We start from the raw sequence: 65133 nt of genomic DNA on the forward strand, positions 1-65133 counted from the left end.
CGCCGTCCGCTAATTGATTGACAAGCCTTGGCAGCGGAGGGGGCGGGCTTTCCCGTGGGCGGGAGCCATCAAACTCCGCCTATCCGCTGATTGACATACGTACCAGACAATGGGAGACAGGAGACAGAGGCGCTCCGCTTGTGATTGGCAGCGCACCTGGAAAGAGGCGGGGTCTGAGCCGCTGGCACCTCCTGACGGCGGCGGGGTCCCCGCCGGGGCGGGATGCTCGGTGGGGTCCGGCTCGGCTGCTCCTGGACCCTTCTAACGTATTGCTGCCCGGGCAGGGACCTCCCCTGCCTTCCATGCGGCGCTAGAGGAGCCTCCGGTGCTGCCGTCCCTCCAAAGGGTCCCCCAAACCTGGGGCGAAATGAAGGAGCCTCCCGGGGCTCCACGGTTGAGCTCAGGCTGATCCTCCTCCTGCACTGCGGGATGCGGGGGACATCCAGCAGGGGATAAAACTGGGAGGAGGGAGACTTGAGGGAACCCCCCCCAAGACTGCTTGACGGCTCCTGAAGGGCTCCATCTTCCCCAGGGCTGGGGGTACCTGGGGGTGCTGGGGTGCGTGGAAGGGTTTGGGGTGTTCGCAGGGTGTTGGGATCCTCAGTCCATAGGAGCTGGGGTGGAGAGGGAGGCGGTCAGGGTCCTTGGAGGGTGTTATGGTGCCCAGTCCCTTGAATGGATCGGGGTACAAGAGGATATTGGGGTCCCCAGTTCCCTCACAGGAGTTGGGGTACTGCAGGAGCGTGTCAGGATCCTCGGAGGAGTGTTAGGGTGCCCACTCCCCTTGCAGGAGCTGGGGTGCACAGGGGTGTCAGGATCCTCAATGGCCTCGCAGCAGCTGGGGTGCCCGCTGGAGAAACAGGCTGCTTGGAGGCACCTCGCAGGGCTCGGAGTGCCCAGCGCCTGTGACCCACACATCCCCACCCCAAACTCCCCACTGCTCCCTCGCAACCAAGAGCCCACCAGCCACCCCCATGACGAGCCGGGGAGGGAGGGGGTCCCCGGGGCTTCCTGACCCATTCTGCCTCTCTCCATGCCAGGTCTGCCAGGCCCTGGGGTGCCCAGCTGGCTCCAGCCCCCATGGGACCAGCACCTCCCACTGGAGCCAAATAATTGCTCGGTGCTTTGTTGTGCAGTGTCTATGGCCCCGGGGCCTTCATTTGTGGGAACTTGCTGTGGCGAGTGCCTCCCTTTTAATTACCTCCCCTCCTCATGCTCCTGCTTACTCACCGCCTGGCACCGGCGCCTCTGACCCCCGCCTCGGCCCCCGGCCCCCCACTCAGCTCCGGCTTCACGCTGGGGTCTCGCTGGCACACGCTGGGGGTGCTGAGGTTGTGCTTAACCGGACAGAGCATCCCACAGGCAGCTCAGTCCTTGTCCTGCCGCAGAGTGGTGGCAGGTGGGTGCCCAGCCCCAGTGTGGCAGGTGGAAGGGGAGAGTGGGGGCTGGGTGCCCAGCAGAGTCCTTTGGGTCGGGGATGCCCACAGTTGTCCCCTGGACCCAGCTCTGGCAGAGCTCGGGAGTGCACCGCAGCCACCAACGCTCCCGATGCGGTGGAGTCATCCTCCGTGTGCCAGAGGCAGTGGGACAGGCATGCGTGGGACGTGTGGTGCCACCTGCTCCCTACCCCGCTTCTGACCCCCCCGCACTCCAGGAGTGGGACCCCACAGCGCAGCACTGGCATCCCTCACCTGGCATCACTGCTCTCCAAGGAGGGCATCCCGGTGTGGGGGTCCCCACGGGCTCAGCCTAGAGCAGGCTGCACCCCCAGCCATGCTGGGGTGAGGGAGGAGAGCAGGGCCAGCCCCGCAGTGGGAGCCCGGGGGAGCCGGGGGTTGGCAGCGGTGCCCAAGGGTGACTGCCTGGCTGGGTGCCCACACAGCCTCGGCGCTGCTCCCGGCATTCCTGCCCCGACTGCTGGGACAAGTCCCAGCCTGCCGCTCCCTGCCTCAGTTTCCCCGGGCGGGCAGTGACGCCGGCTCTGGGCTGCGAGCCCGGCGCAGACGCGAGCGCGGGCACGATCGCTGCCATCGTCCCTGGGAACGGGGGCACCGCCACGGCCCCGACCGTGCCACCGCCCTGCGGCCAGCTGCCGACTGGCACACGCACTCGCCAAGCGAGACTGGCACAGGGGACAGGGGTCTGCGTGGTGAGGAAGGGGCTGGGGACACACAGGTTGGCACAGCAAGGCTGGGACAGTGGCACGGGGACACAGGGACAAGAGTCTGTGCAGCGAGACGGGACGGGGACTCTGGTTGGCACGGGTCCACGCAGTGGGGTTGGCACCAGGGTAAAGGTGTGAGCAGAGGCAGGGGACAGGGACACGCGGGGTGGCACAGCACGGCTGTCATGAAGACACAGCTGGCATGAGGGGACAGGGACACGCGGGTTGGCACAGCACGGCTGGCATGAAGACACAGCTGGCATGAGGGGACAGGGACGCAAGGACGTGAGGACATGAGGCAGGGACAGCCCTGCGGAGCCAAGCTGAAGCGGCAGGGCCCAGAAGAGCTGTGCCGTGGGGCGAGGGCCCAGCATCCTCCACCGTCCCCGTCCCCGAGTGTGCCACCCACCCGCCCCGTGCCCCGTGCCAGCTGGATGCGCCCCGGCTCGGCAGCGCGCCCGAGCCCACGCTCAATTACGGCAATTAGGGCACCTCCTCCGCCGCCAGCCCGGCCCCGCGCCCGCCCCGGCCCCCTCCCGGCTCCTAATGGCTTCTCTGGAAGTCAGAAAGTGCTTTGTGGAGCCTCCTCCTGGGATACAGCGAGCGAGGGGGCACGGTGCCGTCCCCGCTGCCCCCGGGACCTGGCATCACCCGGCGCTGCCCCCCCCACCCCGTGCTTTAGGTCCTGCTCCCGTGCCAGCCTTTGCCTCCTCTCAGCCCTCTGGGGACGCTGAGCATGAGGACAGGCTGGCGCAGGGTCCCGCAGGCTGGCACGGGGTCCTGCAGGCTGGCACAGGGTCCCGCAGACTGGCACGGGGTCCTGCAGGCTGGCACAGGGTCCCGCAGGCTGGCACGGGGTCCTGCAGACTGGCACGGGGTCCTGCAGGCTGGCACGGGGTCCCGCAGACTGGCACAGGGTCCCGCAGGCTGGGGTGTGGCTCTGTGTGTGTGTCCCCTCATCAGCCCTGACCCTGATGGGAGTCCCGGTCCAGCCCCGCGCTGGCCATGGCACAGCTGGGTGGATCCTGGGACTGCTGCGGTTGTGTGGTCTTGTCCTCCGTGGCAGCCACGCGTCGCTGTCCCCAGCGTGGCCGTGTGCCCCTGTTCTCAGTGGTACTGTGTGCCCTTGCTCCCAGTACAGCCCAGTATGCCAGTCGTGGTGCAGCTGCCTGCTCCCTGCCTGCCGCGTCCGTGTGGCTTTGCTCTCAGTGGCACTGTGCGTCCCCATTCCTCACTGCCAGTGCAGCTGCATGCCCCTGTCCCCACTTCAGACACCTGTCCCCATCCCCTCCCAGTGTCCCACTCCCAGTGCAGCCTCATGTCCCTGTCCCCACTTCAGACACCTGTCCCCATCCCCTCCCAGCGTCCCATTCCCAGTGCAGCCTCATGCCCCTGTCCCCACTTCAGACACCTGTCCCCATCCCCTCCCAGTGTCCCACTCCCAGTGCAGCCTCATGTCCCTGTCCCCACTTCAGACACCTGTCCCCATCCCCTCCCAGCGTCCCATTCCCAGTGCAGCCTCATGTCCCTGTCCCCACTTCAGACACCTGTCCCCATCCCCTCCCAGTGTCCCATTCCCAGTGCAGCCTCATGTCCCTGTCCCCACTTCAGACACCTGTCCCCATCCCCTCCCAGTGTCCCATTCCCAGTGCAGCCTCATGTCCCTGTCCCCACTTCAGACACCTGTCCCCATCCCCTCCCAGCGTCCCATTCCCAGTGCAGCCTCGTGTACCTGTCCCCAGTGCAGCTGTGTCCCCCATCCTCAGCACAACCCAGCACCCCCTTCCCACTACATCCCAGCATCTCCCAGTTTCCCTTTCCCAATACATCCCCGTGTCCCTTTCCCAGTACATCCCAGTCTCTTACCCTCTTCCCACTCCAACCCACTGCATCCCAGTACATCCCAGTGTCTTACCCTCTTCCCAGTCCAACCCACTGCATCCCAGCACATCCCAGTGTCCCCCCCCCCGTGTAACAACCACGCACCCCTGCCCCTGATGCATCCTTGTATCCCACCCCCAGTGAAGCCTCACATCCCATCCACGGTGCAGCCACACATCCCACCCCCACCACATCACAACACCCTCTTCCCAGTATACCCCAGTGCATCCCAGTGCATCCCAGTATCCCCAGCAAGCCACGCTGGGTGCTTTCCCCCCCACTCCACCCCCACCAGTCAGGTTTCCCCACGCTGGTGAGTGGCAGCCGGGGCCGGTTGGGTGCTGATAAAGCAGAGAGATAATTAAAACCTGCAGCTAATTAGAACCTCCTCTTCTAAAACTCCCGACTCGGCAGCTCCGTTGTCGTTTCCCAGTCGCAGAGGTCGAGTCCCGACAGTAATTCCAGCTCTCTCCGGTAAGAAACGTGCCCTCTGGGCACGTCACGACCTGGCATGCACCGCGGGCAGGGGAAGCCCGTCGTGATAATCCCGGGAGATATCTCTGCCAACCCAGCAGGTGCCCTGCCTTCAGCTGCTCCCCGGGGACCAAACTGGCAGCCCTGTGCCCTCAGCCTCGTGATGCCACAGGACTGTGTGGGACCCCCCCCGCCCCCTCCTCCCTCCATCTTTCTTTAGTGCCAGGTTGTGCCCTCCAAATGTGGGCACCGGGATTTGGGTTGTGGAGTGATGGAAATCCCACCAGGATCCAGTCTGGGTTGAGGGACTTCACAGTGGGCACCAAATGCCAGGTTTGCTCAGTTAAGGGTGAACAGGGAGGTGGCACCCCCGTGGGGGCTGTGACTACCCCGTGGGCACTGTGATCACCCCGTGGGGCTGTGAGCACCTCCAGTCCCTGACCCACCCAGCCCCATCCCTGCCGTGCTAGCCCCAGCAGGCTCAACTACTCCCCCCCTCCCCCCCGAGTTTCCACCAGTACACCCCCCCCGATGCACCCTCCAGTGGATTCGTCACCATCCCAGCATCATGCCCCCCAGGGCTGTCTGGGTGCAGGGCCGGGGGTGGGTAGCACCCCAAAAACCTCAGGGCAGGCTCTGGGTGTTTCAGCTCTCCCTGTCTGATGTCCTACAGCCGTCCCCAGAGGCTCCCCCCTAAGGCTGGGGCGACCCAGACGGCGCAGCCCTGTGGCACCCATTGCAGACCCCCCCCAGGGCACCCCCTTGCAGCTCCTGGGCACGCAGTGTCTGCTGAGCTCAGTACCCCATAAGCATGGGTGAGTGCACGCAGGTAAGGGTGGGGGGGGCACAGACAGAGGCACTTGGCACAGCTCGGGGGGCTCATGCCCCACATATGTGGGCACACACCGGGGCATGGCACCCCTGCGGGCACAAAGGTGGGCATGGACACACCTGCACGCACATGTGCATGCTCCCAGCACCGAGCTGGCCCCACTGCAACCCCCCCCCACCAGGCACCGATTTGGTTTATGGCAGCAGAGGAAATTGCTGTCAGCTCCCCCGAGCCAGAAGCTGTGTGAAGTGTCCTGCCCCAGGGCTGGGAGGGGCCTTGGCCATCCCTCTGTCCCCTAACATCTTCCTGGGGCCTGGGGGGGTCATCCCTCCTCCTCCTCGATCCCTCTATTCCCCTGGTCCCGGGGGAACAAAGAAGTGTCTCTCTTCCTCTAGCCCCCTGTTCACCCACTCATCCCTCCACCCTTTGGTCCCTCTGCCCACCCATCCCTCCACCCTTTGGTCCCTCTGCCCGGCTCATCCCTCCACCCCTCTGCCCACCCACTCCTCGGCCCCTTTGTCCCTCCATCCCTCTTTTCCCCCAGGAACAGGAGCTCCCCCAGCTCCCGTGTGCCCCCCCAGCTCAGCACTGCCCCCATGCCAGCTTCTCTCATCCCCCTGTCCCATCGGGGTGCAGTGAGTGCCATGTGCAGTCTCCCCTCGACGAAGCCAGACCATGCCCAGCTCTGGGGACAGTGTTGGGGTGAGGGTTAGGGGCACGGGGGGGGAGGCTGCTGCCTCAAGCTCACACATGGCTGAAGTCTTGGCTGCAGTTCTGGGGAGTGCAGACCCCTCCTGCCCCCCGACTCCAGCTCCTTGCTGGATCCAGGACCCCTCAGCCATCCCTTGGCCCCCTTCCCTGGGACCCCAAGGGTCCCAGCTCCTCTCCCACTGGCTCCAGCTACCTGAGCACTGGGGAGGGATTGGAGGCGTTTGCCTCTTGCCTTGTAATTTATGCAAATGAGCTCCTTAATTAGCTGCAATTTCAAGGCATGGCTCGGGGTTTCAGACACTCCGCGGCAGGGAGATGCACCCCCTAGAATCCTCCAGCATCACCCTGATTTCCTCCCCATCCAGGGTCCCAGCTCTGCTTGAGGTGGTTCCAGGAGCCCCCAGACCCCTGCCCCCCGGGTGCCCTCAGCCCTGTGCCACTGTCCCGTCCATCTGCAGGCTCTCAGCCGCACCCTGGCAGTCCCTTCCCCCTTACTCAGGTGTGGTGTTTTGGGATGAATCTGGAGGATCCTGGAGGAGCTTTAGGGCCCAGCACTGGTGACAGGAACAGATTAGAGCTTTCCTAGGTCCTTTCCCCTGCCCTCCCCACGTCCCCCGGTCCCCAAAACAGCCACATATGATCCCATGTCCTCCTGCCCCATGGCCCAGGGCTGGCAGGGAGAGGAGTTCTACCGGGAGCCAGTGGGAGTGGAACCCCAGCAGCCAGCTCCTGAGCCTCATGTCCCTCCTGCACCCCCAGCCCCTGAAGCTTAGAGATTGGGAGGAGACCCTGGAGGGAAGTGACACAGGACAGGTCACACACGGACAGTGCTGGGGGGAAAGGCACAAACTTCCTGGTGGCTGAGGGGGAGCTGGGAACTGGCAGACATCCAGCCCAGTGTCCTCTCCGTGGGATCCCTGCTCCTTCGGCTGGGATGGGGACAGGGATCGGGCCGGGAAATCGCTCTGAGTGGTTGCCTGGGGCTGCACATGCAAAGTCTGCTGCCTTGCCCCAGAAAGCTGCTGGTGGCCACGATACAGGCCCTGGGAGGCAGCCGAAGAGCCCAGAGCCAGCACCTCAGCCCAAACAGCGCTCGCCTATCCCCGAACTGGAGCATTCCCCTTCCCAATAGCCGCAGGAATGGTTCCCAGCACCCTCTGGGCAGGTGCAGGGGAGGAGAGGAGGCAGGACTCTAGGGCTGGGGTCTGCCTGCATCGGTTACGAGCTTCACAACCCACTTGAGCTGCAGAGCTTGGGTTCATCACCCTCTGTTTCCAGCCAATCCCCCCCTCAGCAGCTTGCCCTGCCCCTGCCTATCCCAGGATCTCCATTCTGGCATCTCCGCCTCAGAGTCCCCACCGCAGGGGCTCAGTGCCCAGCTGAGCTGTGGGGCCATGCTCACGGCACAGACAGCCACGTTTTGGCGGTGGCAGTGCTGCTGCTGCTGCTGGTGGTGGTGGTGGTGGTGGTGGAGCCATCCTCGGGATGATGAAAACCAGGAGAGTTTTCCCCAGGGCGAAGGAGTTTCCCTGCGCCCTCCGCCCGGCCGGGCGCTTGGCAAGCGTGCCAGGGAGCTGCGGGCTCCCACGCGCCGGACGGGCTGGTGGCGCTGCCAACCACCATCCCAGCTCTTGGCACAGCCCTGGCGCCTTTTCCCATGGCGTTCAGAGCCGGGTGGGTTTCTCCCGGAGGGCCGTGAAGGTCCTCGCCAAGTCGTGGCCGCCAGCAGCCCGGGGAGGTTGGCTGTGGCAATGGGGACGCGACGCCCCGGTGATTAAGTGGCTCCTCTGGTCACGGCGTTGCCACATGGCACCTCCTGGGGGTTCTACCTCCTGGCAGCCCCTTGTGCTGGCAGCTTCGCTGCTGGGGCAGGGGAGCCACGGTGGGTGCTAGGCACTCCAGGCCAAGCGGGGTATGGGCGCATCTGAGACCCCTTGGAGCCTTGCGGGCTGCAGCAAACCCATCTGGGTCACGGCGGCTCCTGCCATCAGCGTCTCGCTGCCTCCTGCTGCAGGTCCAGCTCTGGTCTCAAAACTTGTCCCTTGTGCCTGTCCCCGTCCCGTTTAGCCCATGGCACAGAGCTGAGCCGCAACAGGAAGGAGGGGACAACGCCGAGACCCCCCCCCGCTGCCACATCTCTGGGGGCACCTCCGGGTTGGAGCGGGACAGGCAGGCTGTGGGCTGCCAGGGGGTCCCCGGGGGAGGCTGGCGGGAGGGTGACAAGAGGAAAGAGGCCACGGGCGCGGGAGGGAGGCGGTTTGTGCTTTCTTCTTTAATTATCTCCCCCCCCCCCCCCCCCCCGCCTCCCCTTCTCTGTTTGCGGTGTCTGCTGTGAACTTCTCGTCCCCTCCCTCCGCTTTCATGCTCCGGCTGCTGGGACCGGGAGCAGGCTCCTGTCAAGCGGCGGGGCTGGGGCTCTGCCTCCAAGGGTTAAAATCACCTGGGCCAGAGAGGGGTGGAGCTGGGACTGGTGTCGGGGGGGGGAGGAGGAGGGAAGAGCCAGGAGCCGGGCTAGGACCCAGCCATTCCTGCTCGCCCGGCCCAGTGGGTGCCCCATCCCTGGGGAGCCGCTCGGGTCCCTCGGGGTCCCCTCGGGAGCCAGCGCCCCCGCCACGCCGATGAGGACGAAGCCACCGGGAGCCTGTTGCCGCTAGACCCGTACGTACCCACCCCCTCCCACCCCCAGCCCCCCCATGCGCTGCTCGGTGCCGCGATTACCTTCTTCCATCGCCCCGACGGCCGCTGCTGCGGGACGGGTGGGTGGTACCGGGGACACCCCCACACACACCCAATGGGGATCCCCCGACTCCGGGTCAGGGACCGGCGGCCGCCCCGACCGGCGGCTAGGAACGTGTCGCTGCCGGTTCCGCCGCCCCGGCCCGCCCCAGTCCCGACAAGTCTTTACTCGCCGCCCAGCCGCGGCCACTAGCCACCGAGCCCCGAGGCTAACGGCCCCTTCACCTCTCGCCCCCCTCATCTTCTTCACTTTACAGCGCTGAGTCCCCTCCCAGGGAAGCTGAGACCCCCACCCCCCCCCCGCGACACGCACACCCCCTTCCGAGGGCACCCAGCGCCGGTGACCCGTGCGGGGCTGCGCGGGGCCGGGCTTTCCCCTTCCCCACGCTGCCACCCGTGCAGTGTCCGTCCCGTCCACCTCCCCCCGCCCCACCAAAATAAGAGCCCCGGGGAGTTTCGCTCGGGCCCCAGGGAGAGTGGCTGTGGGCGGTGGGGCGAGAGCGGCGGCATCGCCCCGAACCCGCAAAACCATCCTGAGCTCGCAGCACCCCCTAAACCCGCAGTATCGCCCCCAAAACCCGCAGCGTCACCCCCTCAACTCGCAGCATCACCCCCAACCCACGGCATCACTCACCCCCCAAAACCTGCAGCACCACCCTGAACCTGCAGCACCCCTTCAGCCCGGCGTCGTCCTCCCGTGCCCACAGCATTAACTCAAGCTGGCATCCCCCCTTAGACCCACAGCATCACCCCCCAAACCTACAGAAACCCCCCTCCCCATCCCATAGCATCACCCCCAAAACCTCAGCATCACCCCCAAAACCTCAGCATCACCCCCAGGCCCCCATCCCCAGCTTTGCCGCCGCTCCTCCTCCCCGCAACCCATTGCGTTTTCCCGATCCCGGCCGAACCGGAGGCGGGAACCGGTACCGGGGCTGCGGGCAGTGCTGCCCGCCCATCCCTGCCGCGGGGTGAGGCACCGGCTGGGGCCGGGAGACGGGCAGAGCCAGAGCCGCCGGTGCCCAGCCCGGACCGTGACTCACGGGGACGCATCACCCGCCGGTGCCTCAGTTTCCCTGCGGTGAAATGGCCAACGCGGCGTCGAGCCCCGCCAAAGAGGGGAGGGGATGAGGTGAAGTGAGGAGAGGGGGGGGCACGGGACGGAGAAGGGACGCCAGGAACCCTCCTGAGGGGTTTTATTTTGTCTTCTCGTCGTCATTCCCGGGTGGAAAACGCCCTGGGAGCTTCCACGCGCGGCTGGGGCAGGGTGATGACAGTGGAGATTCCGCCCAGTGTTTCCCCTCAGCCCCGCGTTGTGGAGCTGGGGGGGTCCAGCTGTGGGGCTTGGCGTGTGCAGTGGGGCTGTAGTTGCGGGGGGGAGGGGAGGCTGGGTCCTGATGGGACCCCTCCCGAGCTGAGGAGGGTGTTTGGGAGCGGGGGGCACCGGGGGAACTGCGACCGTCATTGCCTGGAGATCACTGTGGCTGTGCTGGGGCTGGATCAGGTGGGACCTGTCCAGGACCTTACAGAGGGTCCCTTTGCCTCCTGTTAGGGTTGGGGGGGCTGGGGGATGTCCCCTGCCAGGTCCCTTCTGTCGATAGATCTGCAGGGGTCCTGTGCAGTGTCCCCTGAGCAGTGCCAGCTGCCACCCCAAAGCCCTGCGACAGGCATCGCTGTGGGGTTCTCTGGTTTTGACCCCCAATTGCACCTGTGGGGAGCAGGAGGCTGAGGGAAGGGGGTTCAGGACCCCACTGGGGACCTGTACTGGTTCGGGATCCCCCCTCAGTGCCAGCCTTCTCCTACCTTTTTGGCATCCCCAGGAGTGGGTCCCAAATATGCTGCCAGCCCCTCGCCAGGGTTGGGGTGGGCAGAGCTGAGCCCATCCTGAGGGAGAAGTGCCCCAAAACCTGCTCAGGCTGCTGGCTCAGGCCTGAAGCTGAGCCCAAACAAGTGCCAGTGGCACAGGTGCAGCTGGGTTCCATCAGGGGGTTTTACCCTCGCTCCCACTCCTCTCCTTGAGGTCCCTCTGCCCTCACCTCTGCCACCTGACTAGGGAAAACCAAGTCCCCATGCAGCTGGGGGGGGATCCTCAGCACTGGGGACCCCCTCCCTACCCTGAGCTCATAGCCTTGGGGACTGGGGGGTTGGCTCTGGGGATCCGTTCCCTTTACACAGGGAATTCCCCCCCCAAAATATATCCGGGGGTGGCAGCAGCTGGGCAGGGGGCAGTGCGGGGGTGTCTGGGAGCAGGTGACAGTGGCGGGAGGGCATAGGGATGTTTGTGGAGGTGGCAGGGGGAGGGACGGGGGGGGGGGAGGGGGGCTCTCGGTCACCCCCACCAGGGCGCCGGTGGGAAGTCGGGGGGCGGGAGCCGGTGGCGGCAGGTGGATTTCAACACCGGGGTGGGGCCCGTCCCCAGTGGGGTTTGCACAGCTCCCGGTGAGTCACGGCCGCCGCGCCGGGGAGGCAGCCGGTGCCCGGGGGTCCGCGGTTGCAAGTGGGTGCCCTGGGGGTCTGGTGCCGAGGGCAAAGGCAGCCCAGAGCCTGGCTTCAAAGGGCTGCCAGTGGCGTGGCCCTGGGGCTCTGCTCCCCCGTCCTGCTGCCAAGCAGCCCCAGGTGCAGCCCCAGCACCCCCCGGATTGGTTTTCGTGCTCCACCACCTCTCAGCAGCCTGGGGGCTGCCAGGGCCTGGGGCAGGAGCAGAGATGGGGACGAGGATTTCCCAGCCCAGCCAGGGGGGTCTTGTGGCCCAGCGTGGTTGGGGGATTGGCATGGGGACCCCACTTGTGACCCCTCGCTGGAGGGGCACGGTCAGGGAGGTGACAAGGCAGATGCTGTTGGTCTTCCTTAGATGTCAGAACTGGGCACTGACCTCTTTGGGCCACAGATATGACCTACTGGCACCCACCAGCACTGGGTCTGTGCCAGGAGCTGGCCAAGGGTCCACAGGGACACAGGGTGCCCACCCCTGCCTGCCTGCCTGGTGTCACACTGGACTGTGGAGCACAGAGAACCCTTTGGTGGGACAAGAGTGTCCCCCAAATCGAGGGTGACAGGGCGCTGGGGACACTGTCACTCACCACATGGCAGGACCATGCCAGTGAGGGACGGGGGCAATCGGTGCTGGGGCTGCTGCTAGTGCCAAACCACTCCTTGTGCCAGGGTATGCAGGGACCAGGGTGGGTCCGGACGTGTGCCCCTCCTCTTCTCACAGCTCTTCTCCCTCCCCCCAGGTCTGCCAGCCGCTGCCCCGCAATGCTCACAGCGGTCTGCGGCTCCCTGGGGACCCAACCCTCCGACGCCCCCCGAACCTCCCCGACCCACCTGGACTTGCAGCCCCTGCAGCCCTTCCAGCCCCACGGCAGCACCGCGGGGTCTGGCTCCGACTTCGCCTCCCCGCTGCCTCCTCCGGAGCTGCCGCTGGCAGGTCCTGACGAAGCCACCTTTGCCACCCCTGGCACCTATGAGCCCCATGGCCCCTCGCGGTTAGAGCTGCCCCCCGACGGCCCCGGTGCCTACACCAAGCTGCTGCCAGCCGCCCCGGACATGGCACATCCCTACGAGCCTTGGTTTCGGCCCCCCCATCCTGGCCCCGCTGGTGAGGAGGGAGGTGTCAACTGGTGGGACCTCCACGCTGGAGCCAGCTGGATGGAGCTGCCCCCTGGGCAAGGCGGAGGGCTGCAGGTGCCTGGGCACCCTGGGCTTCCACCAGCCCTGGGCGGGTACGGTGCAGCGGAGCACCAGCTCTGCGGGCCCCCCACCCACCTGCTGCCCCCTCCCACTCAACATCTCCTGGGACCGGAGGGAGCAAAGGCACTGGAGGGGCCCCAGGAACCCCGGGGGCCAGAAGCGGAGGGCAGCAGCGTGCGACCCAAAGGTGCCCGCCGTGCGGTGCCACGGGGCGGGGGGCAAGCAGCCTGTCGTTGCCCCAACTGCCAGGAGGCAGAGAGGGGAGGTCCGTGCCCCGAAGGGGCGAAACGCAAGCATCTCCACAACTGCCACATCCCAGGCTGCGGGAAGGCTTATGCCAAGACGTCCCACCTGAAAGCCCACCTGCGTTGGCACAGCGGTGACCGACCCTTCGTCTGCAACTGGCTCTTCTGTGGCAAACGCTTCACCCGCTCGGACGAGCTGCAGAGGCACCTCCAGACCCACACCGGCGCCAAGAAGTTCGCCTGCCCGGTCTGCGGCCGCGTCTTCATGCGCAGCGACCACCTGGGCAAGCACATGAAGACCCACGATGGGGGCAAAGATGGGGGAGAACCCGAGGTCAAAGGCACCGGGGAGCAGTCAACCGGCAAGGGAGGCAAGAGGGAGTCGGAGGGGGGTAATGCCACCCCCACAAACTGAGCCACTGAGCCCCGTGGGGGGTAGGGAGGGAGACGGATAGAGGTGCGAGGGGGAACCCCCGGGTGAGGGTCGGAGGGGAGATCCCTTCAGGGCTGGACTCTGAAGGGTGTTGGGATCTGGGGGTTGTGTGCGTGGGGGGGGGTGGGGGTGGGCGCAGGGCTGGCACCTTGTGCTTGAGGTGAGGGAGGGAGGACAGCGGCGGTGGCACACAGCTCCGTCCCCCGCGTGTGGCGGTGCCGGTTTGGGGAGCGCCCGGAGCTGCCCTGAGGCGGTTTCACTTGTCCCGCTCCCTCTCTCCCACCCCCCCTCCTTCCCCCCTCCTCCTTCCCCTTCCCCCCCCCCTTTTTTTTCTTTTTTTTTTTTTTTTGGTCCTCCCTCAGCTTCCCAAATCTGTTTTGGTTTTTTGTTGTTGTTGTTTGGGGTTTTTCTTCGGGAGCTGCTGGCAGGCGGTGGGGCTGCTTGGGAGGAACATCAATGGGAGCCGAAGGAGCTGGCGCTGCCCGGGCACGTCCAGCCCAAAGGGGAGGAAGGAGAAAGGGGAAGAGAAAAGAAGGGAGAGAGGAAAAACCCCTGGAGTCTTTGCTTGGGGAGGAGGGATGCAGCCTCCCTCTCCCCAAACCTCCTCATTGTGATCCCCCCCCCCCAAATTGTTGGCATCCCGGGCTCAGCCTCACCTTGTGCCAACTCTGCTCTTTCACCACCTATGAGGTTTGGCAACTTTTGGGGGGGGGGGCGGGGGGTGTTGGCGGGGAGCACACACGCAGAGGGTACCCACAGCCCTCCACGCTGCTTGGCAGTGCTGGGCTGGTGAGGATCCTGCATCCCTGAAGCACCTCTTTGGGATGCAAATCCCTTTGTTGTTTTGGGTCTAATCGAGGCTAAAACAGGAGGGGGAGGGGGGGGGGAAGAAAGAAAAAGAAAAGAAGGGGGGAAAAAAAAAGAAAAAAAGAAAAAAAGATAATTCCTGCTTGAATGTGAGCCGTGGGGAGGGGGGGGACACACTTTGAGGGGCACCGTGGGGGGGACGGGGACCGTGGGGCTCGTGGCGTGGCGGCGGGCGGTTGCCCAAGCGCACACCTGCAGCTTTCCCACACCCACCGCCGCGGCCCCGGGCGGGAAGCACACGGGGCGGCCGCGGTCCTGGCAGAGCCGGGGCGGCCACATTCCTCCGGCCTGGCACGGCCAAAGCTGCTCGCCACCCCGCGACCCCCGCCTCTCCCCCTCCCCTCCTCCCCGCCCCCGGCACCCCGCGGCCGTCCGTCCCTGAGGACCTGGTGGCTGCTTGGGATCCCCTCCCTAGGAGTGCTGCCAAGTCCCCCGGGGACCCCCATTGCCGGTCCCACTCCTAGGGGCCCTTTTAGTGGTGCTACAGGTCCCTCGGGGACCTCGTGTCTTTAGGGGACTCCTCTTGTCCCCCCATGCATGCTGCCTGTCCCCCTGTGGCCCCATAGCCATCCCCTCCCTGGGGTCCCCTGCCTCCAAGGGACCTCTGTCTGTCCCCCACCGTGCATGCTGCCTGTCCCCTTGGGGACCCTGTAGACCTCCCCTCCCAGGTCTCTTGGTGACACCCCAGGGCACCCCCCCACCAGGGACCCCATATCTTTCCTTCCCTCCCCCTTCCCCAGGGGACCCCCATCTCTGGTGTATTTTTGGGGGGCCCTTTGGGGTCTTTCCCTTTGGATTTTGTCAGAAGCCCTTGGGCACAGAAGGAGACACTGAACCTTAAGGGTGGGGGGTGCTGGGGGTCAGCACTGGGGTCGGGTGGGCTGAGACTTGTAGGCTGCTCAGGGCATCTGAAGCTCTCCCAGCTCTGCCCCCCCCTCTCCCCCCATCTGACACCAGTTGGGAATCTGGGGAGGGAGGGGAGGTTTGGGGGAGCTGCTCTCCTGGCCTGGCCTCATCCCAGGATTGGGGAAGGTCTGAGGGGGGGGCGGGGAGGCTCTGTAGAGGGGCTGCCTATGCTTGGAGCACCCCAAGATCTTTGGGGGTGTGTGTGGGGGGGGTGGGTGGGAAGGGGTAGAGGTGAAGTGGAGTGGGGTCTGTGCCCAGAGGGCACCCCCATGGCCTTCGGGTGTGATTGTTTTATTATATTATTAATTATTATTAATTATTAATTAATATTATTAATTAATTATTATTATTTTATTAAGGTGAAACCAGGCTTTGCCACTCGGGCAGAGTGGATGTCTTGGGTTGAAGCTGTGGCCGTGGGCTGTTTTGGATGGGGGATGGGGAGGGGGAAAAAGGGGTTAGGACCCTTCTAATGGTCCCATCCCTGTCCCCCCCCCATCCCTGTCTCCATGGCTGCATGGGGTCGGGGTTGGGGGGGGGGGATGCCGATGGCTTGCCCCACTGTGCCGTGGGGCCAGGGATGAGCCATGGGGCTGGAGACACCCAGCACGAGGTGAAGTCTCGTTGCAGGGTTGAGGTTTGAAGGGGGTGGGGGGGTCGGGGGGAGGTGTCCAGAGGGACGTGTCCCCAGCCCCTGGCACGGCCACCACTGCCCCTCAGCAGGACTCGGGCGACCTGGGCTGTCCTCAGCTCTCGAAGGATGTCCCCGACTCCAGCATTTGCCTTTTCCAGCCCAAAATTGCCCCTCCAGTCGGAACTTCATCTCCAGGGGCGGTGGTGTTGGGGGCTGAGGACCCTCCCCGAGGTGCCACATGGCACCTGTGGGCCATCGGATTTTGGTAGCCAGCGATGGCCCGGGGTGGGGGTGGTGCTCTGGCATGTTGGGGACCCCCTCATGCTGCAGCCAACGGATTTAACGGGGGGGGGGGGGGAGAGGGCTAAACCGTGGGTACCTCAAGGGTGGCAACCCCCGAGCGGGAGGTCCCACGGTGATGCCAGGGGGCTTGGGGCTCAGCTTTGCGGTGAGGCGATGGTGGCAGCGGGGGCTGCAAGGAGGAGGGGCCCCAGATGTGCTCTGCCCCCGCACCCCCACCCCCCCCGGGGCCCAACCTGCTGCGATGGGGCAATGAAGGCTGTAAAACCGGGTGGGGAGGGACGGAGGCTGGCTCCCACCCGCCGAAACCAGTCCAGCCTGCTGCGGCGTGGGGATCCCGGCCCTGCACCCCCAACCGCCGCGTCCCCCACCCCCGAGCCACCTCCTCGGGGCAGGGAGGAACCGGCGCAGCCGGGAGCCCCGGGGATGGGGAGCGGGGTGGGGGGGGGAAGAGAGGTTGTGTGGGGAATGAAGGGGAGGGGGGGGGTTGGCCCGAGGGATGCTTGAGGCTGGGGGTGAGGGGTGAAAACAACCCCCCCCTCCCCACTCCACTCCACTCCACCCCACCCAGCGTGGGGAAGGTTTGTGCTGTGAAGAGGCTGCGGGGCTGTGGGTTGGTTTTGTACCGGAATAAACGCTGCGGTTTTTCCACCCCCCCCGGCTCTGCGGCTCCGTCTGTGCCCAGGGACACGTCCTGCACCCTGACCCCCACCCGTCTCTGCCTAGGACCCCGCACATCCACCACCTCGCGTGTGTGCCGTCCCCCCGTCTCTCCGACACCTTGCCCCCCACCCCGGCTTCATGCCTCCAGGGCTGCTAGGGATGGGGATACAAAAGTGGATGCTGCGTGGGTGGGCGGGGGGGTGACCCGACTGAGGACCAGCTGAGCCCCCTCTAAGAGGGTCACATCCTGCACCCCTCTGGCCTGTCCACATACACCAGGACGCGCCGGGCGGGCGCCCAGGGTCCCCCCGCGGGCAAGGTGCTGCCGGGCAGGTCTGCCTGCATACCGCGGGGGGGTGTGCCGTGGGGTGCTGCCCACGGGGGGTGCTGCCCATTGGGGCGCTGCCCATGGTGAATACTGCCCATTGGGGTGCTTCCCACAGGGTGCTGCCCACGGGGGATGCTGCCCGTGCTCGGTGCTATCCAAGGGGATTGTTGCCCACGGCGGGGGTCCATCCACGCTGGGCATTGCCCACGAGGATGCTGCCCACAGTGTTCTGCCCCGGGAGGATTCCCCCCACGGAGGTGCTTCCCGTCAGGGCGCTACCTATGGGAGTGTTGCCCACGAGGGGCGTTGCCCACGCAAGCTGCTGCCCAAGGGGGTGATCCCCATAGGGGTGTTGCCCACAGGGTGCTGCCCACACCGGGTGCTGCCCGCGGGACCCTCTAGGGCATACTCGGGTTTCCCATCCCTACTCCGTGGGGGAAGACCTGAGACCCACGCTCCCAGGCTCCTGCGGGGTTCCCCCCACATCCCACGCAGGTGTCTGTGCCGGTGCCCGCTGCCGCCGTGCGGCCTCCGGCCACAGGAGGGCGCCGTGGGGCCGCGGCGGGGAGGCGGGACCGAGGCAGCGGCGGCCGCGGCGGTGCGGGGGCGGCGGCAGGTCTGGAGGGCTGGGGGGTCCCGGGGGCAGCCGGAGGGTGCGGGGTGCGGGCAGGGGGTGCCGGTTACCGGGGCTGTGCGGGGGTGGGGGCAGTCCGCGGGCAGTGCGCGGTCGGTGCGGGGCGTTCCGCTTGCCGGAGCTTGCGCGGTTGGACGTCCCCGCTCGGTGCGGGGCTGCGGGGTCCCGGGGGAGGGAGGTGCTGCCAGGCACCTCGGGATGGGGTCCGCGATGTGCCCTCAGCTCCGGGGAGCACTTCATCCCCCCCCCCCCAACCCCCCCAAATCCTCCCAGCGTCTGCCAACCCCAAAGGGACCCTGGAGGGGGGGGGGGGGGGGATAGGGACCGGGGAGCGCTGGCCCCGCCCGGTGCCACCTGCCCGCCCGCTTTAGGATGGCAGAGCAGGGTCCTGTGCCCTCGTCCTGCGACTGCTTCGTGGCGCTGCCGCCGCACACGGCCACTGCCGCCGTCATCTTCGGCAAGAACGCAGACCGCCCGCGCCACGAGGTGCAGGAGGTTGTCTACATCCCTGCTGCCGTCCACCCCCCGGGGGACAAAGTCCAGGTGAGGACCGTGCCAAAGCTGGGGCAGCCGCGGGGGGTCGGTGCCCAGAGTGTGCCAAGTCTCAGCCCCCTCCAAATCGCAGAATCAAGCAGGTTGGAAAAGACCTCTGAGGTGACAGATGTCAGGGGTTGGAAGGGATCCAAGGAGCTCATCCAGTCCAAGCCCCCTGCCAGAGCAGGACCATCCAAGCTAGCTCAGGGCACACAGGAACACATCCAGACAGCCCTGGAAAGGCTCCAGAGGAGGAGGCTCCACAACCTCTCTGGGCAGCCTGTGCCAGGCTCTGGGAGCCTGCCAGCCAAGAAGTTGCCCTTGTGCTGAGCTGAACCTCCTGTGCTGCAGCTTCCATCCACTGCTGCTTGTCCTGTCCCAGGGAGCAGTGAGCAGAGCAGCAGAGCCTGTGTCCTCCTCCCCCCAGCCCTCAAGTGTTTATAACCATTTATTAGATCCCCTCTCAGTCTTCTTCAGACCAAGCAGCCCCAGGGCCCCCAGCCCCTCCTCAGGCAGTGCTCCACTCCCCTCATCATCCTTGTAGCCCTCCCTTGGACTCTCTCCAGCAGATCCCTGTCCCTCTTCAACTGGGGAGCCTAAAATTGAAGGCACTACTCAAGATGAGGTCTCAGCAGGGCAGAGCACAGGGGCAGGAGAACCTCCCTTGATCTGCTGGACACACTCTGCTTAATACACTCCAGGTCCCCAGTGGCCCTCTTGGCCCCCAGAGCACACTGCTGCCCATGGATGTTCTCCCCCAGCTCTCCCAGGTCCCTCTCCCCAGGGCTGCTCTCAGCAGTCACCTCCCAGCCTGTCCTGCTGCAGTTTATTATCCCTGCCCAGGTGCAGGGCTCTGCACTTGTCCTTGTTGAACCTCATCTGGTTCCTCTGTGCCCAGCTCTGCCTGTGCAGGGCTCTCTGGATGGCAGCACAGCCTGCAGCTGTCCCAGCCAAGCCTCCCAGCTTGGTGCCATCAGCAGACTTGCTGAGCAGCCTCTGTCTCTTCCATCCCACATGTCCTCAGCTTGCTCACTAGAATATCATGGGAGACAGAGTCAGAGGCCTTGCTGAGGTCAAGGTAGACTACATCCACTGCTCCCCCTGAGTCTACCCACTCAGTTATGGCATCACAGGATGCTATCAGGTCAGCCAAGCCTGACTTCCCCTTGGTAAGTCCATGCTGACTGCTCCTGATAACCTTTTCCACGTGAAATGCCCTCCAGAAGATCATTAAGTCCAACCTCTCACCTAACCCTTCTGATTAGCTAACCCATGGCACTAAGTGCCTCATGCAGCCTCCTCTTAAACACCTCCAGGGATGGGCACTCCACCACCTTCCCAGGCAGCCCATTCCAATGCCAATCCCTCTTGCTGTGAAGAACTCCTTCCTCACATCCAGCCTGAACCTGCCCTGGCACAGTTGGAGGCTGTGTCCTCTTGTTCTGTCCCTGGGTGCTTGGCAGAAGAGCCCAACCCCTGCCTGGCTACAACCTCCTTTCACACCTCGCTTGTGTGTGTGTGTCCCTCCCCCCCCCCCCCAAAAGTGCACCTACCTGGAGATCGAGCAGGTGGAGAGGACCCACGCGGTGGTGCTGAGCCGTCCTGCCTGGCTGTGGGGTGCCGAGATGGGTGCCAACGAGCACGGCGTCTGCGTGGGCAACGAGGGCGTCTGGACCCGCGAGCCCGTGGGGGAGGAGGAGGCGCTGCTGGGGATGGACCTGGTGAGGTGAGGACCCTGTGGCGTCCCCTCGACTGCCCTGCCCGCCCCGTGCCGTCCCTTCACCGGGGCGGTGCTGGCCTGGCAGGCTGGGCTTGGAGCGGGGCAGCTCTGCCCGGGAGGCGGTGGAGGTGATGGCAGCGTTGCTGGAGCGCTACGGCCAAGGTGGCAGCTGCAAGGAGGAGCCTGTGCCCTTCATCTACCACAACACCTTCCTGCTGGCTGACCGCACCGAGGCCTGGGTGCTGGAGACGGCTGGCAGGTACTGGGCGGCACAGCGGATCCGAGGTGAGCGGGCACCCGTTCGACGGGGCGGAGGGGGACGCTCTCGTCCTCCCAGCCCAGCCTGAGCCCGCTCTGGCCTCTGGCAGAGGGCAGCCGCAACATCTCCAACCAGCTCAGCATCGGCAGGGAGATCACAGCCGAGCACGCAGGGCTGCGGCAGCGAGCCCGCGGCCAGGGCTGGTGGAGCGGGGACGAAGACTTCAGCTTCGCCGAAGCCTTCTCCTTGCCGCAGCAGCCACCGCGCATGGAGGCTGCCAGGGCTCGGTACCGAGCCGGCAGGGAGCTGCTGCGCCAGCACGCAGGTGGGGACGGGGACTGAGGTGGGGACGGGGACAGAGAGGTGGGGACGGGGACAGAGAGGTGGGGATGGGGACAGAGAGGTGGGGATGGGGACAGAGGTGGGGATGGGGAAAAAGATGGCAATGGGGACAGAAGTGGGGATGGGGACAGAGAAGTGGGGACAGGGACACAGAGGTGGACACGGGGACAAAGGTAGGGACAGGGACAGAAAGGTGGGGATGGGGACAGAGGTGGGGACAGGGACAGAGAGGTGTGGGTGGGGACAGAGAGGTGGGGACGAGGACAGAGAGGTGGGGATGGGGACAGAGAGGTGTGGATGGGGACAGAGAGGTGGGGATGAGGACAGAGACGTGGGGGTGGGGACAGAGAGGTGGGGATGGGGACAGAGAGGTGCGGGTGGCCGCCCGTGGCTCACCCTGGCATCACCACCACCCTCCCCGCCAAGGCGTGGCTGAGCTGCCGGAGCTGACGCGGCTCTGCCTCGCCCACCAGGTCACATCACGGCGGAGACCTTCATGGGCATCCTGCGGGACAAGGCCAGTGGCATCTGCGTGGACTCGGAGGGGTTCCGCACGGCAGGCAGCATGGTGTCCGTGCTGCCCCGGGACCCTGCCTTGCCCTGCATCCACTTCTTCACCGCCACCCCTGACCCCTCCCGGTGAGGACAGCAGAGGACACAGCCCCTGCGTGGTGGTGGGAGGGTGGTGGGGGTGAGGCAGAGCCCCGCTGCGGGCCGAGGCTTCCACCGCTGTGCTGGCCGGCGGCAGGATCCTGGTGTTCTTCTCTGCCAGGTCTGTCTTCAAGCCCTTCATCTTCGTGGCTGGCATCAAGCCCGTGCCACAGGTGACATCTCCCACCTTCCCCGACGACCCTGCCAAGCAGGTGCCGCGGTTCCAGCGAGCGGTGGATCGGCGGCACCAGCTCTACCGCCGGCATCAGGCGGCGCTGGAGATGATGGAGCAGGACCAGGTACCGCAGACCCCTCCCCAGCCACCGCTTCCCTGGGACCCCCTGCTGATGTGGGGAGGCAGTGGAACTCCCCGAGGGCGCTCCAGCTCAGCTCTCCTCCCTCCCTGCCCCCCGCCAGGAGAAGGGGCAGAAGCCTCCTGCAGACGCTGCGGGAGCTGGAGCAGCAGGGCCTGGAGGGAATGAGTGCCCTGCTGGGGGGCACAGTGACCCCCAGCCCGGAGGAGTTGGCTGACCTCTTCTTCGACTGCGTGGAGGCAGAGATGAAGTTTTACAGCTAAACCCCACTCAGCTGAGTGGGCATCGCCCCCCACCCCCACCTCGTGGCATTGCTCCTGGATAGAGGATGAGAAAACCTTCCCAGTGCCCGGTCCTGGCTCACCTCCCACCATGGATCTGTGCGGGCTTGGCCCCACCCTGTGGCATTGCTCCTGGATAGAAGGATGAGAAAAACCTTCCCAGTGCCCAGTCCTGGCTCCTCACCTCCCACCGTGGATTTGTGTGGTGGCAACACCTCAGCTTGCACCTCCAGCCCTGCCTGGGGCTGTGTAGCCTCCAGCCCCTACCCAGCCCCAGAGGAATTGGTACTTTGTAGAGCTGGCTGTGGCCTGGAATATGGATGTGGAAGGGGAAGAAGAAGGATGTGAAGTGGGATGTGGAGTGTTTTTTCCCCCCATCAGGCAGAGCTGCCTGTGCTCAGCCCCTCAGGGACTGGCCGTGGGGCTGGGGGCTCCGTGGCAGAGCAGCGATGGGCGTAGGAATAAAGAGGCTTTAATTGGAGCTGTGCAGAGCTGTGCTGCTGGGGGCTCGGGGGGGTAACTGCCTGCTTCTTGCTCCTCTGCTGGGACTCTTCTCGTTCAGAGCCATGGTCCAGTGCTGGCTCCCACTGGAAGCTTGCTGGGGCCACCCAGTGGGTCCTGGCAAGGGTGGCAGCAGTGTCCCTGGCTTTGCTTGGGGGCAGGGTTGAGAACGCCTGGGTGCTGGGGCAGTGGTGCTGGCAGCTTCCTCCCGGCCTGGGCTCAGGGCTGCTGGAGGCAGCAGCAGATCCCAATGCTTCCACAGCTCCTCCAGCTCCTCCAGACGGGTCTGGTGTTTCTTCAGAGCCTCACTCTGCCTTTGCTGTGAGTGCCTGGACAGATCCCGGTGCAGATCCACAAAGAAATCTGCCAGAGACGGAGGGAGAAGGATGAGAGGAGACCTGGCACGGCCTGGCCACTCCTGTCACCCCCGGAGACAGAGGCCTGCTTAACCCCAAAGCATGCAGCAGGTCCTGCTTCACTCTGGGCACCTTTGCCTGCAGTGAAAGGGCCTCCTGGCTCAGGGAGCAGCAACTCATCATCTTCATCCTCACTGCTGGAAGAGCCTCCTTCCTCCTCTTCCTCACCCACAGCACCACGGACAGGCTGAGTGTCCAGCTCCAGGAGGTGGGGCAGGGCTCCCACCACCATCTTTCTGCAAGAACCAAAGCAAGAGCAGATGTCCCCCCACCACACAGCATCACCTTGGGGCTGGGGGCACTTTGGGGTGGCACTGAAGCCCCTGGCACTGTGCCACATCCCCTAGCATCACAGCCTGCTGGCACTGCTCTGTGCAGCCCATTCCATGGCCTGCCCTAGCAGGAGATTTAGTATTCTGGGGTTTGGGTGGGGGGGAGGCTCAGGCTCTATTTGGTATTTGAGGAGCCCACTGAGGGACTGACATGGTTTGGGGGGGGCTGCTTGTAGCCTGTGGGCTCCCCTGACCCACCTGTAGCCATGCTGCTGGGTGCATTTGTTTCCCCTTAGGTCGAGGACACGGAGGCTGCAGGGCAGCTCATCTGCAAAGGGGAAGCAGAAGGATGCTGAGGTAGGGCTGAGCACTCCCTGCCATCTCTGCCAGCCCCCACCATGTCCCTTCTCTCCTCCAGCTCCTGGGCAGACCCAGGCCACATCCAGGCCCATTCCTGCCTCCCACCTGGGTCCAGCATCTGGATCTGGTTGTGGGACAAGTCCAGGAGGCGCAGCTGGCGCAGGGGCTGCAGGTTCTCCACTCTGCTGATGCGGTTTCCAGACAGGGACAGGAACCTGCAGAGCAGAGGGAGGGCAGTGGGGTGGGGTGAGGGAGACCCCACAGCCCCCAGAGTCAGGGCCAGGCTGCCAGGGACTGTCCCATCCCCATCTCTGCTAAGGGAAGGAGGGAGACCCAAGGAAAGTGATCTCCCTGAGGGCACAAGTGGCCTGTACCTGAGGTTGGGGAAGCAGCCCAGGTTCTCAATCTTCTCAATTTGGTTCTGGAAGGGAAAAGGAGGAAGGAAGAAAGAAAATTAAAAGGCAAAACATTGTTTTCTCCTGCATGAAAAATCAGACTTGGGAGCCCCTGCCACAGTGCCTTACCTGCTGCAGGTAGAGGCTGTGAACCTCCGGCAGGCTCTGGAGCTCCCCAATGGCAGAGATGTTCTGGTGATCCAAGCTGATGGTTAAGGAGAGCAGCAGCTCTGAGGAGCTAGTGGAAGAGAGGGTGTTTGGGGTCTCCTTTGTCCCCAGAACCCTCTCCCTGCCAGGCTGGGTGGTGAGGGTGGGCTCTGTGTGATCCTCACCAGCTTTCTGGGCTTGGGGGATCCAACAGCTGAGGCATGTTCCTTGTGATGAGGCTGTTGGTGAGGATCACTCCTGGAGACTTCTGCTCATCCTCTGTGAGGAACTCAGAGTGACAGGGCTCAGTTTGGTGGAGTCATAGAATCAGGCAGGGTGGGAAGGGACCACAAAGAGCAGGCAGTGCCAACCCCCTGCTATGCCCAGGGACACCCTGCCCTAGAGCAGGCTGCACACAGCCTCAGCCAGCCTGGCCTCAAACACCTCCAGCCATGGGGCCTCAACCACCTCCCTGGGCAACCCATTCCAGCCTCTCACCACTCTCCTGCTCAACAACTTCCTCCTCACCTCCAGCCTCACTCTCCCCACCTCCACCTTTGCTCCATCCCCCCCACTCCTGCCACTCCCTCACAGCCTCAAAAGTCCCTCCCCAGCTTTCTTGTAGCCCACTTCAGCTCCTGGCAGGCCACAAGAAGGTCCCCTGGGAGCCTCCTCTGCTCCAGCCTGCACAGCCCCAACTCTTTGTGTCTGTGCTCACAGCAGAGCTGCTGCAGCCTCTGAGCATCCTCATGGTCACCCTCGTGGTCCACCCCCTCCCCCCCAGCACCCTTCCAGGCCCCACAACAGCTCACTCACCCTCAGGCCGGGTCTCATCCACTCCAGCCATGGCAGGAGGGTTCTTGTCCTTCCCTTGGGCCCTTGGGTGGGTGTGCTGTGGGCTCCAGGCTGGGCCCCCTGATCTCTGGAAAGGGAAGGCTGCTGGGGCAATGGGGGGCAGGAACCCACGGGCTGGGGAGGGCGATGGGGACAGGACTAGGCTGGAGGGGATCAGTGCTGGGACACCCAGGCTGGGCAGAGAGACCCTGGGGCCTGGGGGAACCATGGAGCTGTGCAGAAGGGAAGTCACCAGGCCCAGGCCCCTCCAAGCTACAGTTGACAGCGACCCCTGAGCCCCAGCTCAGGTCACCGAGCTGCCACCGAGCTGCCACCGAGCTGCCACCGAGCTCAGGTCCCACAGCTGGGGCCCACGGGGATCCGCGGGCTGCGGCAGAGGTCCCCGACCTCAGAAAGAAGAGGGCGATCGAGACCCGGCTGGCCGAGGCTGGGGGGCACAGCGAGCCCGGGGCCGGGCTGGGCTGCGGGGAAGGGGTCGCGGCGGCGCCGAGCGCAGCGTGGCTGTTGCTAGGAGACAGGAGGCGCGGCCGGGGCGGGGCGAAGGCTGTGCGCCCCCTGCCGGCGCGGCCGGGGAAGGCTCCGCGCCCCCTGCCGGTGCGGCCGGGGAAGGCTCCGCGCCCCCTGCCGGCGCGGCCGGGGAAGGCTCCGCGCCCCCTGCCGGTGCGGCCGGGGAAGGCTCCGAGCTCTCTGCCGGTGCGGCCGGGGAAGGCTCCGCCGCCTTCCCGCAAGGCTTTGCGCTCCGGCGGCAGCGATGGCGGCGCTGAGCGGCGGCTGCTCGCCGTGGCTGCGGCGGGGTGAGGGACCCCCTCACCGGGGCTGGGCTTCGCCGCGGGGGCTCGGCCGGCGGTGCCAGGCGCTGTGCTGGGCGGGGGTGTGCGGGTGTGCGTGCGGCTTGCCCTGCCCTGCCCTTGCCCGCCACCGGCGGCCGCGGCCGCGGGCCTGAGCTGTCGGTGCGCTGCGCCTCTCTCTCCGCAGCTCGGCTGCCCTCCCTGCAGCTCGTCCGCCACGGCTCCAAGGCGGTCACCCGGCACTGGAAGGCGATGCACTTCCAGCGGCAGAAGCTGATGGCCGTCACCGAGTACATCGCCCCGCGGCCGGCCGTGCCCCCGCGCTGCCTGCCCCCCAGGGACCAGACGGTCGAGAAGGTAAGCGAGGGGCCCGAGAGGCGCCGGTGCGCTCCGTGTGCGGCTGCTTTGCTCCGGGGGCTTAAGCTGAACAGGAGCCAGCAGGGTGCCCAGCTGGGCAGGAGCCCCACTGGCATCCTGGCCTGGCTCAGGAGCAGTGTGGCCAGCAGGAGCAGGGAGGTTCTTGTGCCCCTGTGCCCAGGCGGCTGAGTGTGAGCCAGCAGTGTGCCCAGGGGGTGAATGTGAGCCAGCAGTGTGCCCAGGGGGTGGATGTGAGCCAGCAGTGTGCCCAAGCAGCTGAATATGAGCCAGCAGTGTGCCCAGGGCATGAATGTGAACCAGCAGTGTGCCCAGGCGGCTGACTGTGTGCCAGCAGTGTGCCCAGGGGATGAATGTGAGCCAGCAGTGTGCCCAGGGCATGAATGTGAACCAGCAGTGTGCCCAGGCGGCTGACTGTGTGCCAGCAGTGTGCCCAGGGGATGAATGTGAGCCAGCAGTGTGCCCAGGGGGATGACTGTGTGCCAGCAGTGTGCCCAGGGGATGAATGTGAACCAGCAGTGTGCCCAGGCAGCTGGATGTGAGCCAGCACTGTGCCCTGGAGGTGAATGTGAGCCAGCAGTGTGCCCAGGCAGCTGAATGTGAACCAGCAGTGTGCCCAGGGGATGAATGTGAACCATCAGTGTGCCCAGGCAGCTGGATGTGAGCCAGGAGTGTGCCCAGCCTGCCAAGAAGGCCAATGGCATCCCGGTGGCCAGCAGGAGCAGGGAGGTGCTTGTCCCCTCGGACTCGGCTTTGAGCGCTGTGTCCAGTTTGGGGCTCTGCAATAGAGGGGAGAGCTGTGGAAGCGGCAGGAGCAGGTCCAGAGGAGGGCAGTGAAGCTGGGCAGGGGCTCAGCACCCCCCCCCCCCCCGGGGGTCCCCGCAGGAGGACGGCTACCGGCGGCTGCTGCAGCGGCAGGTGCAGGAGGTGTTCCAGGCCAACCGCATGGTCGCCGTCTGCCAGTTCAACTCCATGCCCGACGAGGAGGTGGTGCTGATGAGGCACTACCTGCGCAAGCACAACATCGAGGTCAAGTTTGTCCTGAACGAGGTAAGGGACCAGACCCTTCTGTGCATGGAAGGGAAGCTGCTGGGGTGGGGGGGAGTGGAATGGTTTAGGTTGGGAGGGACCTCGAAGCTCAGCCAGTTGCGACCCCTTCCCTGTGCTGTAGGTAGGGAGAGCTCCTACTAGAAGAGGTTAAGGTCTCAGCCAGCCTGGTCCTGAACACTTTCAGGGAGGTTGTGGAGCACAGAAGCACCCAATGTGATCTTTGATCACATTGGGTGCTTCTGTGCTCCACAACCACCCTGGGAAACCTGTGCCAGGCTCTCACTCACCCTCAACCTGTGCCAGGCTCTCACTCACCCTCCAACCTGTGCCAGGCTCTCACTCACCCTCCAACCTGTGCCAGGCTCTGCCCCTTCAAACCCATTCCTCCTCCTGTCATTCCAAGCCCTTGTCAATAGTCCCTCCCCAGCCCTCCTGCAGCCCCCTTTAGATCCTGCAAGGCCACTCCAAGGTCTCCTCCAAGCCTTCTCCAGCCTGCACAGCCCCAACTCTCTCAGCCTGTGCTCAGAGCAGAGCTGCTGCAGCCCTCTCAGCATCTTGGTGGCTCCTTCCTCCTGGGCTGGCTCCAACACTTCCATGTCCTGCTTGTGCTGGGGGCTGCAGAACTGCATGCAGTACTCCAGGAGGGGTCTGAGGAGAGCAAAGTAAAGGGGGAGAAAGGAGAAATTTGGGGTGAAAAGTTGTGTTTCAAGAGCTGTCTCCCCAGATTGTCAGGCCGGTGCTGTCCCAGTCCAAGTACAAGAACCTCCTCCCTCTCTTCGTGGCTCGCAATATCCTGCTGGTCAGCCCCGAGACCAAGGCCAAGGAGATGCTGAGGGTGCTGAGGGGAGTGCCACAGGTCAACCTGCTGGGTGAGAACCTTCTCTGTGTGCTTATCTACTGGTGCTGGGCTCAGCTGTGGGCAGAGGTCCTCCCAAGCTGCTGGGTGAGAGCCTTCTCTGTGTCCTTGTCCGCTGGTGCTGGGCTCAGCTGTGGGCAGAGGTCCTCCCAAGCTGCTGGGTGAGAGCCTTCTCTCTGCTTATGCACTGGTACTGGGCTCAGCTGTGAGCAGAGGTCCTCCCAAGCTGCTGGGTGAGAGCCTTCTCTGTGCTTATGCACTGGTGCTGGGCTCAGCTGTGGGCAGAAGTTCTCCCAAGCTGCTGGGTGAGAACCTTCTCTGTGCTTATGCACTGGTGCTGGGCTCAGCTGTGGGCAGAGGTTCTCCCAGGCTGCTGGGTGAGAACCTTCTCTGTGTCCTTGTCCACTGGTGCTGTGCTCAGCTGTGGGCAGAGGTTCTCCCAAGCTGCTGGGTCACAGAGCTTGTGGTGATAGGAGCAGGGGCAATGGCTTTGAGCTGCAAAAGGGGAGGTTGGGCCTGGAGATGAGGAGGAAATTCTTGAGGGTGAGGGTGGGGAGACACTGGCACAGGTTGCCCAGGGAGGTTGTGGAGCACAGAATCACAGAATGTGGTCTTTGATGTGATCTTTGATCCCATTCTGTGATTCTGTGCTCCACAACCTCCCTGGAAGTCTTCAAGGCCAGGTTGGATTGAGACCTTCAGCAACCTGTGCTGGTGGGAGCTGTCCCTGCCCATGGCAGGGAGGTTGGCACTGGTTGATCTTCAAGGTCCCTCCCAACCCGTTCTGGGAATCACCTTTCCTGTCCATTAAACTGCATGGTGAGGGCTGGGAGGTCCTGCCTGCAGCATCACACCTGGTCTGTGGAAGAGACAAAAGGGCTCTGGGCCACTCCATCCCTGATCCTCATCTCTGCTCTTCCCCTCCAGGTGCCTGCATCGATGACACCATCCTGAGCAGGCAGGGAGTGGAGAACTTCGCCAAGCTGCCCTCGCTGGAGGCCACCCAGGGCCAGACTGTTGGTGCCCTGAGCCTGCTGCCTTCACAAACCTGCTCCCTGCTCCAGAGTGGCCCTGCACACCTCACAGCCCTCCTGGATCAGCATCTCCGCCGCCTGCGGGACGAGGGCATGGGGGGCCCAGCTGGGGCCACAGAGAGCACAGCTGGGGCCACAGGGAGCCCATCTGGGGCTACAGAGAGCACAGCTGGGGCCACAGAGAGCACAGCTGGGGCTACAGGGAGCCCATCTGGGGCTACAGAGAGCACAGCTGGGGCCACAGAGAGCACAGCTGGGGCCACAGGGAGCCCATCTGGGGCTACAGAAAGCACAGCTGGGGCCACAGGGAGCCCATCTGGGGCTACAGAGAGCACAGCTGGGGCCACAGGGAGCCCATCTGGGGCTACAGAGAGCACAGCTGGGGCCACAGAGAGCACAGCTGGGGCCACAGGGAGCCCATCTGGGGCTACAGAGAGCACAGCTGGGGCCACAGGGAGCGTGGCTGGGAGCACAGGGAGCCTGGCTGGGGCCACAGGGAGTGTGGCTGGGAGCACAGGGAGCCTGGCTGGGGCCACAGGGAGCAAAGGTAAGGGCCCAGAGAGCCCAGCTGGGGGCACAGGTAGCAAAGGTAAGGGCCCAGAGAGCCCAGCTGGGGGCACAGGTAGCAAAGGTAAGGGCCCAGAGAGCCCAGCCAAGCCAAACCCTGCCCAGACCTCGGGGGCACACTGACGTTGGCATCCTGTGTGTTGGTCTAGAGTCTGCTCCTTCCTTGCCTGCAGTCGAGGGTGGGGGGTGAAGGATAGAAGGTTTGGTCCTGAGTGGGCAGCCAGTGGTGGGACTGGGGGTGCTAGGGTGTTGCCAGCCCGTTTTAGGGTGCCCTGGCTCTTGCCCTTGCTCCCCACACCTGGGAGTGTGCAGCTGTGTTTTGGGGGCTGTTGGCAGGGTTGCTGGCATCAGCGGGAGGAGGAAGAGTGTGGTGGAAGCCTTGGGGGAGGGGATGATGTGTGCTGTGAGCCCCCCGTGCCCCCCTGGAGTGGGGGGGGACCTGCTGTGACCCCGAGCTGTGTCCTCTAATCATTAAAGTGTGGTGGTGAAGATGCTGAAGCCTCATCTTGGATTGGGGGTTGGGGGTCTGGGGCTGTTCCTGCCCCTCGGTGCTGTGGGGAGAGGCTGGAGGCTGTTCTGGGGCTCTCCTGGAGGGGCTGGGAAAGGCAAACCCCGGGCTGGGGAGGCTAAAGCAAAGCTCAGAGGTGTGGGGGTCTTGGGACCCCCGTGGGGTGCTGCCTTTCGCGGGGGTAAACCCCCTCCCCCCCCCCCCCCACGGTGCGTGGGCAGAGCTGGGGGTTGCTCTTCTCCCGTGGGCTGGAAGAGAGGAGAGCCCCCACCGTAAGGGGATTAACGCCCCCCGCCCCGGTAAGGGAGAGGAACCATCCCCGACCTGCGGTCATCCACCGGGCGCGGGCGGGACCGGCTCGGTGCCGGGGGTAGGAGTGTGCGTGGGGCCAGCATCCCGGTACCCGACGGGCTGCGGCGGCTGGCGGCTCCGGTCCTCCACGGTGCAGGGGGCAGAGCCGAGCGGCTCCTGCCCGGCGCCTCCGCCTGCCTCCTTCCGTGTTCCGGTTCCTGCCGCCGCCGGGCAGGATGCGCCCGGCCCCGGCTGCCCGCCCGCCGCCCGCCCAGGTGAGCACCGGGGACCGGCCCTGGGCACAGCTGGCGTCCAGCCGGGGCGGGGGGGGCAAGGCTCTGGACCCAGCTTTCCCCAGCCCTACCGAGGGTCGTGCCCACCGCCGTGCCCTGCCCGGGGCTGGCAGCAGCCTTGACCCGAGGGGGGGCTGCAGGCAGAGGCGGGCAGCGGAGGTTGCCCCCGGGGAACACCGACCCAGCTCCGCTGCCGTGCTGGAGGGGCTCAGTCCGCACCCGGAGCTGGGGCGGGGGGGGGGGCTCAGGTCGCTGCCAGGCTGGGCAGGCTGTGGGGGGTGTCGGCGCTGCCCCCTGGTCTCCCTCCCCTCTCAGCACGATGCGCGGTGCGGTGGGTACCGGGGCAGCGGGCAGGGGTGCCAGGGCTTAGCTGGCATCCCGAGGTTATCCCAGCAGCCAGGAAGAGGCAGCGCTGGAGGAGTGAGGAGGTCCTGGCACAGGGAGAGCTTCCCCCTGCCTCACATTCCCTGCCCTATGATTGGCATAGGCAAAGGGGAGCGGGGGGGCGATGCCTGGGCTGGGGGGAAGGGGTTCATGTCCTGGCTCAGAGAGTGCCAGGGTGGACTCTGGACCCGGAGTTAATCTTCTGTGCCCGCCGTGGCACCGAGCCCGTGGGGCAACCAGGGGCTGGACTCTGGACCTGCCAAGCGGGCACGGGCGCGGGCAGGGTGGTGAGGGTGAGGTAGGGCTGGGTGAGACGAAGGCTCCAGCTGGCTTCTGGGCTGGCTCCCAGCCGCAGTCACTTGTGAGGCTCCTTGCTCCTGGGGGGGAGGGAGGTGTGTGCCAGGAGGATGCCCCCCACCCCAAATCCCTTGTCCCACGAGGGAAGGGCTGAGGGTGCCAGGCAGGGTGGGCGATGCCCTCGCTGGGCTCCCTGACGCGGCACCCACTCTTCGCAGCGGCTGCCACCGCTCGGGGCGTGACGGACGGGCCGGGACCCCTCCCCCCCAGCTCCGCAGTGTGGATAGGAGTGGGGGCTTTTGCCTGTGCCCCCTGCCCGCCTCTGCTCGCCGGGCATGGGCAGCCACGAGAAGGATCTGCCCTCTCCCAAGAGGGCTCTGTCGCGCTCCAACAGCACAGTGTCCTCCAAGCACAGCAGCGTTCAGCAGGTTGGGGGGCTCCAGGCTTGGGGCAGGGTGGGAGGTGGGTGGTGTAGGTGGGGGGCTCAGGGGGGGGCCCAGCAGTGGAGGCAGTCTTGGCGGGGGTGGGTGCCATGGGGTCTTGAGGGGCTTCACCCTGCTGCTTCACTCCGTAGGGGGATACAGAGGTGCCTCATCCCCTGGGTGGGGGGTGCCAAGTGTCTGTGCCTGGGGACGAGGTGGGCAGAACCCTGGTGCCGAGGCACTCCCCCCAGGCACACACTGAGTCCCATCCCCACAGGGCTCGGAGAGCTGGGAGGTGGTGGAGGAGCCACGGCCGCTGGGTAGCCCTGGCCAGGAGCCGCAGAGGCACGAGGGCTACCTGCTCAAGAAGAGAAAATGGCCCCTGAAGGGCTGGCACAAGGTAACAGGGCAGAGCTGGCACCGTCACCCGGCTGGTTCTGGCTGCTCTGCCCACCCCTGGGGTGCTTTGGGCCCTTGGATAGAGAAGGGGCTGCAGGGAATGGTCTCTGCCCCCTCCCTGCCCTCAACCCTCTTTGTCCCCAGAGGTACTTCGTGCTGGAAAATGGCATCTTGAAGTACTCCACCACGCACCAGGACGTGAGTGTGGGGCTGGGCTGCACCCAACGTACCCTCCTCAAGGGCATGGGACCGTGGAGGGTGGGGGAAAAACCCCCTGGCTCCCGTGAGGAAGGGGCTCTGCCCCCTGACAGGGGTCCCCTGGGCTCCCCCAGGTCCTCAAGGGCAAGCTGCACGGAGCCATCGACATCCGCCAGTCCGTCATGTCCATCAACAAGAAGGCTCAGAGGGTGGACTTGGACACGGAGGACAACATCTACCACCTCAAGGTGCTGGGGAGGGGGCTGCAGCAGGGGCTGGGGGCGTTGAGTCAATTGAGCTGCCCCCCAGCCCCAGCCCTGACTTGCTCTTGCCCCACAGATCAAGTCCCCGGAGCTCTTTGCCAGCTGGGTGAGCAGCCTCTGCTCCCATCACCAGGGACCCAGAGGGGGTCCCGCAGGGAGGACCCCCAGCAGCACACAGGTCGGTGGTGCCTTGGGGTGTTGGTGAAAAGCAGTGTCTGGGAGCAGGGCTGCTGGCAGCAACTCTGGCGCTGCTCTTTCTTCCCTGCTGCAGGGCCCCTGGACCAGGATCCTGCCCTCGGGCAGTGCCCCTGCCCTCTCCACCCTGGCCAGCTCCCGGGACAAGGTGAACGCCTGGCTGAAGGGCAGCGAGGGGCTGGAGCGCTGCTCGGCGGGTGAGAGGGGCAGGGAGGGGATGACTCGGGGCAGGGAGGGGATGCCCTGTGCTCCCCTCTTCCTGACCCGAGTCTGCTCTGTGCCCGTTGCAGAGCTGGCAGAGTGCCAGGCAAAGCTGCAGGAGCTGACAGGGATGCTGCAGAGCCTGGAAGCTCTGCACCGCATCCCCTCTGCCCCACTCATCTCCGGCAGCCAGGTGAGTGGGGCAGTCATGGACACAGGGCTGAGCATTGCCCAGTGTGGCAAACCCTTCCCTCCCCTCTGCCACCTCCTTTTCCTGCTGAGGGTCTGGCTCCAGCCCCCTCCTCTCACTCACAGCCTTCAGCTGCCACAGAGAGGCCCAAGAAGGGCAGGAGGACCACCAAGATCTGGTGCACCCAGAGCTTCGCCAAGGATGACACCATCGGCAGGGTGAGGGGTTTGGGCATCCCACCCAGCTCTGGTCAGGACAGACCTTCCCCCACCCCCATCCTTCACAAGGCCTTCCTGACCCCCACATTGCCCCCCCCCAAAGGTGGGCCGCCTGCATGGCTCCGTCCCAAACCTCTCACGCTACCTGGAGCCATCCCAGAGCCACCTGCCCTTCAGCCTGCCCCCGGAGTACCTCCAGCTGCAGAGGAGCTTCTGGATGCTGGCTCAAAAAGGTGGGATGAGCCTTGCCCATGAAGGGCCCTGGCGGGCATCGGGGGGTGGGTGGCCGGCAGGGTGCTGTGCTGTGACCCGGCGTTGCCCTGGCAGTGCACGGCTCGCTCAGCAGCGTGGTGGCAGCGCTGACGGCGGAGAGAGAGCGGCTGGAGGAGATGAGGCTGGCGCTGGACCGGCGGCGCTCAGCCCCGCGCCCGGGCAGTGCCAACAGCAGCGGCGGGGTGAGGGAGCACGCAAGGGGCACAGCGAAGCTTGACCCTGCTTTGGGGTCCTGCCAGGGCGTTTGTGTGTGTGTGGTGTGGGGGGGGTTGCTGCTGTCAGGGTGCTGGAGGGGGCACAGCTTGGTGCTGGATGCTTGGGAAGCGGTGAGGGTGATTCCTCTCCCCCCTCCTCCACCCCCCCAGCCGCCACCCGCTGTAGCTGCCAGCCCCACGCTGGCTGGAGGGGGCAGGCTATGGGGGGGGGTGGGTGGCACAGCTCAGCCTCCCTCCGCCCTGCATCTGCAGGCTGCCCTGCGCCGCTTCCATTCCCTCTCTGTCTCCTCCGACACCACCCTGGATTCCTTCGCCTCGCTGCATCCCGATGAGGTCAGGGGGGGGCCGGGATGGGGGTGCGGGTGGTAGCCCCTGCCCAGGGTGGGGAGCTGAGGCGGTGGCTGTGCCCGCAGCCGGACTCGCTGCCAGCCAAGGGCCGGGAGCAGCAGCTCTCCAACCGCAGCATCGTCTCCCTGGCCGACTCCACCACCGAGTTCTTCGACGCCTGCGAAGTCTTCCTCTCCGCCAGCTCCTCCGAGAACGAGGTGGGAGGGGGCTTCTGCCGGGGGAGGGGCCATGGGAAGGGCTATCGCAAGCCTTGGGGGGGGCTCCATCGGTTTGGGAGGGGGGGATCTCTGCAGACCCCCACCCCCCCAGCCCCTGCTACCTCCATGCTGCCGTTTCGGTGGGCTCATCTCTCCCTTCTCTCTCCTCCCATCCTCTCCCTCTTAGCCAGCCCGGGAGGTGTCCTCCCAGCTCCCAGTAGCCTCCTCAGCCCCCGTGTGCTCCCCAGCCCCTGTATCCCCCTAAATCTCTGTGCCCCCCACCCCAGCACCTGTGTCACTATGTCCCGCCTCGCTCCTGTGTCCCCTCCAGTCCCCGCTTCTCCCCGCAGCCCCCCAGCTGCGGTGCTTCGGGTCTCCAGCAGTGCGGGACAGGTCCTGCCGGTGCCTCCCTCCCCAACTCCTACTTTCCCCTCCTCCCGCCCCTCCAATTCCCCATCCTGCCCATCCCAGCTCCCCACATCTCTTCCCTTCCTCCCGGGGGGGGACCTGCCTAGTAGAGCCCCTTCCTGTGCGTCCGTCTGTGTGTCCCCAACCCCCACCCCCCTCCCCACCCACGGTCCCCTGCGTGTCCCCAGCCCTCGGATGATGAGTCCTGCATCAGCGAAGCCATCCCCAGCGCCTGCGAGGACCCGGGGGGGCCGGGCCGCCCCCCGACAGGTACAGAGAAGGGACTGGGGACACATAGGGACCGAGGAGAGAATATGAGGAGTGGGTAGGGTGCGGCTTGGACCCCTCCCCGTTCCACCAGCCGGTTCCCGACAGGAGCAGAGGGTCCGGAGCTGCCCTTGGAGCCGGTGGAATTACCGGGACCGGATCCACGACGTCGGAGCTGCCTTCCTGCCCCCCCAGCGCCCCCCGGGGATGTCAGCCTGTGGGGTTTGCTGCGGAGCAGCGTGGGGAAGGACCTGTCCCGAGTGGCCCTGCCCGTGCAGCTGAACGAACCTCTCAACACCCTGCAGAGGCTCTGCGAGGAGCTGGAGTACAGCGAGCTGCTGGACAGGGCTAACCGCGCCAGGGACCCCCGGCAGCGCCTGGTCAGGGGGGGCTGGGGGCACCGCGGGGGTGGAGAGGGTTGGAGGATTCCAGGGGGTTTGGGGGACATGAGGGAATCTGAGGGCAGGAGGGGCTGAGGAGATCCAAGGGGATCTGGGGGCTTGAGCAGGGGGAGGCTTGGGGGATATGAGGGCTGGGGGGGGGGAGATCTTGGGGGGGTTTAGGTGCAGGGAGAGGCTCAGGGGATACAAGGGAGTTCTACAGGCAGGTGGGGCTGGGGGGGGCAAAGGGGTTGGGGGATTCCAGTGACACGGGCAAGGGGCACAGGGGGTTGCGTGGGCATGGCTGAGGGACACCACCGCAGCTCTTTCGTGGGGGGGGGTGGGGGTGGGGGGCGCCGTGCCCTGGCGCCGCGGCGGTGGCGTCACGGGGTGGCATGGCACGGTGCCAGGTGTACGTGGCCGCCTTCGCCGTCTCTGCCTACGCCTCCACCTTCTACCGGGCGGGCAGCAAACCCTTCAACCCCGTGCTGGGGGAGACCTACGAGTGCGTGCGGCCCGACCGCGGGTTCCGCTTCATCAGCGAGCAGGTGGGCACGGGCAGGGCGTGCGGGCCGGGGGCGCGGGGGTGCGGGCAGCGGCACTGCCCCTCTCCCTCTCCGCAGGTCTCTCACCACCCACCCATCTCTGCTTGCCACGCTGAGTCTGACAACTTCGTCTTCTGGCAAGGTGGGGGCTGAGGGAGGGGATTGGGTTGGGGGTATGAGGGGGTTGGGGGGCACCAGGGTGGGAGTGTGGGGGGATGTGAGGGAGTTTTGAGGGCAGGTGGGGTTGGGGATCTTGAGGGGAGTGTCTGGGGGATTGGGGAGGCTTGGGATGTGGAGGGGCTCAAGGGCAAGGGGAGCTTGGGGGACACAGGAGTTTGGGGGCATGGATTGCTTGGGGGGCAAGGGGAGTCAGGGCACACAGGAGTTTGGGGGCATGGATTGCTTGGGGGGCAAGGGCTGTCAGGGCACACAGAGGAGCTTGAGGGCAAGGAGTGCTTGGAGGGCAGGGGGAGTCAGTGCACATAGAGGAGCTTTGGGGCATGGAGGGCAGGGGCAGCCAGGGCAACACAGAGGAGCTTGGGGGCAAGGAGTGCTTGGAGGACAGTGGCAATCAGGGCACACAGAGGAGCTTGGGAGACAAAAGCGACTTTGGGGATGGGGGGCATGGGAAAGCAGAGGGCTGTGGGGATGAGGAAGATCTGGGGGGTTAGAGGGCAGAGGGACTTGGATGGGCAGGGCTGGCATAAGGAAGTCAAAGGCATATAGGGGTCTCACCACCTCCTGCCCCCCCTCCCTCCCCTCCACCCCCCCAAGACATGAGGTGGAAGAACAAATTCTGGGGCAAGTCCCTGGAGATCGTCCCTGTGGGCACCGTCAACGTGCAGCTGCCCAGGTGAGTTTGGCTGCTCTGGCTTGGGCTGGCACGGCGTGGCACCCCCGCCGCGCCCCCCCCCACGCCCTGCGGTGACATCCTGGCGGCCGTGGCTGCAGGACCGGGGACCACTTCGAGTGGAACAAGGTCACCACCTGCATCCACAACGTCCTGAGCGGCCCGCGCTGGATCGAGCACTACGGCGAGGTGCTGATCCGCAACACCCGGGACGCCTCCTACCACTGCAAGCTCACCTTCTGCAAGGTGCCGCCGCCCCCCCCCTGCCCCCCCGCACGGCCCTCTCCCTGCCCCCACGCCCCTCGTTTTAATCGCCTGTCAGCCTTGCCTGGCCTCCACTCTCTTGTGCACACCCCCACCAAACCCTGCCCCTCGCCTAGCCCCACCTTTTACCAGTTACCTGCCTCCCTTCCCAGTTACCTGCCTCCCTTCCCCAGTTACCTGCCTCCCTTCCCAGTTACCTGCCTCCCTTCCCAGTTACCTGCCTCCCTTCCCAGTTACCTGCCTTCCTTCCCAGTTACCTGCCTCCCTTTCCCAGTTACCTGCCTTCCTTCCCAGTTACCTGCCTTCCTTCCCAGTTACCTGCCTCCCTTTCCCAGTTACCTTCCTCCCTTCCCAGTTACCTTCCTCCCTTCCCAGTTACCTGCCTCCCTTCCCAGTTACCTGTCTCCCTTTCCCAGTTACCTGCCTCCCTTTCCCAGTTACCTGCCTCCCTTTCCCAGTTACCTTCCTCCCTTCCCAGTTACCTTCCTCCCTTCCCAGTTACCTGCCTCCCTTCCCCAGTTACTTTCCTCCCTTCCCAGTTACCTTCCTCCCTTCCCAGTTACCTGCCTCCCTTCCCAGTTACCTGCCTTCCTTCCCAGTTACCTGCCTCCCTTCCCCAGTTACCTGCCTCCCTTTCCCAATTACCTTCCTCCCTTTCCCAGTTACCTGCCTCCCTTTCCCAATTACCTTCCTCCCTTCCCAGTTACCTGCTTTCCTTCCCCAGTTACCTGCCTCCCTTCCCAGTTACCTGCTTTCCTTCCCAGTTACCTGCCTCCCTTCCCCAGTTACCTACCTCCCTTTCCCAATTACCTTCCTCCCTTTCCCACTTACCTGCCTCCCTTTCTCAGTTACCTGCCTCCCTTTCCCAGTTACCTGCCTCCCTTTCCCAGTTACCTGCCTCCCTTTCTCAGTTACCTGCCTCCCTTCCCAGTTACCTGCTTTCCTTCCCAGTTACCTGCCTCCCTTCCCCAGTTACCTACCTCCCTTTCCCAATTACCTGCCTCCCTTTCCCAGTTACCTGCCTCCCTTTCTCAGTTACCTGCCTCCCTTTCCCAGTTACCTGCCTCCCTTTCCCAGTTACCTGCCTCCCTTTCCCAGTTACCTGTCTCCCTTTCCCAATTACCTTCCTCCCTTCCCAGTTACCTGCCTCCCTTCCCAGTTACCTGCCTTCCTTCCCAGTTACCTGCCTCCCTTCCCCAGTTACCTGCCTCCCTTTCCCAGTTACCTGCCTCCCTTTCTCAGTTACCTGCCTCCCTTCCCAGTTACCTTCCTCCCTTTCCCAGTTACCTGCCTCCCTTCCCAGTTACCTTCCTCCCTTTCCCAGTTACCTTCCTCCCTTTCCCAGTTACCTGCCTCCCTTCCCAGTTACCTGCCTCCCTTCCCAGTCATCCCATCCTTTCCTAGCGGCTGCATCCCATCCCTCATGGACCCACCAGTTCCCAGTGACCCTGCCCTTCTCCAGTTATCCCTCCCCTTTCCCAGTTACTCCCCTTCCTCCTTTAACCCTGCCCTTCCCTAGTGTCCCCTTCCCTTCCCCAGTGTCCCCTGCCCTTCCCCAGTGCCCGCCCCGAGCACTCGGTGCCAGCCGAGCCCTGCCCAGCCCCGCTGTGCCCGCAGGCTCGGTACTGGGGCGCGGGGGCCAACGAGGTGCAGGGGGCGGTGCTGAGCCGCAGCGGGACGGTGCTGGAGCGGCTGGCGGGCAAGTGGCACGAAGGGCTGCACCGGGGGCCGGCCCCGGGCCAGTGCGTCTGGAGAGCCAGTAAGGACCTGCGGGGGGGCAGGCTGGGGGGCAGTGGGGGGGGGACACCGATCTCCGTTGTGGGGTGGAGCACCGACCCTCGGTGGGGGAGAGAGCCGACCCTCGGTGAGGGAGAGAAGAACCGGCCCTGGGTGGGAGGGAGAACCGACCCTGGGTGGGGGCGGGGGGAAAAAACGACTCTCGGTAGGGGAGGGAAGAACCGACCCTGGGTGGGGGGAAGGAGAACTGACCCTCGGTAGAGGAGGAGAACCGACCCGGGGGTGAGGAGGTGAGAATCGACCCTGGAGAGGGGGGGAAGAACTAACCCTTGTGGGGGGGGGAGGGTCGGAGAACGACCCTGAGTGTGGGGGAGAGAACCGACCCTGGGTGGGAGAGGGGAGAACCGACCCTGGGTGGGTGGGGGAGAACCGACCCTGGGTGGGTGGGGGGGGAAATCTGCCCTCGGTAGGGGAGAGAAGCACCGAGCCTGGGTGTGGGGGGGAGGTGTCACAGCAACTGTGCCCCCGCCGTGCAGACCCCATGCCCCGTGACCACGAGAGGAGCTACGGCTTCACCCAGTTCGCCCTGGAGCTGAACGAGCTGAGCCCGGAGCTGCGCCGGGTCCTGCCCGCCACTGACACCCGCCTGCGGCCGGACCAGCGGTGAGCGCCCCCCCCCGGCATGGGCAGCGCCCCCCCGAGGCTGCTCTGCAGCTCCTGGCGGTGGTCACCGACTCCTGGAGTTGGTTGGCTTGGAAAAGACCTCTAAGATCATCCAGCCCAAGCAGCAACCCCACAGCACCGTGGCCACCAAAGCCTGGCCCCAGGTGTCTTGGGCACCACCAAGGATGGGGACTCCATCACCTCCCCGGGCAGCCTGTGCCAATCCCTGACCACTCTGGGGTGATTTTTTATCCTGATCTCTGACCTCAGCCTCCCCTGCTGCAGCTTGAGGCCATTTTCTCTCTTCCTGTCTCCTGTTAGGAGGGAGACCAGCCCCAACCTCACTGCAGCCTCCTCTCGGGGAGCTGCAGAGAGCAATGAGCTCTGCCCTCAGCCTCCTCTTCTCCAGCCTCAGCATCCCCAGCTCTGTTCTCCAGACCCTTCCCCACCTTTGTTGCCCTTCTCTGGATCTGCTCCAGCCCCTGAATGGAGTGAGTGGCCCAAACCTGACCCCAGGATTTGAGCTGTGGCCTCACCAGTGCCTAGCCCAGGGGACAATCACTTCCCTACTCCTGCTGCCCACACCACTGCTGATCCAGGCCAGGCTGCTGGTGCCCACCTGGGCACCTCCTGGCTCATGCCCCTCTGCTTTTCTGCTGGGCACTTTCCACCCACTCTGCCCAAAGCTTGGAGCCTTCACGAGGTTGTTGTGACCCAAGTGCAGGACCCAGCACCTGGCCTTGTTGAACCTCATCCCACTGACCTCATCCCATCGATCCAGCCTGGCCATATCCCTCTCTGGATCCTTCCTACCCTGCAGCAGATCCACATCCCGCCCGAGTTAGCATCACCTGCAGACTCCCTGAGGGTGCCCTCCACCAGATCATTGGCAAAGGCTTTACTGAAGAGAACTGGGCTCTGGGGAGCACCAGGAGGAACCAGCTACCCAGTGGAGCTGGCTCCATCGCCCTCTGCCCCCCAACGCAGGTACCTGGAGGAGGGCAATGTGGCAGCAGCTGAGACGCAGAAGCGCCAAATCGAGCAGCTGCAGCGGGACCGGCGCAGGGTGATGGAGGAGAACAACATCAGCCACCAGGCTCGCTTCTTCAGGTCCAGCCTGCGGGGGGGGCCTGAGGCTGTACTTACCGGGGGAGGGATGCGTGAGGCACCCTCAGTGTAACCCTTTCCTCCCCATGCTCTTTGCCAGGCGGGTGGTGGATGCCAGCGGGAAGGAGTCGTGGGTCACCAACAACACCTACTGGAAGCTGCGCTTGGATCCTGGCTTTGCCCACCTGGACACTGCAGTGCTCTGGTAGCCACCCCCACAGAGGGGTGCTGAGCCCCCCGCCTGCCCCCCCCTCCAGGGTGCTGAGCTCTCCCCAAGGATGCTGAGCCTCTTCCAAGGGGTGCTGAGCTGCCCCAAAGGTTGCTGAGCCCCGTTCCAGTGTGCTGAGCTCCCCGTAAAGATGCTGAGCTTCCACAAAGGATGCTGAGCTGCCTCAAGGGGTGCTGAGCCCCCACCAGGCTGCTGAGCTCCCCTCCGGGGTGCTGAGCTCCTCCAAGGCTGCTGAGCTGCCTCAAGGGGTGCTGAGCCCCCCCCAAGAGCATCTCAGCCCCCAGCCTGGTTTGCTGAGCTCCCCCACCCCCAGCTCATCACAGCAGTGGTGACTGGCAGTGGGGCTGGTCCCCACCCAGCACTGGGGGTGTAAATCCCCCCCCCCCCCCCCCCCTGTTTTGCTGCTCTTTAAGCAAAACCGTGATGGAAAATGAGGGGGGGGGCACAGGCAGTGAGTGCCTCCCCCTCCCCACCCCCCCAGCCCTGGGGCAGAGCCTCAGGGCTGCCTGTGACACTTTGGGGTTAAGGACTGGCAGTGCCCCTCACATCGACCCCCCCCCTTGCCCTGTGGCCACAGGTCCTTGGCTCACTGCGGGGCGGGGGGGGGCAGCAGGGGGTCGTGGGGTGCCTGCAGGCGGGCAGACCCCGTTGCCTTCCCTCCCCCACCCCCCAAGATGTGCGCTGGGGCTGCACTAATAAAGGTCATGAAGAGCCGAGGTGTGCAGAGAGCTTCATTCCCTAGGGCTTAGGACCCCCCCCCCCAGCTCCCACCCCAGCATGCCTGAGACCCCCAAGTGAGGGTAGATGGGGGGGGGGTGGCCCAAACCCTTCACCCACCCCCAACCTCGCCACAGTTTTCCTCCCCCTTGCCCACAGAGGAGACCAAAGAGCTGTGCCCCACAGTGCCCTCTTTATTGCAAGATATGCTGCTGCCCCCCCCCCGCCCCCACCTCCCAGCCCCACACTGGGCACATGAGAAGGGGGAGGGGGCTCAATAAATACTCATCTTTAACACCCCCCACCCTCACCCCCCCCCCCCCCTTAAAACCCACTACCACCAATAAAAACCTCACTGCTTTCCCTCCCCCTTCCCCAGCCCTTCCCCATGGCCCCACCGGGGGCTGATTGTCTGGACCCCCCCCCCCCCCGCTCCAGTCCTCCAAGGATATGGATGTTAAATAGCTGGGGGGGGTGGGGGGGTGTGACACACATAAGACCCTCACCCAGCACTGGGGTTTGGGGTTTGGGGAGGGTCTGAGCTCCCCAACGCCTCCCCCCTCTCCGCCCCCCCCCCCCCCCACCTTAACCTTATGTGGCTCAGTTGCCATAGAAGCCATAGTAGCCCACATCGACCCCCAGGTCCTTGTCGTAGGGGTCCCCATTTCGGGGGGCGGGGGGGGAGCTCTCGGTGCTGGAGGGGTAGGGGGACACTCTCCTCCGCTTGCACTCGTACAGCCCCGAGTCGGAGGAGTCCCCCGAGGCGGCGGTGGGGGGCTCGGGGGGGGGGCCAGCCCTCCACCTCCTTCCCCTTGTCCTCCCGGGGCTCCCGGTACCAGCCCAGAGCCCCCCCAGGGCTGGTTTTGGGACCGTATTGCCCAGGGTTCCAGCCCCCCCCTACACCCCCGAACCCCCCTGCAGGCCCCTCGGGGTAGTAGGGCAGGGGGGGGTGGGGGGCAGGTGGCAGGGCAAAGGGTTTCACGCCGTAGGGCACCAGCTTGCCCCCCCCGTACCCTGTCTCGTAGCTGCTGTAGTCTGCGGTGGGAGGCTGCTGGGGGGTAAAGAACCAGCGCGGGGGGTCCTTGGGGGGCAGGGGCAATGGACCCCCCCGCTCCCCGCCGAAGAAGCGCCCGGGGGGCAGAGGGTACTGCTCGGGCAGGAAGGGCTGGAAGCGAGGAGCTGGCAGGAGCTGCTGGCAGCCGGGCACCTCCGGCGGAGACGGCGTCAGGCGGTCGCCCTCCGAGGCAGAGTACATCCTGGGGGGGGGCGACACAGGGTGGGAGTGGGGGGGACGCCCCTCCCGAGGGACAGGGTTGGGGGGGGGAGCACACACAGTAAGGTGGAGGGATGCACACGGGGGGGTAGGTGGGCGAGGGCATACATAGGTTGGTAAGTGGGGGGGCACACAGGTGGGTAGGTTTGCGGGGGGGGCACACACGGGTGGGTAGATGTTGGGGGGCACACGGGTGGGCAGGTGTGGGGGGCACAGGGGTGGGCAGGTGTGGGGGGCACACACAGGTGGGTAGATGTTGAGGGGCACACGGGTGGGTAGATGTGGAGGGCACAGGGGTGGGCAGGTGTGGGGGGCACACACAGGTGGGTAGATGTTGGGGGGCACACGGGTGGGTAGATGTGGAGGGCACAGGGGTGGGCAGGTGTGTGTGGGGCACACACAGGTGGGTAGATGTTGGGGGGCACACGGGTGGGCAGGTGTGTGGGGAACACACGGGTGGGTAGATGTTGGGGGGGCACACGGGTGGGCAGATGTGTGGGGCACACACGGGTGGGTAGATGTGGAGGGCACAGGGGTGGGCAGGGGTGGGGGTGCCACTCACGAGTCGAAGTTGTCCCGGAAGCCCTTGGCGAAGGGATTGTGATCGATCTTCAGCTGGGTGATCTGGGGGGAGATGTGGCCATTGGGGGGGGGGGGCTGCCAGCATGGCCCCCACTCACCCAGGGTGCTGGCATTGAATTGTTTGGGTTCCTGTGCTGCTGCTGTCGGGGGGCTGGGGGGCAGGGGGCTGTTTTTTTGGGGGGGGTCCCCCCGCACTGGCACTCACGTCGGCGTTCTGGTAAGCGGTGACGGCGATGAACTGGGTCTCGGGGAAGGCAAAGGTGTGGGTGTGGGGGGAGGGGCAGGGCTCCTCGCCCTCCCCCTCCTTCACCTCTGTCACATGCAGCCGCGGCTGGTACTTGTGCAGCGACTGCAAGACGATCATCTGGGGGGGGGGACACACACACAGAGGGTCGGTCAGGCACTTGCTCAATCGGTCAACTTTGGTCAGCTGATGCTTGGCTAAAGATGGACCAGCAGGTGCCCAGGTGGCAAAGGAGGGCACCAGCAGCCCGGTTTGGATCAGCAGCAGTGTGGGCAGCAGGGTCAGGGAGGTGATTGTCGCCTGGGCTGGGTACTGGTGAGGACACACCTCGTGTGCTGGGGTCGGGTTTGGGTCCCCTCTCTCCAAGAAGGGCTGGAGAGTGGCCAGAGGTGATTAACCAAGCTGGGGAAGGGTCTGGTGGACAGGTCTGGGGAGGAGCAGCTGAGGGACCTGGGGGTGTTTAGTCTGGAGAAGAGGAGGCTGAGGGGGGAGACCTCATTGCCCTCCACAGCTGCCTCGAAGGAGGCTGGAGCCGGGTGGGGCTTGGTGGCTTCTCACATACAACAGGTGGCAGGGCAAGAGGACACAGCCTCAGGTTGTGCCAGGGGAGGTCGAGGTTGGAGGTGAGGAAAAATGGCACCATTGAAAGGGCAATGAGGCTGGCACAGGCTGCCCGGGGAGGTGGTGGAGTCCCCAACCCCGAGGGTGTTCAGAAGCTGCCTGGAGGTGGTGCTGAGGGTGGCAGGGGTGGGGTTGGGAGCTCCAGGAGGTGGTGCTGAGGGTGGCGGTTTGGTGGCAGGGGTGGGGTTGGGAGCTCCAGGTGAGCAGCTGGACTCGATGAGCTCCAAAGGCTCCTTCAACCTCACCAGTTCGACGGCTCTGTGAGTCCTGCGGGGGCGCAGGGGGCACCTGGCACAGCTGGCACAGCCTGGCGTGGCAGTGGCACCCTTACCTGGCCCACGTTGTTGGATGCCCCCTTGTTGTTGGTGAGCTTCAGCTTGCCAAAGGAGACCTCCTGCCGCATCCAGTGGGCTCCTGTGTTGGGCGAGTCGGGGTGCAGGTAGAGGCGGTTCCCTAGGGAGTGAGGTGGGGGGGGGACAGCAGGGGTGGGGTTACCCCCCCTGCCCAGCACCAGGAGGGTGAGGGAGGGGACGGGGGGAAGACCATACCTGGCATGTTGCCCTCTGCTTTGCCACACTGCACCCACTTGCCACCCTGGTAGCGCCAGTGATGCTGGTCCACCAGCACCACGTCCACGCAGACGTTGTAGTGGGCCACGGGGTTGAGCCCTGAGAGGTTGAAACTGAGGAACGGGAACATGCGCCTGGGGAGGGGACAGGAGTGGGCACTGTCACCTCCCCATCCTCCTCCTCCTTCTCCTTTCCTTTTTCCTTCTCCTTCTCCTTTCTCCTTCTCCTCCTTCTCCTCCTTCTCCTCCTTCTCCTTCTCCTCCTTCTCCTTTCTCCTTCTCCTTTCTCCTTCTCCTCCTCCTCCTTCTCCTTTCCCCTCTCCCTTTCCTCCTCCTTCTTCTTCTTTCTCCTCCTCCTCCTTCTCCTTTCCCCTCTCCCCTCTCCTTCTCCTTCTCCTCCTTCTCTTTCTCCTCCTCCTTCTCTTTCTCCTCCTTCTCCTTCTCTTTCTCCTCCTCCTCCTCATTCCTCCCAACTCAACCCCAGGAGAAGAGGACTGGATGGGGTGGAGGTGTGTGGAGCACTGAGGGGTGTATGTGTGCGCTTTTGCCTTGCACAGCAGAGATGGGGAAACTGAGGCAGGATGATGTCCAACTGCCCCCCCACCACCCTGCCCTCACCCAGCTGGGTGCCCATGAGACTCTGACTGACCCCAGCAGCTGGGGGATGCTCTAGGGGCTGATTTCCAACCCCTGGTATCTTCCTCCCCCTCCCCAGGCACCTTCCGGATTGGAAACCAACACTGCTGCTATTTCAGGCTGGGCGCCAGCCTGTGCCAAGGGCAGGAAGGGGACAGGACGAGATGGCCGAGGTGGGGGGGGCAGTCTGTGGCCACAGCTGCCACCCTGCCGTGGGGCTGCACCCCACTGCCCACTTGCACCCAGTGGGGGAGCTCCAAATCCCAGCCCTGGGCAGGGAGATCTGGCAGCTCCCTTCACCCTCCCTGAGTTCAGTCCCTGCTTTTCCATCACCGTTCCCCAGTTTGCAGTGGGACCTCAAGGTGTGGTTGGGTGTCTGGTGCAGCAACCCCTCCCCCCCACCCCTAGAGCTTGGCTCTGGCTGCAGTGTTTTGGCACCCATTGGAGTTTTGGCTTTTGGTGGCCAGAGCCAGAATCCAGCACCAGCATCAACATCAGTCCTCCAGGACCAGCATCACTACCAGGTCCAGCACCTCTGCACCAGCATCACCAGCAGCACCTCCAGTCCCTCTGCACCAGCATCTCCACTTCCTCTGCACCAGCATCACCACCAGCACCTCTGTACCAGCACCAGCACCTCCAGTCTCTCTGCACCAGCATCTCCACTTCCTCTGCACCAGCATCACCTCCAGCACCTCCAGTCCCTCTGCACCAGCATCTCCACTTCCTCTGCACCAGCATCACCTCCAGCACCTCCAGTCTCTCTGCACCAGCATCTCCACTTCCTCTGCACCAGCATCACCAGCAGCAGCCCCAGCACCTCTGTACCAGCATCGCCTCCAGCATCTCCAGTCCCTCTGCACCAGCATCACCTCCAGCACCTCCAGTTCCTCTGCACCAGCAGCAGCAGCAGCCCCACTCCCTCAGCACCAGTACCACCAGCACCCCCAGTTCTGCTGCCTGGCTGCTCCACTAGTGTCACCCACATTAATGACCCCTCACTGGTGGGGACAAAGCCCCCAGCACAGTGACATGTGAGATACAGAGACCACTCAGCCCTCCTCCAGCTCTTACACACAGGGTGAAGGGGAGGATTCATCCTGACCCCCAACTTCCAGGGCAAGATGCATGGGGGGAGAGGCTGCAGCATCTCACCTCTGTGTCCTCCCTTCTCCATTGAGCTGTGCCATTTCCTGTACTGGTACCCAGTGGGTAAGGGTGGGGGGCTGGGTTTGCACACTCTCCCCTCCCCCCCCATCTCCCCAGTTCCTCGAGGTGCAGATATTGCTCACAGAGCAGGTGCTGGGACCTCGAAAGCATCATCCAGCCAGAAGGAGTCCTGCACGGGGCTGGTGGCCTCCACCAGGAGGGATCTCAGCAGTCCGTGCTGAGTCTGGGCAGAGGAGGTGGGCTGCTGCCTGGAGCCCTGACATCATCCAGCAGGATCTAGGGATAGAGCTGGCAGTGGGGCTGCCAGGATTCCACTGCCCCCCCGCCCCTCCTCAGCCATTCCAACCCTCACAAGGGCAGAGGACCGGTGAGCTCATGACAGGGATGGCACCAAGCACCCCGTGAGCCCAGCCAAGCTCCTCCTCAGGCCACCATCCTGCTGATGAGGGGGAGGGGGTGGACACGACGCCAAACGACAGGTGAGGAGCAAAGCAGGGGCTGGGAAGCTCCCGAAGCTCCGGGGAGCGGCGTAGGAGCTCGGGGGATCGGCCGTGGCGGCGGCAGGAAGCGCGGCTCGGGCAGCGCCGCGGCACCGGGGGAGCGATGTGCAACGGGCGGTGGAAAGAGCTGACTCAAACTTGCCCTTACAGGAGGTTGGGAAAGGGAAAGAGAAAAAGAAAGAGAAAAGAAGAGAAAGAAGAAGGAGGCAAAGCAAGCAGCGCCGGCGGCCGGGAGCTGTGCGAGTGCCCTGCCAGGTCTGGCTGGACGATGGCACTCAGCAGCCCGGGCACGACAGGCTCTGCTCGCAAGCTGGCGGCCCCCTGGGCTCAGACCTTCCAAGATGTGACTGTGCCAAGGGAAGGTGGTTGCCACCTCCGATCAAATCTGGAGCCACATCAAAGACTGATAGCGAGGGGTTGAGCCCATGCCTGCCTTGCCACCACCGCGTTCCCAGTGCCAAACGCTTCACCAGCACCAACCCCCAGTGCCAAAGCCTTCGTCAGTGCCAGCTCCCAGTGCCAAACGCTTCACCAGCACCAACCCCCAGTGCCAAAGCCTTCACCAGTGCCAGCTCCCAGTGCCAAACACTCACCAGCACCAACCCCCAGTGCCAAAGCCTTCACCAGTGCCAGCTCCCAGTGACAAACACTCACCAGCACAAATTCCCAGTGCCAAAGCCTTCACCAGTACCAGCTCCCAGTGCTACACACTTCACCAGCACCATCCCCCAGTGCCAACTTCTTCACCAGCACTGTCTCCCACTGCCAAAGCCTTTGCTGTCACCATCTCCCGGTGCCAAATACTTCACCAGAACTAACCCTCAGTGCCAAAGCCTTCACCAGTACCAGCTCCCAGTGCCAGTCACCATTGCTAATTCCCAGCACCAAAGCCTTCACCATCGCCAGCTCCCACTGCAAAAACCTTCACCATCAGCCTCTGTGAGTGCCAGAACCTCCACCAGCACCTGCTGCCCATGGCAAATTCTTCACTGGCACCAACTCCCAGTGCCAACACCTCCACCAGCACCACTCCCAGTGTCAAAGCTTGCACCAGCACCAACTCTCAGTACCAACACCTCCACCAGCACCACCCCCAGTGCCAACACCTTCACCCCTCTCCCCGTGCTAAAGCCCTTCCTGCCACAGACTCCCAGCCCCAAACCCTTCACCACCACCACCACCACCACCTGCCAGCCCCAAACCCCCTTCCCCAGCCCAGCAAGCCCAGGGAGGCGACGCCGGCGCAGCAGCGAGCAGCCCCCGCTGGGCGTTGCTGCACCAAGCCCTGAGCCGCTGCAGGGAGGAAGGAGCCAGCAGAGCGTTTTGTGCTGCTGGGGTTTGCTGCCGGTTTGGTTTCTTTGCACCTCTCTGGCTCCCACACCGCCGGTTCCCCGGTTCCCCCGAGCCCCGAGCTGCCGCCGGCGCCGACTCACAGACGCAGCTCAAAAGCTGCCGCGGTGCAAACCGCAAGGCTCGGCCGGGGCACGAGGAGAGGGGGGGGGTGTGGTAGGGGGGGGGGGGGGGCTAAGACCCGAAACCATCCACGCCTCGAGTTCATTTTTACCCGCCCCCCCCCGCCCCGATCGCCACCACCAGCACCACCACCGCTCTTCTTGATGCTCAAGCTCTAGGGCAGGGTTTGGGTCCCCTGAATTCAGCCCCTGTGGTTTGGGGAGTGCTGGGGTGGTGGGGGGAGGGGGGGGTAAAATCCACTCCCTCCCCCCCATCCTCCGCAGCAGTGCACCTCCGAGAATCGGTGGGCACCTCTGGGTCTCCTCCCTAGGCAGGTTTGGTCCTGGAGGCTCTGGAAAGAGCTGCTTGGGGGACGCAGGATGGGGGTGTGGGGGGGTCTGAAGTGCTCGGGGGAGGTCCGTTTGGGTGCTGGGGGTGCTGGTGTCTATGGGTGCTCAGACAGGCAGGATGGGAGCAGGGGGCAGGTGGGTGCTTGGGCATCCAGAATGGGTGTAGGAAGGGGGTGCCTGGAAGTCCTAGGTGGGTGCAGGGTGGGGGGCAGTGGTGCCCGAGGTATGCCCCTGAGTGAACCCCTTGATGGGGAGGGGGGGGGTGAGGGAGGATGAGGCCATGGGGCAGGGGAGCTAGGGCAGATGGGGAGTTGGGGCACACAGGGACATGCAGGGGACAGGGGACCCTAAAGACACAGCAGGGACAGGAGAAACCCAGGGGGAGCAGAAATTTGGGGCCCAGCTGCCTGCAAACCTGCCCAGGGCCAGGAGCACCCAGAGAGGGAGCATTTGCTGGGTGGGGGCACTGGTGCCCCATCTGTGCCCCACTTGCCCAGCCCTGCCTGCACCCCTGGCAGTGCACTGGGGGGCTGCCAGCTTCCTGAGCCACCTCCTCACTCAGTGCCAACCCAGCAAGCCCCAGTGCCAGCAGCCACGAGAACCACAGAGGAGTGACTGGCAGAGCCCCCAGCACACAGCTGCATGGCACAGCTGCCTGGCATGGCACAGTGATGTGGCATGGCCATATGATAGGGTGGCATGGTGCTGTGTGGCAGAGCTGCTCAGCATGGCACAGCGACATGGCATGGCTGCACAGCACGTGTGGCATGGTGCCACATGGCTGCCCTGGCACAGCTGCACAGTGGCATGGCATGGCTGCACAGCATGTGTGGCATGGTGCCACATGGCTGCCCTGGCACAGCTGCACAGCGACATGGCATGGCTGCACAGCACGTGTGGCATGGTGCCACATGGCTGCCCTGGCACAGCTGCACAGTGGCATGGCATGGCTGCACAGCTATGCCTGGCACGGTGGCATGGCTGCGTGGCACAGCTACATGGTTGCATGGCACAGCTGCTTGGACCAGCACAGTGACATGGAATGGCTTCCTGGCACAGCCACACAGCGTGGCATAGGTGCATGGCACAGCAGCCCAGCTGCGTGGCACAACGTGGTGCTGCTACATCACCACCTCCAGCGCCTCTGAGCTGCCAGCCTGGCACTGGGGGTCCCCTGTCCCAGCCTGTACAGGAACAGCAGCTTCTGGCCTGGGCAAACCATGCCTGAGTCCTCCAGCAACAGGCAAACCCAGCCCTTGAGCCCCCCACATGGCACAGGCAGCCCTGGCACCCCTCCACCGAAGCCATCCATGACACCATCCAAACCAAAGCCAACCTTGGCACCCCTCAAAACCAGAGCCAACCTTCACCTCTGCCCCGTGCAAACCCAGCCCCCGTGTCCCCGAAGCTGTCTCCCTGTCCCTCCACAAGGGCAATGCCATCTCCTGTGTCCCCCCCCCAAGCACAAACCCACCCCTGCTGCCCTCTCCAAAGGCAGTGCCACTTGTGCCCAACCCCCCTGACCCTAGTGCCAGCTCCTCTCTTCCCCAGAAGGTCAACATCAGCCCTGGTTCTGCAGCAGAAGCCCGAGGCAGGAATTCCCCAGGGCCCTGCACAGCGAGGGGGGGAGCAGTGAGGCCCTGGGGGGGTTTCCACTGCAATCCTGCCCTGGCTGAGCCCCAAGAGTCATGGGGGGGGGGGGGGACGGGGACGGGACGGGGCAGAGGGAGAACAGGGAACCTGCGTGGGAAACCGGCAGGAAATGATTTGTGCTTGGGATGAGTGGGCATGGGATGGCGTGGGGTGGGATGGCACAGGATGGCATGTCAGAGGCAGGGCAGAGGGGCAGGAGCCGTGCCAGGGGCATAAACCCCAGCGCCCAGCCAGTTCTGCCCCGGTGGGTGCCACCAGCCCCGCTAGGGCTCAGCTCCTCTCCACGGGGGGCACCAACGCTGAGAAGCCAGCAAGGTCCAACAGGCTGGGCCCAGCCCAGACGGGACAGAAGGCATCTCCTGCCCTGCCCCAGAGCCTCCCCCAGCCCAGTGGGTGCCCGTTTTGGGGAAGCCCCCCCCGGGAGCCCTCACCGTGGGGGTTTTTCCCCTGCCTCAGCAGCGCTGCAGCCTGGTCCTGAGCACAGCACTTTGCAAGAGCAGCTCCGGGCTGGGGCAAACGGATGTGTGGTGGCTCTGCCTTTGCCATCTCCCCAGGGCTGCCTTTGCTCTGAGCCCCCTCCCCCCACCCCCGGCGCAGAGCACTTCCCCCCACCCCTCATCAGCCCCCAGCCCCTTTGCAGAGCTGTTATGGGAGGATGGAGCCAGAAAGAGACCCCCAAAATCTCTTGGGTTTAGGTTGGGAGTCAACGACGGAGCCGCGGTGGGGAGTGGGGGTAGAGAGGATGGGATCCTGGGGAGCACCTCAAGTTTCTGGCCCCCCAGCATCACCTCCTGAGCCAGGTAGTGGGGATGGGCACCGCTGGGCACTGCCCCAGAAGCTGCCAGCATGGCTGGGAAAAGAGAGGAGGGAAGCAACAGGGTGAGCTCGAGTGGGTTCCTGTCGGAGCCAAGCAATGGCAGGCGAGGAGCAGCCCTTCGTGGAGCTCAGCACCCTTCTGCCTTCTTGCCCAACGCTGGGGGCACATCACTGCGGCTGTGCTGGTGCCAGTTTGCTGCTGAGTGATCCCAAGCCCTGGTGGGGGGCAACCAACAAGCCCCCAGCCCCTTTGCAGAGCTGTTGTGGGAGGCTGGAGCCAGAAAGAGCCCCAAAATCTCTTGGGTTTACAGGTTGGGAGCCAAGGGCAGAGCCCAGATGTGGAGTGGGGTAGAGAAGATTGAATTTTAGGGGGGGTACCCCAAGTATCCAGCTCCTCAGCACCACCTCCTGAGCCACCCTGAGGCAGTGGTGATTGGCACTGCCAGGTACTGCCCCAGAAACTGCCAGCACGGCTGGGGAAAGAGAGGAGGGAAGCAGTGGGGTGAGTCTGAGCGGGGAAGTTCCTGTAGGACCTGAACGATGCCAGGCAAGAAACAGCACTTGGGGGAGCCCAGCACCCACCAGCGGGCACACATCAGCCCAGCTATGCCAGCCCTGGTTCACTGCTGAGTGGCCTCAAGCCCTGGGGCAGGCTGGGGTGGGGTGGGGGGGCAGGAAAAAAGCCAAGGCTGGCACGGCCGTGGCAAACCAAGCGACCTTAACGTGCTCAGACTCCCAACACGTTAAGCAGGTTGGGTCTCAGCATCGAAGTGACACTTTCTGTCTCAGCGCAGGGACAGGAGAGGGCAGGGTGCTGGCAGCCACCGTGCTGGGCAGAAAGAGACTCCCTCCCTGCTCCTCCAGGCCAGGGGATGGCAGCAGAATGAGGGTCTCTGCCGCCTGCCCCAACGCCCCCTCCCTGGCTCTGCGTTTTCAGGAGCCACAGAAGCCTACAAGCTCGGTCTGGAGGGGGTTGAGCCTCGCACCCAAGCCCGGCCCTGCTCATCCTCCTCTCCCCTGCAGGACCCCACCGAGACTGCCCAAACGGGGCTGGTTCCCTGCTCCCACGGCACCCCAGGGTGGGGCTGAGGGGTGGGCACATGGCTGGCAGCAGCACTTGGGGGTCTCGTTGCTCCAAGTCAGAGCAACCACCAGGAGCCTGATTACACTTGGCCCGCTCCAGGCTGGGCTGCTGGGGGAGCTGGGGTGGGCTTTAGCCCCCCCAGGAAATCCCCCAGCCCCAAGAACCCACAGCCTGTGAACAGCCCGAGTGAGTGGCAGCACAGAGGGGACAGCAGGTGCCTGGGCATGGCTGTCACCATCATCTTTGGCACCCAAGACGATGCCCAACTGCTCCCTCCTGCCCTGGGCACACGTGGGGCACCTGGGCCTTGCCTGCCCCACGGAGCAGGGTGGGGGATTTCCATCCCAGAGTGGAGGACAACAAGTAGAGGGGCTGCCACCCATCCACGCACTGTGCCCGTGGGGTGCCCGCTGCCGCTGGCAGCCTCCTGCACCTCTTGCTACTTGTTGCGGTGCTGGGCCTGGGATACAGCCCCTGGGGCAAGGACGGATGAAAGCTTCCTGCAGCCCACCCGCGGCACTGGCACCGCCTCCACGAGCTTCCTGGCACCCAGACAGGGGAGGTCTGCGCCCCTCTCTCCTACCTGGACATAGGTGGGGACCCCCCTTCCCCCCCCTAAACCTCTTTGTCCCCAGCAAGCCTCAAGTCCCCTAGAAAACAAAGTTTTGGGGGGGGGGGGGGAGGGGAGGCTCTGGTTCACTTCCCTCCCTCACTGCTGTCCTCTGCAGACAGACAAACGTCACACCCAAACCCACAGGAGTGGGGACCCCTCTTGCACGACCACCCCACGCTCCCCCCGGGACCCCAGCCCCACGAACACCACACACACACATATGTACCTCCAGCTTTTTGGTGACCCTTCCCCACCTCCCCGTGCCTGCCCCCCCCCTGCCCACCCTGCAGCCCTCCCAGCCTGTCCCGCACCCCAGCGCACCCCCACCTGCATCCCTGCCCGCATCAGCCCCCCATCCCCTGCGCCCCCCAGTGCCCATGCCGGTCTCGCTGCTGCCGCACGTTTCCTGCCGGTCCCCCTGCCTTGGTGTCCCTCCCCCCATCACCGGTGTGTGTCCCACCCCCCGTGTCCGTGTCCCCTCCCGGCTCACCTGCCCTGTTTGGTGATGATCATCTCGGTCTGGTGCTTGTGGAACTTGGCCCAGAGCGGGTAGTTGTTGAGCATCACCTGCACCTTCCCGGCTGCCCGGTAACCGGGCAGGGCACAGAGCGGACCGGAGCGGGGGCACAACGGGGCAGCCCCGGGTTGGGTGTAAGCACCGTCCGCACCCCCGTAAAGCTCCGCACCCGCGTAACCTTCCACCGCGTAACCCTCGACCGGGGCGGCGGGAGGTGGCGGTGCCCGGTAAGGCGGACACGGTCCCAGGAACCGGCCACCGAAAGCGCCGGGAGTACCGTAAGGTAGCGGAGGGGGAGCTCCAGGCTCCGGTCCTCCCCCATCACCGTAGTAAGCGGCGGCGGCGGCGGCAGCAGCGTCCCGTGGACCCGGTGGCTCCTTGGCGAAGCTGGAGGTGCCGGTGAGCATGGGGACGGCGGGGCTGGGGGTTCCGGTGCCCAGCTCCAGCGCTCCCATGAACGGGAGGGAGTGGGGGGGCACCGGCCCCGTTCAGCCGCTCATGGGGGCTGCCCCGGGAACCGGAGCCAGGCTTCTTTCAGCGATGCCCACCTCGCCGGGTTCCCATGGCCCCCTCCATGCCCGGTAATCCCGGAGTAGGAAGGATGAGGAGGAGGAGGAGAAGAAGGAGGAGGAGGCGAGGGGGTGGGGGAGGAACCAGGGCGGCCCGGGGAAAGCCGAGGGGGAAGAGGAGGGGGGGGGGGAGGAGGAGGCAAAAAAAAAAAACCCTAACCCCCTCCAAAAAAAAACTCAGATAAAATCCCCACACAGCCCAAAAGTGCCTCGGAAAGTGCCGTCGGGGAGAGGGGAGCCGGGGGGGGCTTGGCCGCGCCCCGCTGCCGCCGGGAGCGCTGCCGGTGCCGCAGCCGCTCCACCTGCCCGCGGCCGTGGCTCCGCGCCTCTTATCCAAAGAAGCTGCTCCGCCGGCGGAGCTCCGCCTCCCCCCACCCCTCCACCGGCGGAGGCGGCCCCCACCGGGGCGGGGGAGAGGGAACGGGGCGGGCCCCGGGCGGGGAGCGGGACACGCGGGGAGCAGGACACGCGGGGAGGGGCTGGGGGCACACAGAGTGTGGGAAGGGGGAAGGGGGATACGGGGATGGGCAACGCCAGGGACGCAGAATGGGGTAGGGGGTGAGGGGGCACGGGGGACACGGAGCGTGGAAAGGGGACGGGAGGACACGGGGGGGCACTTGGGAGCGGCAAGGGATGGGGGACATGGGGACACGGAGCGTGGGGGGACATGGGGAGACATGGGAGGGGGTTGGGAGAGATGAGACACTCGGGGGTGGGGGAAGGTGGGGGGGCTGGGGGGACACGGGAGCAGATAGGGGACAAGAGAGCAGGGGACACAGAGGGTGAGAGGGGATGAAAGGACGTGGGAGAGGATGGGGGACACGTGGGAACATGGGACACTGTGGGGGAGCAGGGAAATGGGAGGGACACAGCCCCGTGGGACACTGGCAGGAGTGGAAGGGAACTGGCAGGGGAGTGGGGACCTGGAGAGGAGCAGAGGCACTGTGGGGACACTCAGGGACAGGGCACGGTGCGGCCAAGGGGACGCTGCAGGGGCCACGATGCTGCCTGTAGGTTGGAGCCGTGGGGTGGCACAGGGCCCAGTTTGCACCTTTGTCCCCTTCCCTCCCCCCAGGACTCTTCATTAATCCCTTAATTAGCCACTTGCTGGGGGCAGGATGGGCTCTGGGGGGGGGGGCAGGATGGGCTCTGGGGGGGGGTGGGGGTGTCCTTCTCTGGGGAGACCAGGGCAGCCCCAACACTCTGAGTGCCCACTGGTTGTCACTGGTCCTCACGGCACCCCCTGATGTCACCGTGGGCAGGATGTGGCTTGAGCACCTGGGAACCAGAGGTGTGCTGGGGGGGGTCCCATCCAGAGTGGGGGGGGGGGGGTCCCGTCCCAACTCTGGGGCTTCATCCCCTTCCCCTGGCTTTGGGGTGCTCCAAGTGCCCCGAGGAGCTCAGCCAAGCCGTGCCCGCTCCTGTGCCCACCCTGAGGCCAGGCCTTCCCAGCACCTGCCCTTGACCCTGCCGTGCCCGGGGAAGTCCCCGTGTCCCCTGGAGCCAGCAGGGTGGCATTTCGCTCTGGAGGAGCAGCTTCCCTTGGCAGCTTCCCAGCTCGGCGCGTCAATACTTTCCATTCCCGGTGGGACAGTGCTGCTGGAGGGAGGGGGGCGGCTGGGAGGGGGCTGGGGACGGCTGGGCGAGGGCTGGGTGGCAGCTGGGTGGTGGCCGAATGCCACCCTGCACCCGGCGCTCCCGCGTCGCATCAAACGTGAGCCATGCCACCACGGCCGCCGCCGTCCCGTGTGTCCCCTCCCAGGGTGCAGGGATGTGGCCACCTACCCCGAGAGCCCCACTGAGGGTGGGACATGGTGGGAAGGAAGGGACTTGTGTGGGTCTGTCTGTGGAGTCCCACGGATAAAGGCTCCAGGGCGGGGGGGTCCCAGGTGATGGTGCTGCTGGGGGGGGGGGGGGGGGACACGACGGGACAGGGACACAGTGGGAGTGGGTGGGGATGGGGAAAAGGACAGGGATGGGGACAAGGATAGGAGCGGGGACAAGGATAGGGATGGGGACGGTGATGTGATAGGAGTGGGGAAATGGATAAGGGTGGTACAGGGATGGAGATAGGGATGAGGATGAGGATGAGGACAGGGATGGGGACAGGGAAAGGTCCAGAGATAGAGACGGAATGCGGATGGGACAGGGATGAGAGTGGGGACAGGATGTGGATGGGACAGGGGTGGGGACAGAGACGGGGACAGGATAGGGATGGGGACATGGATGGGTCACAGGGATGAGGACAGCTCAGCTTCCCCCACGGAGGGGTCTGGCTGTGTGGCAGGAGGAAATGGAGACTTAAGGATGCACAGGGGGTGCAGACTGCGACCCGGCCGTGGGGGGTGGCTGGATGGGACCCCCCTGTCCCCACAGGGAGTCCCAGTGGTCTGCAGGGGGTTGTGTATTGCCCAGCAGACAGAGCTTAGCAGCCATTGGGTTGGCCTTTCACCGGTGCCATTGTTCGGAGGGGTCCCCGGGCTGCAATCTCTATGCACCCCCCCCCCCCCCCGCCCCCGCTTTGCTGACCCACCCCCACCCCCCTCCCCTGCTTTTCCGGCTCCCTGCCGGCTTCTCCCGGCTCTAATCCCCTGGGAGTGAGCAGGGGAATGGAGGGGGTGGGGGTGGGTGGGTTTTGAAGTAGGAGCAGTCCCTTCCCCGTGCCCACCTCTGCCCTGGTGTGTGTACAAGCACGTCCGCGGCCACGCACACAGGGACGTGGACATCCCTCCCTGGCACCTTGTGCCCCAGGGCACAGCATGGCAGCTGTGTTTTGTCCTCCTGCTGCGCACCCTCAGGCCGCCAGGTCACTGCCGCCCCCCCTCCTAACCCACCAACAGGAATCCCCCCCTCAACTCCCCCCTTCCCCCCCCCGGCCCTGAGTTCAGAAGTGAGAAAAAGATGGAAAACAAAGAAATTTCCAGAAAAAAAAACATCCAAGGAAGCAAAATAAAAGCCGGAGGGGAGAGGGGGGGGGTTATAAATGGGGGGGGGGGGGGAGGAGGAGACACTCATTAACGCTGAGGTTGGGGGCAGGGGGGGGGGGGTTGAAGCAAGTGTTGCAGCACATGCGGCCCCTGACGTCAGGACGTGCTAATTCATTCCAGTTATACCATCGCCGGCGAGGATAAATTCGCAGGCACACCACCCCCCCGGCCCCCCCCCCCGCTGCGAGCTCAGCCGCCGCGGCCACCCAGACGGGTGTCGGGCTCAGCAGCAGCCCCGCTGTGCCCACGGCTGGGGACCTGCCACCATCCCTGCTCCCCACCCCCCACCTCAACCCTCCCCGTGTCCCTCCCCCTCAGCCCTGGCGGGGGTTACGGTCCCTGGATGCTGCCCAGGGAGGGTTTGGTGGGGTGAGGGAAGGAGAAGTGGCTCTGCTCCCCGCCCCTGCCCGGGATGTCACGTCCTTGAGTCTTCCCCCTCGGTGGTAAAGTGACACCGGGGACGCTGCCCTCCCTGGGAGACGCAGCAGGACTCCCGGAGCGATGCTTGTGACAAGTGTCCCTGCACAAGGAGGACTTGCTCAGGGCCAGGAGGGAGAGGGGAGCTGGGAGCTGTGTCCTGGCTGTCACCTTGAACAGCCTCTGCTGGTCCCGGCTGCCGGTGGCGGGGATGCTCCGGGGATGCTCCGGGGATGCTCCGGGGCATCCTCGGCTGGCGTTCAGGTTTGGTCCCCTCCGACACCACATCCCTCGGGATTGGACAGTCCCTGAGCTCATTCCCCACCCCGACCCCCGCGGCAAGGCAGCCTCAGGATTCGGGGTGCTCCTACAGCCTGTCCCTGGACCTCCTCGGGGCCAAACTCAAGCCCCGTGCCTCAGTTTCCCCTCTAGAGAGGCCGATGCCAAATGGCTCTTGGCACATCTGGGCACCCCTGAGAGCGCAGGGCTGCTGGCCGAGGGCTGTCAGTGTGTGCTGCCCCCGCACCCCCATACCTGGTCCCTCCTGGTCACCCATCTGGTTTCCGGTGCTCACCAAAACACCGGCACCCACCGAGGCGCCGGGGAGGAAGCAGCTCACGCTGCAGGCTACGCCCCACGGGCCCGGGGCCACACTTGTCACCTCGCAGGCTCTGTCCCACAGGCCACATCCCTCCCGAAGCAGCCGCAGCATCGAGCCCGACCCCAGCGGGATTTCCGAGCCTCCCCCGGGGCCGAACGCCAGCTTGAGACGAGCCTCAGCATCACCTCCTGCCTCAGTCCCCTCCTCCTGAAGCATTGAGTGGGCTCAGCCCTGGGGGCTCCAGGATGGGGATGGGGGTCAGAGCACTCCGAGGGGCACTATCCCGGGCACAACCCCCTGGCTCCGTGTCAGCTCTGTGACACATCTCCACCCTGCACCTCACTGCCCCTGGGCATCATCCTGAGTGGCCTCAGCACCAAATCCCTGAGCAGGAACCAACCCCCATCTGCAACCTCACGTCCTGCTGCCCCCAAACTCTCTGCTCCTCATTGTCCTGCTGCCCCCAACTCCCATTTCCCCCTCATTCCTCTGCCCCCAACTCCATTTCCCCCACATCTTCTGCCCCAACTCCCATTTCCCCCCATTCCTCTGTCCCTCAACTCCACTTCCCCCACATTCCTCTGTCCCCAGACCCATTTCCTCACATTTCTCTGCCCCCAACCCCATTTCCCCTAATTCCTCTTCTCCAACCCCATTTCCCCACATTCTTTTACCCCCAACCCCACTTTCCCCACATTCTTCTGCCTCAAACCCCATTCCCCCCCCATTCCTCTGCCCCCAAATCCCATTCCCTCACATTCCTCTGCCCCCAACTCCATTCCCCCACATCTTCTGTCCCTAACCCCCATTTTCCTCACATTCCTCTGTCCCCAACCCCCATTTTCCTGCATTCCTCTGCCCCCAGCCCCCATTTGCCTACATTCTTCTGCCCCAACTCCATTTCCTCCTCATTGCACTGCCCCCAACCCCCATTTCCCCTAATTCCTCTGCCCCCAAAGCCCCTCTTGTCCCCACACCACCCTCCAGCCCAGCCCCCAGGCAGCTGCTGCTGAGATGTCCTTTTCCAGCAGGAATTTGGCTGCTCCGGGGACCGGGGGGGGTGGGGGGGGAACTTTGGGGTGATTTTCTTCAGAGCCAGCCGTGTTCCTGTTTTCATTATTAAAAAGGCACCAAGGCACCAGGCCCCCACGGGGGCTAAATTTGGTCTCAGGGAAAACCAAAATGACTCCCCCCACCCCGGAGGAATTTGCATCTCGCTGCCTCTCGAAGGCAAGCGCGGGGCTGTGAAGCTGTTCGATGCAAACCGCAGCTCGGCCGGGCCGGGCCGGGCACCTGCCACCCACCTTGGGGACATCCCAGAGCGCCCTCAGCCCTGGGCCACATCCTGCACCTGGCTGCGTCCAGCTCTGGGGTGCTTTGCAACCCAGGGATGGAAGGGCGGGGGGAGGGATGTTGAGATGGATCCGTGGTCACTCTTCGATGTATCCCGGAGTGGAGTGATGCTGCTGAGCCTCCTGCCCCGTAGCTCCCCCCCCATCTTGCCAAAGCCCCAGCCCGCACCCCCACAGCACCCTGTGTGTCCCCCCAGAATGTAGCCAGGTGCCACCCTCGGGGCTCATGCCACCGGCAGTGCCCTGTGAGTCACAGCAGGCAGGGGAAATCGAGTGGGGGGCCGTGACGAGTGGGGACCGAGGCAGGGTGGCCAGTTTAGGGAGGGTAGGGGGGGGTCGGTCCCCGTCTTCCCCACACCAGCAGTCCCCACCCTGCGCCCCCGCACTGCCACCCTCCCCCTTCCTGCCCCAAACCGCTGCAGGCGGCCGCCACGCTCCACCCCGGCCCTCAGGCAGCTTACGGTGGGGGGGAGCAAAGCCTGATGGTGGAGGGGGGGAGGGGGGGAAGGATGAGAGTGGGTGGCCGGTGGTGAGCCTGTCCCACCATGGGGCTACCACTGAGCACCCTCAAACCATCTCCCCATCTGGTGAGGGGAGCCCTGACCAGCGCTGGGACGATGCTCAGCACCTGCTGCTGCTGGACCCCGCTGGAAGAGGAGCACCTCTGGGTGCTAGGGATGGATGTTGGGTGCTGCCAGGGCCAGCTCTGGGCCAGCCAAGGGTGACAAGTCGGTGGCAGGTCCCGGGGAGGGGAGGGGGGGCGGGGGGGAGGAGGTCAGCGGTCGAGCAGACGGCTCCTTAATCTCGGGGAAGGAAGCGACTCTGGTTACGGAGCTGCCCTCGGTGTAAAAGGAGAGGGGACAGGAAGAAAAGTCATTAACATCGTTCCAGCTGCCATCCAAAACCCTCCTGCTGCCAACCCCCGCACCCCCACGCCCCCGCTGCCACCGCTGTCACCGCCGTGGTCCCAGGGGGTCCTGACATGGGAGCCCCCCCACCACCCCGGCCCCGTTTTCCCATCCCTGGGGTCGGTCCCACTCCAAGCGCCAGCGGCCGCAGTGCCTGGATCCCGCTGGGACCCCGGGGATGCTGCCGCGGGTCGGATCCTGCCCGCTGAGCCTCAGAGGCTGAGCGGCAGTTTGACTCCGGTCCCTCCTCCTCTTCCTCACTCTGCTCGTGGGAGCCTGCGTGGGAGGTGGCAGCGTGCATAGGGCAGCTTCCCACCGCCTCCCTGTCCGGGTGCCACCCTGCCACCAGCCCCGGGGTGCCACCGTGGCTCTGCGCAAGGGGCGGGAGAGCCGGGGAGCAATGCGGGTGTGCAAGGGGGGGGCTGTACGTGTGCAAAGAAGAACGGGGGTTGTGTGCGTGGGTGTGCAAGGGGCTGGGTTGCACATGCAAGGGGGGGTGGTGCACGGCTGAGCGTGCAAGATGGGTGTGAGCAACCTGGGCACGGGTGTAACGTGGGTGCTGGTGCGGGCACGGGTGTGCAAGAGACCGGGGAGCGTGCTGGTAAGTCCAGGGGCGTGCAAGAGCAGCGTGTGCCCCACGGGTGGGTGTGCAAAGTGCGTGTGTGTGGGGGGGTTGTGCAAGGGGGCACAAGGTGGTGCTGGAGTGTGCAAAGATGCCAGCTGCGTGGGTATAAGGACGCTGGCCCTCGTGTGCCCACCCTGTGAGCAGAGTGAGGCGCGGGGGGGGGGGGGGGGGGCTCCACCGGGTGTGTGAGGTGTTGGGGGAGGATGTGCATAGAGTCCGTTTCAACCCCCCCCAGCCCTCGCCCCGCTCCTGTACGAGGCGATTTGCTTCAGCAGGAGTCAGATCCCCGGTGAAGGGCTGCAGCTCCCTGGGGAGGGCCTGGGGGGGGGGCTGCAGCCCCTGTCTGGCTGGTTTAGTTTGACGGGGGCGTGTGGGGCTTGGGGCTTAGGCCCCCCGGCCCTTCCTCTTCGTCAGCGAGAGGCGAAGGCTGGGGAGTGATGTGCGCTGACCGGGCAGGGGGGACGGCAGGCGCGACACGGGCTACAGCTTCTGACAACAACGTGCGGCCCCCGCGGGCACACGCGTCGGGGGGACCACTCACCCCACTGCCGCCGCCCTCCCCACAGCCCCCGTCCGGGCAGCCGGCCGCGGGAGGGGTCCCCTGGGCTCGCTGGAATGGGTGATGTGGGGACATGGGGGAGCTGGACCCCTCTAGGGTGGGGCTGAGCATGCTGCAGCCCAGGAGGAGTGATGGTGGTGCTGGGGTTCTGCCCCATGGGGACCAATCCTGCCCCTTTAGGTCCTCAGCCCATCCTGCAGGGTCCTGTCCTGCCATCAAGGGTCTCACCCTGCCCCTTTAGGTCTCCATCCCATCCTGCAGGGTCCTGTCCTGCCATGGAGGATCTCATCCTGCCCCTTTAGGTCTCCATCCCACCCTGCAGGGTTCTGTCTTTCCATGGAGGATCTCATCCTGCCCCTTTACGTCTCCATCCCACCCTGCAGGGTTCTGTCCTGGCATCGAGGGTCTCATCCTGCCCCTTTACGTCTCCATCCCACCCTGCAGGGTTCTGTCTTTCCATGGAGGATCTCATCCTGCCCCTTTAGGTCCCAGCCTGTCATGAAGGGTCCTGTCCCACCAAAGGGTCTCATCCTGCCCTTTTAGGTCCCGTCCTGTCCTGCAGAGTCCCAGCTGGGTCTCCAGACCCTGCCACATGGGATCCTATCCTGCCCCAGAGGGTCCAATCCAGTCCCGTCAGGTCCCACACGGTCTCGCAGGGTCTGACGTGGCTCTGGAGGCTCCAATCCTTCCGCACTGGATCCCCTCAGATCCCATAGGGTCCTGCAGGATCTGGCCCGGCTCTGGCGAGTCCGACGCTGCCCTGGAGGGTGGCAGGGAGCGGGGGAGGCGGCCGGAGGCAGGGGACGGACACTCGCTGCGTGCCAAACGCCGGAGCTGGGAGTTAAAAATACCCCTGGGGGCCCTGCCGACGGAAGTGGAGGTGTCGGCACCGGCTGCTCAGGGCCGGGCTGGGGTGTTAGTGAGTGCCTGTGGGATGTTGGTGGCCACACTCGAGTATCCTGAACCCCCTCCCCACCCCTGCAGACCCTTCCACCCACCCCCCGAGCCCTCCTGGCAGCGCCCATCCCCTGCGTCCCCACCGCGCAGGAACCGAGCACCCCAAAAAGCCCAGGGGAGGGAGGAACATCGACGACACCTACACCACGGGGGGGGGGGGGGTGTGTGTGCATGGGACACACAGGCACGCTCAGCCCACCCAGCCACCCACCCACTGCCACGGCCACGGCGAAGGGAGCCTTTGGGCAGATCCGAAGTGACAAATGACGCCGGGGCCGCGTTAATTGATGTGACGCGGGGCTGCCACCGCCGCTCGCACCCGGGGCCGGCGCCCGGGAAGGGAAAACAACAGCGGGGGTGAGGGGCGTGGGGGGGGGGGGTGTGGAGGGGGCAAACACACACACACCAAATAAATAACCCCTCCCCATCAGATGTTAAAAATAGGTCAGGGGGAAGGAGCTGGGACTGGGCTCGGTTCAAAGGAGCTGCCCCTGGGTCCTGCGGGAGCCAGGGGAGGTGGGAGGGGAGGAGGGAGGGGTGAGGTGGAGATGGAAGGGAATGGGGCTGGGATGTGCCAGCAGCATCGGGGCTCTGCTGGGGTGGTGGGAGCCCAGCCCCAAAGAACCTGTGGCTGTTGGGGGTGGTGAGACCCCATAGAACCTATGTCTGTTGGGGTGGTGAGACCCCAACCCCATAGAGCCTGCCTCTGTTGGGGTGGTGAGACCCCATAGAACCTGTGTCTGTTGGGGTGGTGGGACCCCAGCCCCATGGAACCTCTCTCTACTGGGATAGTGGGACCCCAGCCCCATGGAACCTCTCTCTATTGGGGTGGTGGGACCCCAGCCCCATGGAACCTCTCTCTATTGGGGTGGTGGGACCCCAGCCCCACAGAATCACCTGTTTGGAGAAGACCTTAAGACCAAGCCCCACCACAACCCAACCCTTGCACACAACTGTCAGATCCTGCCCCAGGTCCTCTGTCATGCTTGAGGGTGTCATGGAATGGTTTGGGATGGAAAAGACCTCGAAGGTCCCTTTGGGGGCAGAAATTGTTCCTCCTGTCCTCTAAGGTCATCCAGTGCAACCCTCAGCCCTGCCAGCTGACCACCAGAGCATCTTCCTCAGCACCACAGCTCCATGGCTTTGCAACCCCTCCAGCTGGGGAGGCTCCAGGGCTGCCCTGGGCAGCCTCAGCCAGTGCCTGCTGACCCTCTGGGGGCAGAAATTCTTCCTCATGTCCAACCTAAACCTCTCCTGCTGCAGCTTGAGGCCTTTTCCTCTTGTCCTACAGCTTGTTCCTTGGGAGAAGAGACCAACCCCAACCTGGCCCCAACCTCCTTTCAAATCCCACCTGCCCCAGACTTGGCTGCTCTGAAGGATGAAGGTTTGGGGTCACACTAGGCTGCTCCCACTGGCACAAGCAGGACCAGGTTTGGTTTTCACCCCTGGGCACCTTCAAGCTCAGCCTTGATGAGGCCCTGAGCAACCTGCTCTAGCTGGAGCTGTCCCTGCTGCCTGCAGGAGGATTGGACAAGATGCTCTGTGAGGATCTCTTCCAACCTGATCACCTCAAGCTGGCATGGAGCAATCCTTGTGGTGAGGTTGGACCTTGGAGGATTCCTTCCAACCCCGAGGAATTCTGTGTTTCTGTCCCCAAAATGCCACTGTCCAGCCCTGAGCCTCCTGGAGGACCTCTTGGGGCAGGGCAGATCCTGAAGTTTTCCATGCAGAGGCTCAGGACAGGATTTCAGTGGGGACCGTGGGGGCTGTGCTGCCCTCAGGGGTGTCCTGGTGCCAGTTGTGCTGCCCTCAGGGGTGTCCTGGTGCCAGTTGTGCTGCCCACAAGGATGAGGATCCTGGTGCCAGTTGTGCTGCCCACAAGAGTGTCCTGGTGCCAGTTGTGCTGCCCACAAGGATGAGGATCCTGGTGTCAGTTGTGCTGCCCACAAAGGTATCCTGGTGCCAGTTGTGCTGCCCACAAGAGTGTCTTGGTGCCTGCTGTGCAGCCCACAAGGGTGTCCTGGTACCAGTTGTGCAGCCCACAAAGGTATCCTGGTGCCAGCTGTGCTGCCCACAAAGGTATCCTGGTGCCAGTTGTGCTGCCCACAAGAGTGTCTTGGTGCCTGCTGTGCAGCCCACAAGGGTGTCCTGGTACCAGTTGTGCAGCCCACAAAGGTATCCTGGTGCCAGTTGTGCTGCCCACAAGGGTGTCCTGGTACCAGTTGTGCTGCCCACAGAGGTATCCTGGTGCCAGTTGTGCTGCCCACAGAGGTATCCTGGTGCCAGTTGTGCAGCCCACAAGGGTGCCCTGGTGCCTGTGGTGGCCGCGGCTGCTGCCCAGGCAGGTCACAGGGAGTTCATGCTGGCGGCTCGGGTGCCGATGCCCGCCGGGCACCCGCCTGGTGCTGGATTTTGGCCAGGCAGAGGCCACCAGCAGGTCAGGGCTGTCACTGCCCCACGTGTCCCCACGGCTGCGGCGAGAGGCAGGACCTGCAGCAAGAGTTAAGGAGCAGCTCCCCCGGGGACAGGGCTACTCTGGGGGCCACCACCACGGCTGGTCACCACCCTGCTGTCCCCGAGAGCCACGCAGGGACTCGGGTGGGGGGGGTTAGGGGGGGACACGCACACGCATTTCCAGTCCCTTCTTCCCTCTGCTCCATCCCCAGCAGCCTGCAGCATCACCTCCCTGCATCCCTACCCTGGTGGCAAGCGGGGACAAGGGGGTGCCAGGGCACAGCGGGCATTTGGGGGGGTGGGGGGTGTTGGGGGGGGGGGGTGCTTGTTTCCCGCTAGACCTCCCCCCAC

The 65133-nt window shown here is 65.0% G+C and overlaps 6 protein-coding genes across 8 annotated transcripts; 4 read left to right on the forward strand and 2 right to left on the reverse strand.

Annotated features, from left to right (window-relative positions):
• Nucleotides 1-4461: 4461 nt before the first annotated feature.
• On the forward strand, nt 4462-13210 carry SP6 (Sp6 transcription factor). 2 transcript variants are annotated; one of them, XM_064174485.1, is made up of 2 exons: nt 4462-4519; nt 12032-13210. In XM_064174485.1, exon 2 carries the CDS (start codon nt 12054-12056, stop codon nt 13146-13148), a length of 1095 nt encoding a protein of 364 aa, XP_064030555.1. In that variant the 5' UTR covers nt 4462-4519; nt 12032-12053; the 3' UTR covers nt 13149-13210. The 2 variants fall into 2 exon arrangements, with proteins under 2 accessions (XP_064030555.1, XP_064030554.1); XM_064174484.1 differs by lacking the exon at nt 4462-4519 and adding an exon at nt 8550-8720.
• A 4207-nt stretch (nt 13211-17417) lies between these two features.
• SCRN2 (secernin 2) lies at nt 17418-22080 on the forward strand. Its single transcript, XM_064174483.1, has 8 exons — nt 17418-17480; nt 17870-18041; nt 19577-19758; nt 19838-20037; nt 20121-20336; nt 20827-20992; nt 21126-21303; nt 21422-22080. Exons 2-8 carry the CDS (start codon nt 17871-17873, stop codon nt 21533-21535), a joined length of 1227 nt encoding a protein of 408 aa, XP_064030553.1. The 5' UTR covers nt 17418-17480; nt 17870; the 3' UTR covers nt 21536-22080.
• Nucleotides 21647-24922, reverse strand: LRRC46 (leucine rich repeat containing 46). The gene is made up of 8 exons (XM_064174482.1): nt 24507-24922; nt 23876-23969; nt 23673-23781; nt 23523-23569; nt 23254-23363; nt 23047-23116; nt 22589-22752; nt 21647-22463 (listed from the first exon to the last, which is right to left on the reverse strand). Exons 1-8 carry the CDS (start codon nt 24751-24753, stop codon nt 22072-22074), a joined length of 1233 nt encoding a protein of 410 aa, XP_064030552.1. The 5' UTR covers nt 24754-24922; the 3' UTR covers nt 21647-22071.
• Nucleotides 24923-25248: 326 nt separating this feature from the next.
• On the forward strand, nt 25249-29704 carry MRPL10 (mitochondrial ribosomal protein L10). 2 transcript variants are annotated; one of them, XM_064174536.1, is made up of 6 exons: nt 25249-25339; nt 25521-25690; nt 26594-26758; nt 27483-27627; nt 28542-29128; nt 29171-29704. In XM_064174536.1, the coding sequence occupies exons 1-6, from the start codon at nt 25297-25299 to the stop codon at nt 29336-29338; spliced, it is 1278 nt and encodes a 425-aa protein (XP_064030606.1). In that variant the 5' UTR covers nt 25249-25296; the 3' UTR covers nt 29339-29704. The 2 variants fall into 2 exon arrangements, with proteins under 2 accessions (XP_064030606.1, XP_064030605.1); XM_064174535.1 differs by having other exon boundaries at nt 28542-29704.
• Nucleotides 29705-30240: 536 nt separating this feature from the next.
• Nucleotides 30241-40942, forward strand: OSBPL7 (oxysterol binding protein like 7). Its single transcript, XM_064174519.1, has 23 exons — nt 30241-30289; nt 31207-31416; nt 31688-31810; nt 31954-32007; nt 32142-32255; nt 32347-32448; nt 32542-32662; nt 32756-32859; nt 32982-33074; nt 33178-33307; nt 33402-33529; nt 33815-33895; nt 33976-34107; nt 34704-34785; nt 34891-35162; nt 35573-35710; nt 35786-35849; nt 36482-36560; nt 36659-36803; nt 38439-38580; nt 39095-39221; nt 40209-40331; nt 40429-40942. The coding sequence occupies exons 2-23, from the start codon at nt 31324-31326 to the stop codon at nt 40535-40537; spliced, it is 2556 nt and encodes an 851-aa protein (XP_064030589.1). The 5' UTR covers nt 30241-30289; nt 31207-31323; the 3' UTR covers nt 40538-40942.
• Nucleotides 40943-41838: 896 nt separating this feature from the next.
• On the reverse strand, nt 41839-53978 carry TBX21 (T-box transcription factor 21). The gene is given in 7 exon segments (XM_064174533.1): nt 41839-42060; nt 42062-42530; nt 43110-43171; nt 43335-43493; nt 44326-44447; nt 44543-44697; nt 53327-53978. Coding segments are annotated over 7 exon segments (1635 nt in total). The 5' UTR covers nt 53809-53978; the 3' UTR covers nt 41839-41874.
• Between the last annotated feature and the right edge of the window lie 11155 nt (nt 53979-65133).

The sequence above is a fragment of the Pogoniulus pusillus genome, chromosome 40, assembly GCF_015220805.1.
Source record: "Pogoniulus pusillus isolate bPogPus1 chromosome 40, bPogPus1.pri, whole genome shotgun sequence".
NCBI lineage: Eukaryota > Metazoa > Chordata > Aves > Piciformes > Lybiidae > Pogoniulus > Pogoniulus pusillus.

What these genes read in the sequence shown, in the direction of transcription:
- SP6 (XM_064174485.1), top strand. Translation starts at nt 12,054, where the DNA reads ATGCTCACAGCGGTCTGCGGCTCCCTGGGGACCCAACCCTCCGACGCC.
- SCRN2 (XM_064174483.1), top strand. Translation starts at nt 17,871, where the DNA reads ATGGCAGAGCAGGGTCCTGTGCCCTCGTCCTGCGACTGCTTCGTGGCG. An exon ending in GGCGGCACAGCGGATCCGAG is followed by an intron (nt 20,038 to 20,120) that starts GTGAGCGGGCAC and finishes GGCCTCTGGCAG; the next exon opens with AGGGCAGCCGCAACATCTCC. An exon ending in GCCACCCCTGACCCCTCCCG is followed by an intron (nt 20,993 to 21,125) that starts GTGAGGACAGCA and finishes CTTCTCTGCCAG; the next exon opens with GTCTGTCTTCAAGCCCTTCA.
- LRRC46 (XM_064174482.1), bottom strand. Translation starts at nt 24,753, where the DNA reads ATGGTTCCCCCAGGCCCCAGGGTCTCTCTGCCCAGCCTGGGTGTCCCA. An exon ending in ACCCAGCAGCATGGCTACAG is followed by an intron (nt 22,753 to 23,046) that starts GTGGGTCAGGGG and finishes TGGTTCTTGCAG; the next exon opens with AAAGATGGTGGTGGGAGCCC. An exon ending in CCCTTTCACTGCAGGCAAAG is followed by an intron (nt 22,464 to 22,588) that starts GTGCCCAGAGTG and finishes CGTCTCTGGCAG; the next exon opens with ATTTCTTTGTGGATCTGCAC.
- MRPL10 (XM_064174535.1), top strand. Translation starts at nt 25,297, where the DNA reads ATGGCGGCGCTGAGCGGCGGCTGCTCGCCGTGGCTGCGGCGGG. An exon ending in GGGACCAGACGGTCGAGAAG is followed by an intron (nt 25,691 to 26,593) that starts GTAAGCGAGGGG and finishes GGGTCCCCGCAG; the next exon opens with GAGGACGGCTACCGGCGGCT. An exon ending in TCAAGTTTGTCCTGAACGAG is followed by an intron (nt 26,759 to 27,482) that starts GTAAGGGACCAG and finishes CTGTCTCCCCAG; the next exon opens with ATTGTCAGGCCGGTGCTGTC.
- OSBPL7 (XM_064174519.1), top strand. Translation starts at nt 31,324, where the DNA reads ATGGGCAGCCACGAGAAGGATCTGCCCTCTCCCAAGAGGGCTCTGTCG. An exon ending in CACTCATCTCCGGCAGCCAG is followed by an intron (nt 32,860 to 32,981) that starts GTGAGTGGGGCA and finishes TCTCACTCACAG; the next exon opens with CCTTCAGCTGCCACAGAGAG. An exon ending in GCAAGCTCACCTTCTGCAAG is followed by an intron (nt 36,804 to 38,438) that starts GTGCCGCCGCCC and finishes CTGTGCCCGCAG; the next exon opens with GCTCGGTACTGGGGCGCGGG.